The sequence below is a fragment of the Mercenaria mercenaria genome, chromosome 9, assembly GCF_021730395.1.
Source record: "Mercenaria mercenaria strain notata chromosome 9, MADL_Memer_1, whole genome shotgun sequence".
NCBI lineage: Eukaryota > Metazoa > Mollusca > Bivalvia > Venerida > Veneridae > Mercenaria > Mercenaria mercenaria.
The window spans coordinates 72355225-72416081 of record NC_069369.1 but is presented as its reverse complement, the minus strand read 5'-3'; the positions used below and the strand labels follow the sequence as shown (position 1 = coordinate 72416081).

Genomic DNA, 60857 nt, shown 5'->3' with positions numbered 1-60857 from the left:
GCGTATTACTTCCCGTGTTTTAACACTTTCCAAACACGGTTACGCGTTGACGTCACGTCAACCTACTATATTTGCAGTCATACATGCACCATGTAATAGTGCTTCCCTATTGCATCTGTATGTTTACATAAAAGACACATTTGATTAGAAATAATATATAGCAGAATCATGCTTTGATATATCTCAACAATACGAATCGGTTATACGCCGCGCGTAAAATTACTCCGCAAGCGTATATTAACTTCATTGTAAAACCTCGTTCTGCTATATATCTGCACAGTTCTGCTTCTTATGTATTTAAATGGCGAAATATGACTCCACAACTTCTAAAATAATACCAGTCATTTATAGAATTTTGCTATCTGTCCTTCAATCTGAAAAACTCAGCTCGAAACAATGACAAAAAAAATATAACTAGGCAAAAAAGTACACTTTGGGATATATATCAAATTTGACATTTGTGAACTTGATCATGTCCATTTAACTAGTACCGAATACTACAGAAAAGTGAAAATTACGTTTGTTAATTGGTACGTACAAATTAATTAATTCGTGTAAACAGTTGGCCAAGCACGATAAACAATTAATCAATGGGTGCGCCTGTCAGTGGGTCTTGTACCTACAACATATAAGCATTTGTAAACTCGGTTCAATTACATGTTAAACAATTAGCCAACCCCCGGACAGCATGAAAAATCAATCGAACTACAGTTTGACTCACTGATGTGAACATGTTCCCATAAACCTACTGACAACTATGAATGGGTCGGCTATCTGTATTCTTCTACATTTTGCTGATTCGCAGTATTTTCAAAATAATCCTATAGACTTTGTATGGAAGTGGTTTCTAGGTCAAATAGTACTAAATAGGTAATCAAGCAGCACTTCCTGGCTAGTCGGATAATGGCGGAAAGAAAAAAAATCCTCAACTTTATTCCAGTTAAAGTGGCATTTTCATGTTTTATGTAAGCCAGTGCCTGTTTTTATTTCATTGTGGACCTATACTTGACATTTTGGTATTTTCAAGGAGATTTTTTTTTTTGAATTTGTAAAAATGTTAACAAACCTTATTATAACTCATATAACATTGTATAACACACATTTTAACTGTCAGTTTGGAAGATACCGGTATTCCATAGTGTTAACCTGTCAGATAAAAATCTCTAGGAAGATACATGACCACTACTAGTAATTCTTCTTTTAAATGGACCTGGCTATGTGTAACAGCTCTCAGAAGATTGCTGATTTTATACAGAACATAAAGCAAATTTATTTGCTACTGTACACCCTTCTAAGTAAAGCAAAACTCTATGACATGGTGAATAAGGCAAAGGTGTCCCATGGGTCAGTGGATGGTCCTTTCAATAAAGAGTGACATTATAATAAACAAGCATTAAACTTTGTAAAAAATATCCTTTTGATTTTCAAACTGATGTCAAGCACTTGATTTGCCCAATAGAAGTGGTCAAATGTATAGGGGAATATTTCGTAACCCTGGGTTCATCAGAAAAAGCGAAAATGCTAACTCCACACGGACAGCCCGGCTATTACTTTAATAGCATGTAAATGGTATTTCCCGGTTTTCATTATAGCTGTTCTAGAGACGATCCAAATAAGCTGAATCTTTTCTTTGCAATGGAACTAACATAAATCAAAGCGTTTTCGCTTTTCACGAAAAAATAATGTATGGGCTGTCATAAAATCTACTTAATATGTTTTCTACATAAACATCAATACCTATTACCAAAAAACCGTCGTCGTGTTTTACAATTTTAAAAAGCGTTTTTTGTTAATCAAACAACTAATTAGTCATGTTGACCACAGACATGACTACATTTTCTATTGGTTGTTAAACTGCATTTTTGACGGTCGCAATGACAGGGTAAAAAATTCATCTGCCATATAAACCGACGCTCGCTTTATGGCGATCAGATCTCTCGAGACCTCGCCGGTGATAGAAAAGGTAAGGAATATTAACATGGGTTTATCTAATTTTGAAAGTAACAAAATGCGCAGAAATACTTTAATCAAGGGGACGGTGTGTGTGTTTTTTAAAGGATTTTTTTCTCTGTTTTTTTTTTCTTTGAAAATTTAACATATGCGTAATTCAAAAATCAGAATAAAAAATGCTACTTTCAAGAGAATAATTAAAGAAATCGATTATGGACTTATTACAACATTGGTCTGTAAGATTTGAAAAACTAGAAATAATTTTTGACAGTTTTGTCTGCATTTTCATACTTTTTTCTTTTCGTTTTGCTTTTTTTTTTTCGTGGGGAATTGCTTTTTTTTTTCGTGGGGAAGAGTGGGGGTGGAATGCGCACATTTCTTCTAATTGTTATCAAATTTTCTTCCAATATATTATAATCGATTGTCTTTTGTTTTTTTTTACAGATGAAGGGTGTTATAGCATACTTGTTGTCTGTTTTGCTTGCCGCTGTTACGGCGTTTAATTGGAAGGGAGGCTATGGCGGCGGCGGTGGCGGCTACGGAGGTGGAGGTTATGGTGGTGGAGGTTATGGTGGTGGCGGGTACAACGGAGGTGGAGGCTATGGTGGTGGCGGGTACAACGGCGGCGGAGGATACAACGGCGGCTATGGTGGTGTCGGAGGATTCGGAGGTATGTATTACATTTGTATATGCTGATCAAAACAGCTGATCCGATATTATTTGACCGATTGTGTGTTCTCATTGTCACAGTGGACTGAAATAACACACATTAATTGTATGACTTTGTCAAGAATATTATTACGTGATTTTTGGCGAAAGAATGTAAACATTTGAACGATAGAACGATGTGCAACCTGTTTTGGCAAGTAGAATAATGAAATTAAAAGGATACGTCCTCGGATGTAATTTAATACCAAACACAGCATCGCGTATAAAAATGTAATATTACCTCACAATATGCTATATTAAGTTGACATTATCAAAATCCTAGCAGGTCCCTACATTAATCACTGCGTCACAAATACAAAAATAGCTATAAAATGACAGGACAGTTGGATTTTTGAGTCGGCTAAAGGCTGAAAGCCTTTTGACGAGTCCTTGCTATCCAACGAGTCTCTAAATGGACCAAATAACACAGTGAAGGGATGCAGTTCCATTAGATTTCTCAAACTTCAAACAGTTCACTGCATGAATGAAGTTAAGTTGTGTCAATTCCCTTTGCTATGACCAATATACGATGTAATCTGTCATATTTATGACTTGTAATTGTGCAATTCTCGAATGTAATTCATTAAGCATAAATGTGCATTTTAAGAATTGCGCAGGCTTACAAAGCTTGGGTAACATCCAGCGAAGGACAAAAAATAGTTCAGCAGGGCTCCAGATAAGATGCGTATTAGCGTAAATTACGTATAGAAATAATGCAAATACGCATGTCTAATAATTTCTAAGCGTATAAAAACGTATATAAAATTACAGAAACGCACACAATGCTTTTTTAAAAACAAAATCTGAATCGTCTGGATGCGTTAGGTAACATAGCCGATCAGCCTTAATTCTCCCACATTGAACGTAAACACGCATCGTATGATTTCTATAAACTTTGCGTGGGTTGAATTTTGCAGTCAGTAAACGGATAAATTATCGGAAGAAGAAGCTCTTACTGGTTTGTTTAGTTACTATTGATATTAAAAATGATTTTAATTCTTATTTTTCGAGAAATAAACAAATCGGCGAAACATTAAATTGTATTTTCTTGTAGTTTTTGAAATCGAAAGTAGATCGTCTATGTTTGGCGAAACGAAACAACTTTTTTATGAAAAGATTTAAATAAGAGGTAATTTAACCGTAAACTTCAATGTCAGATACTGCCAATTGCTGCTAAATGTCTTCGTATCATCACAATTTGTAAAATATATTGTTCAAACTGGAGAAAAGTGTAATCGTATCCGGATATAATATTTTGGGTAAATATCGAGCTGTGTTATGAAATTTTAAGAAAAAAACTAAAAACAAACTGAAACTGGCAGACTATACTGTCAGTACATCAATCATTAGCCGACTCAGGCCATTCAGGCCTTTGATTTTTTCGATTCTATTTTACCATGTACGTCATTGTGCGTATTTTATTTATTTATTTATTTATTTTTTGTTTTACAAAAACAAAATACCTCATAGATTTACTGCTAACAAATTATTTAAAGTATCGAAATAGTTTGCAATAATACGTACAGACTGCAACATTTTCTTACTAGCTGATAATTATATTGCATTCATTTTTCCTAGGAAACAACGGTGGGTTTGGCGGCGGAGGATTCAACGGTGGATTCAATGGCGGTTATGGAGGTAAGTTGTACTATTTCTGTATCATTTATCAAAGATTTGTCCGATTTTTTTTGGCTCTATAGTGTGAACAAAGTTTTTTTTATATCACTCTTCGTTCTCGTTTGGAAATATGACCAATGGCACGGCTGGACTCTGAGACTGGAATACAAGCTCAGTTTTAAAACCTCAGAGCCAGGAGTTGCATGACAAAATTACTTCCTTACTTATTGTCCTTGCTTTAGTACAAAGTTGCTTAACACTTTATCAATAGATTGAGCTGTCTGGATTTGATTTTTTTCTACGTCATACACATTACGTGTATCAAGGCACTCAGTTGCCTCTGAACACACACTTATTTAGTGTTGAAGTAAATTATTTTTTGCAATGAGGCATCGTGTCCACTGGATTGTATAGAGCATTTCGCTCCTGCAGAAAACTTCTTGAAAGGACCCCTGATAGCTTTTAGTACAAAATAGCCCAAGATTCTACCTAAAAAATAAAGTGTCAGACTATTCTGTAAATTTTATAATATAAAATGCAATACAAGGTTCAACATTCCGATTTTTATTGGTACAGTGTTATTGACGAGTATAAAGTAGCACCATCTTTTTACACGAATATTTGAATACATACTCTACACAATATGTGTTGGAGTGAAGTGTGGGCAAGGAGGGTATATTGATTCAGAACACTATAAAAGTGGATTAGGTCAAGTTTCATGACGCATTTGAACATACTTGGCTCTCAATCTACTCGTGGTGCGTTTTAACTCATTTTCCGTTAACATGAAATGGATTAAGGCCAAGCTGGCGAGAAAGAAAAACATTTTAGGTTTTATAAATTTTGATCAATTTTGAAAAAATATCTCATTTCAATTACCAAGTATCTGAAAATGTAAAAAAAAGAAACTTTATTTTCCCCTAAATTTTATTTTCTATTATTATTTTTTTTTGTTGGATTTAACGTCGCACCAACACATGATAGGTCATATGGCGACTTTCCAGCTTTAATGGTGGAGGAAGACCCCAGGTGCCCCTCCGTGCATTATTTCATCACGAGCGGGCACCTGGGTAGAACCACCGACCTTCCGTAAGCCAGCTGGATGGCTTCCTCACATGAAGAATTCAACGCCCCGAGTGAGGCTCGAACCCACATCGGTGAGGGGCAAGTGATTTGAAGTCAGCGACCTTAACCACTCGGCTACGGAGGCCCCTTTCTATTATTTCAATGCGTGTTTAACCCTTAGCCTGCTAAATTTCTATAATGAATTTGTCCATCTTTCAATTTGGACAGTAGCATTAACTGTTTAAAGGGGTGCTTATCAAAAAGATACTGAATGAATGGCGAACAGTGCAGACCATACGTGCCTGCTGATCTTGGTCTGCACTGGTCGCAAATGCAGAATCACTTGCCGCCAGCAGGCTAAGGATTAAAAACACACATCAAAAGACAACCTAAAACTGAAAATATCTTGCATATGTACAACTTTCATGAATCAATGTAAAGTAGATCTACAGTTTTGCCTGTTTTCCTGGTGATTTACCTTGTTAAAGCAAAAATCATGAAAACCATACCAAATAAATGTATTTTGGATGACTGTCAGTGTTTTCGCATACGACCACTGTCCGAGTTCCTTTCGATAAAGTGTCTCTTTTTCTATCGACATTCCTATGATCCATCTCATGAATTTACACACAAAAATAATGTTTATGCACGATACACTTACTGTATACAGTTTTGTCAACTTATCGCAATTTATCCATCAATAAGCAGAGGTCCACATTACATTTCAGGCAATAATTACAACAATGGGCGTGGTGGATTTGGCGGAATGGGTGGATATGGTGGCAGAGGTGGATACGGCGGCATTATTGGCGGCGGAATCGGTGGATGCGGACGTTATGGCTGTGGTGGTATAGGCGGTATCCGAGGTGGATTCTACAGGCCCAGATACCGTAAACACAGACACGGCAAGGTAGGTTGAAACTTTTACCCCAACAAATGTAGGTTTCTGATATTGTATATCCCCCGAAGGTGGGTATTTTAAAATCGCACTGTCCGTCCGTGCGTCTGTACGTGTGTGCGTCCGAACAAATTATTGTCCGGACTGTAACTGTGCCATCCATAAAGGGATTTTGAAATAACTTGGCATAAATATTTATAATAATGAGACAACATGTCATACACAGGACAATCGTGTCCGGTTCATAACTCTGTCATTCATCATGGCCAAGGGATTTTGAAATTACTTGGCATAAATGTTCCCCATTACGAGACGACGTGTCATGCGCAAGATCCAGACCCTTAGCCCTAAGGTCTAGGTCACACTTATAGGTTAACATAGTCTGTTTCTTGTCCGGTCCATAACTCTGCCATCGATGAAGGGATTTTAGAATTACTTGGCATAAATGTTCCCTATATTAAGACGACGTGTCATGCGCAAAACCCAGACCCTTAGCTCCAAGGTCAAGGTCACACTTAGAAGTCAAAGGTGTTTCTTGTCTGGTCCATAACTCTACCATGTATTAAGGGATTTGAATTTTTTTTGACACAGATGTTAACCATATTGAGAAGATGTGTCGCGCTTATGACCCGGGTCTGTCAGGTCAAGGTCACAAAATGATGTGTGATTTTTTGCGCAGACAACTGTTGCATTCTTGGGCACGCTTTGGGGGCATTTGTCACTAATAGTGACAGCTCTTGTTGCTTATATTTAACGTCATTTTTTCATAAATCTGTCATCAAATGCAACGGTCAGTAATTCTTAAAACTGTTCCTGCATGCATTTCGAGGTTTCTCCACAAGTAATTGGTAACTGGCACAAGCACATAAAACGGGAACGGTGAATCGTTTATTTCATTACGTACTGTTACAGCCTTCCAGGGAACATTTGCTTTTTTCACGGATACCAAACTTGCGGTTCGGTAGTCTTGTGTTCACCCTTTAAAACAGTATATCAGTTTTTGACTCTTGGTGAACCGTTGTACCTCTATTTTTCATCCAGTATCTACTAAGGTAGTGGATCCGCGCAGTCTGGTCAGGATCCATGCTGTTCGCAAATGCACTATGTTGGTTTTCTCATGGTGCGGCTCAAATTGCTAATCCATTGTATAAATTATGGCAAGAACGCTTACCAACTGTGCTTCCCGGACCTGTCATTAGTGTCCGTTTTAGGAAAGAACTAAGACATGACGTTCTACTTCCACTCGATTTATTTAGAATGAGCGGAATATCAATACATTTTGTTACATAGCGGCCTACTCGGCGCATGGACTTGAATCTCATTTAGGTTTAGTAGAAATTACTTTAAACAAAGGCAATTAATTAGTAAATGTAAACTCATTTGAACACTCACATGACACAGCCATGTTTTGAGTGAATAAAACTTAACTTAATTTTAAAAAGAAAAGCGTATGAATTCAACTGAATGCTTCTTTTTTATATTTTCAGAAATTCGGTTAAATACAGTTGCACGTGAAGTACAAACACTACAGCTGACATGTCGGAACTAGACTCTGGACTACCTCATCATCATTACGCTCAACCCATCTGTACATACGTGTATTGTTGTCCTTGAATTTGTTTTTGGCCAAAAATAAAATTTGTCGCAAGCTCAAATAGATTTGTTTTTTTTACCAGATCAGTGTTAAGAGAGTAGGTCTTTCCATAATTACTTGCCATCGGTTGAAATTCAAGACTCTTGTGTGGAACACACCTTAGCATAGAAGAGCGTGTACTGAGAATTGTTCGAAACATGCAAATGTACGGAAGCTACACGTAATGTACATGTTTAAAACTTTAGATTTCTGTTTTACAAGTACAATCTGAATGTGCAAGGCAAATGTGAAAATTGCGTTTTGACTGGATTATAATTTTTAAATTATAACTACTCCGACGCCCATTGAAATATACATACGTGCCCGAGATCTGAACTAGTTAAATTAAAGCCTCTAATAATGTTCCATGGTCAGAAATTTTGTACTTAAAATAAATATTTGTCTGCAAGAAAAACACTCTTGGTTTAGAATGGTAGTGTTAGAGAAATCTGGCGGACTGGCTCTTGAATAACATTGTCATTTAGATGCATATCATTGTATCACTCGGGCTGCGCCCTCAGGGTTTAATTCCTTGTGTATGAACTCCAAACAATGAATTTAGTCAATGACAAATCGCTGTTTGGAAAATATTACTTCTTAAAGAAAAGGTGAAAATGGGCAGTTATCCGACTAGTTGCTTTAAGCAAGTGGCTGCTTAATAAAGATGTCAGCTAACACAGGTTCAGCTCTATAGACTGAATTTGTTTACAAGGTTGCCATACTTGAACATTTAATTCCGGTGAAAGCAGAAAAAAACCACTATTCTACTTTTAAGTTTATTTAGGTTTTAAATCACAGAAGCTCAAAAATAAAAATAGCTCAATATGTATACAAAATTATACAATATAAAGTAATGATAATTCATGAAGATTTAATGACCACATTTATATCTAAGGATTATTATTCAGAAAAACAACAGATGTTGTTTCTATTAGGTCACAAAAATGGGCTAAGTAAAGATATTGCAAAATTTAAGGTTGCAATACAAATGTAGTTTTCAAAACTTGGAAAAAAAATTGTAAAGGGCAGCTTAATATAGCTTTAATGTTGAGGATAAAATGCTAATTCATTTTTTATTTTACTTTTTATTTCATCAGTTAACAGTGCAGTTGACTGCCATTTAATTTGATCTAAAAATACAAGAATTTACACAAAATTAATTGAAGGCTAGACTGGTTTTTTATACGTCTTACTTTCTTTTAGAAAAAAAATATAGAGAGAAGATATTTGTTTGTTCCAGTTTAAGATTGAAATATCTTTCATGCCTTAACACTAGATGCAATATTTTCACAAGTGGCATTGCTACAAGTGAAAATGTAAAATATGGTGTTCATGAATTATTTTGATCTTATATGTAAAACAAACAAATTTTCTTTTTATTTCATGTTTTGACTACATTTTCCTATTCTGTAGTTTCTTATCATAAAATATATTTGATTATTTTTCACTGTGAAAATACCAGATATATTTCGCTCTAATATTCACTGAAGAATATTTTTTTTTCCATTGAATTTTTTTTAATAGCATTTACTGAATAAAAACTCAATATTTCTGAAACTTCTGTCTCATTTTGAAGAGAAACAATTTCTAGTTTAGTTTGAACATTACTCATAACTTCTAAACTTGCAAATGAATGATGATAAAGAAAATACACCAATGTCAGTGAAGAGTAACTTTCAAACTGAAGTTGCAACAGGACAAGATTTACATCAAAAAAGTAATTAATCCTGTCTTACATGTAACATGTCATGTATGGAACAATTTGATATGATTTCAAATTACATGATTAATGAAATGCAATGAAAAAGCCATGATATTACGTAAGACAACACAACTACAAAATTATTCGAAAAAGATTTCAAGAACAATAAATTCTATGTGTAATTCCATTCACATATCAAACTATAATTTCAAAACTTTGAGTAACTCTTAATCATATTTCATATTGAACGATAGGCAAAATGTAGGAAGAAAATGTTACACAGTTAAACCTTTACCCTGCTATATTTCTAAAATGGAATAGTCTATCATTCAGTTTGGGCAGAACCATTTATTATTCGAAGGTGTGTTCACTGAGAATTTACTGACTGAATAGCGAACAATGCAGACCAAGATCAGCCTGCACAAATGTTGGCTGATCTTGGGCTGCACTGGTCGCAAAGGCAAAAACACTTGCCGCCAGCAATCACAAATTCCATAACATGGATTTTAATTAATCTAGGACATGTTAAAGTATAAATACAAGTATACTGAATTTGCCATTATGTCTGAAATAATTACCTTAGAAAAACTCAGTTCATTTAATTGTAATAATTCAGACATATCACAAGGTCAAAATTACAATTTTGTCTACATTTGTTATTGGATTTTTCATATACTTTCAGGATATCTTATTTATAACAAAAATAACATATTCATAAAAGAAATAATGATGTTTAACCAAAGACGAAAAACAATTTCACAGTGGTGAATCAAAAGTTTATGAACATTTGCATGACAAATTGTGTTCACTTTTTTTTACATGATATATCATTTATTCAATGAAAGACAACTTCATGTATTTCTTTATAATGATAACATATATCATGATAACATATATCAACATATGAGAAGTAAAGTTACAATGTTGACCAAGCTAGTACTACAATAAATAATACATGTACATCAACTTCTGAGAAAACAATTTACAAACATTCAATAAAATTTGAAAACTTCACACAGCAGCCCTTTCCAGCAATAAAACCTTATTTTCCTCTTTAATTTGAGGAGAATTTTTTAAACTTTGCTAAGTGTAGGAAACTGCATGTTCTGAGGTAAACACAGATAAGTTTTAGACCAGTCTCAGAATGCAATGCTACCATTGGTTAATCTTAATATTAGGCTCAGAGCCAGCCAATCAGATGCTAGAGTTTTGAGACTGGTGTCCATAGATTCAGTTTTATGAATGTAAGCTTTCGACACACTGCCCTTGTTAAAGAACCACCAAATGTATGTAACAAGAGTAATATACAATTTTGACAAACAATAATGAAAGTATTAAAAGATGTATTCAACTACAGATAATGAACTAATCAGAAAGTGTGATAAATGAAATCTACATTTACATAAAAACACAGAAATGCCTTGTAGAAAACTATATCCATGAAAAATCTTAACAATCTATGTGAACAGAGAATAAAGCACCCCCACCCACCCTAATTTCTTTATATCTTGCACATTCATTTCTCCGAGTTCTTTTTCGCTATCCCTTCTTCAGTGAAGCCTACCAGTTATCATTCTCACCCATCAGAGATTTGCTACAGCCCCGTGATGAACCAACTTTTTTTTTTATTTGGTGACCCTGGGTTTTTGGTAATAATGCCTAGCAATGATTTCAGCCAGTTAGCATTTTATCATGATTTGCCTCTTCCTATTGAAAATTTCACTAATTTCCAATAACATATGAGGAAAGTCTTGTAAACAGTGAATTATGATGTCGTGAAAATGTTACAAATTGTTGGATGCACAGACAGAGGTAAACCTGCTATCAGTACCTTTAGAAAATTTCGTAAAGAAATTAACATGTTTTCATAACTTGCATAAATTTTGAATTCCAGAAATCGATACAGACCATTTTTCACAGGTGATTTTGACTGGCTAAGGCATTATATGAAAAATATGTCATGAAACAGTGTTTACTGGCTTCAATCTTCTCTGTATATACATAAAAACCTACAAATATCAATGAAATGTGCAACTGGTTCAACCACTAACCACAGTAAACCTCTGATATGTGAGAATAACTGGATATGGGCAAAGTTCTCTTAAATACGCATAAAACACTGAAAATGTTCAAGTCACTTTCCTCCTCTGTATATTTGACACTTCACTGCAACTTAAATGTGAAGTATGCAACTACATGTAAAAGTATACGCTTGAATGTGTCTTGCAGATATCTAAAAGGGTAAAATACAGAATAGTTGAACAAGAATATGATGGATGATAAACTGACAGAATTGGGTGTGTTGATTCCCTAACTTTATAGTGTCTTCATCTTCCGCCACTTGATTCACTCAGCACACAGATTTCAAGCTGATAAAACAGTTAAGGACATAATAAATTTTCCAACCAAAAACAATATTAGCCAAAGATTTACACTGCCCTGACCTTAAGCTCAACTCTTTTCAAGCCAGAATAAAATTGGAAAGGTAATGGTGCCTATAACAGGTGATATATAGAGATATATGATATGTGCACTGCATGTCAGACCGCAACAAAAAGGTGTGTGATGTTTCGACAATATCAATCTATTTCAGCTAGACTAAGTGGTAACAGAGACATCAGCTAAACAAATTGGTATGCAGCTCTAAATCTATATCTATTTTTCATTTATTCAAGGTAATTAAATAAGATTCAAATTAAAATTCTTCCGGGACCTGATCTGTCATGGAATAACAGCTTATTTATAGTACTACACCTAATGCTTAGACCTCCAAGCAGCACATATAAGTTTTTGCTTTGTGTTTTTACAGATTTTTTCTTTCTGGAACCTTCTTTAAACAAAAAAAAAAGTTCAAAGGATTATAGGCCAAATTGAGGTGTATGTATTTTTGGTATTTCAATTGCAGATGTGAGCCAACCTAGTGCTGTCCTTTAAATATTTATAATAGTATCAAAGATATGACAAAGTTATACGACATAACTGATTTTTTACTCAAAATATGTGGTAGTTTAATACTAAGGATACAACTCGAAGTCCCCGTTCTACTGGATCTATCAGCATCAAACCCCTTGGTACATAAACATTCTGATTCTGTTCATCAATGTAATGGCGGATTTTCTTCAACATCTGTAAAAAATATATATAAATTCTTAGACTTGTTTTTTTCATATTCATAATTACATGTAACACCACAAGTTCACAGTTACTCACCTAATAAGAGATGCAACAACACAAATGATCTTTTGTTGGGTTTAATGTTGCACCGACACAATTATAGCTCATATGGCGGCTTTCCAGTTTTGATGGTGGAGGAAGACCCCAGAATTTCCTTAATCCAGCTGGATGGCTTCCTCACATGAAGAGGTCAATGCTCCCTGGCCCCAGTAAGGGACAAGAGATTCATAGTCAGCCACTTTAACCACTTGGCTATAAAGGCCCCCACAAATCATTACCATTGTTTGTTTGTAAGCTTACTAGCAGTAGCCACCAGAAACTCGTCCAGAAGACTGTTAAGTACTCTAATTGAAGGATACAGCAAGAAACAGAAAGCTCCAATTCAAGAAGTTTCCCTGCTTCTCAGCATTCCAGGTGTAAAGCATCTCTACATTTCGGAAACAAGTTAGAACTGGTATAGAATCCAGGAATATTGGTTCAATTAAGTACTGCTGAAAAGTGGTGTTATACCTAAAAAGACAACTACTACTAGAAATACTTATTTACTACTGTAATCCAGTAAATCCTTTATACAAATGTAATATTATACAGTCGAACTTTGTTCTCTCAAACTTGAATAACTTGAGCACCACCTTTCCCTCGAACTCATCATTAAGTCCTAGTAAAATCCCTACGTAATGCATATTGTTTGATAGCTAGAAATGCCGATGATTCGAACAAATTTTGAAGGTCCCATCGAGTTCGAGTGGAACAAAGTTCAACTATTCATCAACAAACCTTCTCGTAGTGTGTATCAAAACAGATGTAAGAGAGGTAAGCTGTGAGACAGGCGAGACAGCTTTCACAGTACGTCTTGCCGCTGAGAGTCTCTGCCTCAAGGTACATACTGTTCAACTTGGTCACTGTCTCCTGGAATGTTGCTGCATCAACCTGAAACAATTTAGTTTAAAGTTTTACCATGCTAAATTTTTAAAATGCACTGGTCCATCAATCAACTTGAGCAGTACACTTATTATTCAAAGGGGTGCTCACTCAAAATTTGCTGACTGAAAAGCGAACAGTGCAGAGTGGCTCTCCATATACACTTAGTATAGTCTAGTTCAAACACATTTTTCAGCCAAAACACCAAAGATAAATAACAAGAGGACCATGATGATCCTGAATCGCTCACCTCTTCCCACTTGACCCAGTTTTGAGTATGACGTCATTATTTGACATAGTGACCTAGTTTTTAAGCTCATGTGACCCAGTTTTGAACTTGACCTAGATATTATCAAGATAAAAATTCTGACCAATTTTCATGAAGATCCATTGAAAAATATGGTCTCTACAGAGGTCACAAGGTTTTTCTATTATTTGACCTATTGACCTAGTTTTCGAAGGTACGTGACCCTGTTTTGAACTTTACCTAGATATCATCAAGATGAACATTCTCACTAATTTTCATGAAGATCTCATGAAAAATATGGCCTCTAGAGAGGTCACAAGGTTTTTCTATTTTTATACCTACTGGCCTAGTTTTTGACCGCATGTGACCCAGTTTCGAAACTGACCTAGATATCATCAAGGTGAACATTCAGATCAATTTTCATGAAGATCCATTGAAAAATATGGCCTCTAGAGAGGTCAAACGATTTTGATAATTTTAGACCTACTGACCTAGTTTTTGACCGCAGTTGACCCAGTTTCAAACTTGACCTAGATATCATCAAGATGAACATCAGACCAACTTTCATACAGATCCCATGAAAAGTATGGCCTCAGAGAGGTCACAAGGTTTTCTTATTATTTGACCTACTGACCTAGTTTTTTAAGGCACGTGACCCAGTTTCAAACTTGACCTAGATATCATCAAGGTGAACATTCTGACCAATTTTAATGGAGATCCATTCTCAAGTATGGCCTCTAGAGAGGTCACAAGGTTTTTCTATTTTTAGACCTGCTGACCTAGTTTTTGTCCGCACATGACCCTGTTTCGAACTTGACCTAGATATCATCAAGATGAACATTCAGACCAATTTTCATACAGATCCCATGAAAAATATAGCCTTTAGAGAGGTCACAAGGTTTTTCTATTATTTGACCTACTGACCTAGTTTTTGATGGCACATGATCCACTTTCGAACTTGACCTAGATATCATCAAGATAAACATTCAGACCAACTTTCATACAGATCCCATGAAAAATATGGCCTCTAGAGAGGTCACAAGGTTTTTCGATTATTTGACCTACTGACCTAGTTTTTGAAGGCACGTGACCCTTTTTCAAACATGACCTAGATATCATCAAGGCGAACATTCTGACCAATTTTTATGAAGATCTCATGAAATATATGGCCTCTAGAGAGGTCACAAGGTTTTTTCTATTTTTAGACCTACTGACCTAGTTTTTCACCGCACGTGACTCAGTTTCCAACTTCACCTAGATATCATCAAGATGAACATTCAGACCAACTTTCATACAGATCCCATGAAAAATATGGCCTTTCGAGAGGTAACAAGGTTTTTCTATTATTTGACGTACTGACCTAGTTTTTGATGGCACGTGACCCAGTTTCGAACTTGACCTAGCTATCATCAAGGTGAACATTCTGACCAATTTTCATGAAGATCTTGTGAAATATATGGCCTCTAGAGAGGTCACAAGGTTTTTCTATTTTTAGACCTACTGACCTAGTTTTTGAAGGCACGTGACCCAGTTTCGAACTTGATCTAGATATCATCAAGGTGAACACTCTGACCAATTTTCATGAAGATCTTGTGAAATATATGGCCTCTAGAGAGGTCACAAGGTTTTTCTATTTTTAGACCTACTGACCTAGTTTTTGATGGCACGTGACCCAGTTTCGAACTTGACCTAGATATCATCAAGATCTACATTCTGACCAACTTTCATAAAGATCCAATGAAAAATGTGACCTCTAGAGTGGTCACAAGCAAAAGTTTACGGACGGACGCACGCACGGACGACGGACACCGCGCGATCACAAAAGCTCACCTTGTCACAGGTGAGCTAAAAAAGATTTCCTTCAGAAAATAAATTCATAACTTGACTTCAGTATTACTTTGCTAGCCCTTAAGTTTAACTGAGATTACTATATTATAAGGGCAAATGTGTTAATTTAGATTTCTACCTGTCATATTTTCTTCTTTAAGGGTCATTTTGATGTACCGATATATTTGTCAGCTGATGTATCAATACAGACTTTTTACTCAATGACAGCCCTAATGCTAGGCTTATATGGCCAGTTCTATTTCTCGCTTTGAAAAGGAATAGAGACCGCAGTCAAATTCTGTCTTCACTGGAATTTAAACATGCTATCTCCAGATCTGGAGTCCAAACATTAAATTTTAGTTTTCAAGATATATGCTTCCAGAAAAGAATGATGGCAGGGTTGACCCAAAAATGTATGGCACTCTAACTTAGCTCCAATATACATGTACTTTGCAACATGGGCTGTAATAAGAACTTTAATCATCAAACTGTTATAATGCTAAAAGATCATTATTCGTTTGTTTGTTTTGGGTTTGACCCCGTTTTTCAACATACCTTTCCTTCCAAGTCCTGTGGAAATTTGGTTTGGAAGCTTAGAGTTGTCCCATTTGAATAGTCCCGCTGAACAAATACCTTTGGACAATGACTCACGGGTATCCGTGACAAATCATCCATCTTTTGACCTGAAACAACACATCCATGTATATGTTTGCGTGTATTTCATGTTTAATCAAGTGTTTCAATATGGTGGCTGATTTAGAACACTATTTTTGGCATACTTTATATTGTAGTTAAAAGACCATATATATATATATAAGCATCATGTTCATTGTTTAAGATATTAAATAGGTATCAATTACTTATTAGATATTAAAACAACACTGCAATAAATGATAATATAAATATTACATATCATTTTTATTAGAGTTAAATTAATAAATTTATCAACTGCAGAACAAACTAGTTCTATAAATAAACGTCGGACTTCAATATTTTACGATTTTGACATTTCATATAGTCCGACGTTTTATCGAAAGTATGAATTTCCCGGTAGAGCTTTCCGCAAAAGTTCTTGCGGAAGGTTTTACAAGTTCACGGTAGAAGTGACTTGAAAGCGATAGCTAAATACCAACAACGGACAAAGAAACCTAATTTACACATCCATTGAACATACTGTCTTACTGAAGTTATTGAAGATCAGTACGCACTTTGAAAATGAAATTTACATCCATTCACTTCCACAACACAACACGAACTGTCAAATCTTCTTTATTATAAAGATTAATTTTAGACGAAAAAATATTCTCACGGTCGGATTTGAAAAAAAATGCGGCCCGTTACTAACGTATTGTCTATGTAGTATGCATATGTTTATAGTCGATGGGTGTAATCAGCATTTATTGGTTGTAATTTTATTAAAAGTTACTTAAATTAATTGTAAAGTCCTATCAAAACAGTTTAAAAGGCTAGTCCACATGCTTTCGGCGGTACCCATGCGTTAAATAATGGCCGCAGATTTTTACAAGTGTAGTAGGCTAAACGTATTTGTTTTCGTCTAAGCATGTATAATTGATTCTATATATTTATTCGGTGTTGTATTGTTCGTGAAACGGTGATATTTCAATAAATTACGCTAGAAGTTTCTGTGAAATGCGCCGGGGAAGTGATTGGTGGTGCAGTTTTAGTTACGGTAAACCAATGTTTCACGTGTTTGAGAGTTTTCCTACATTACACTTCAATAAAATAAAGTCGTAATCTGTGCTATGCAAATGGCTGACATTCGATTAAACTTGACACAGGGACATGTTGAACGTCCAAATATTAAAAGGCGCCCTGTGCAAGTTTAATGTTATTGAACTACAGAACAAAAAGCAAATTCGATGAATTGGTATCCCCCACCGAAAGGGTTTGTGGTGAGGAATGGCAAAAAAATATATCCGGCAAAAAGTTAAGGATGTTAATAAGAAGCAAATAATTTCATTAGTCAAAATCAATTTAACAGAAAACAAATGTTTAATTAAAGAGTACATAATAAATGTATGATACTTTGATCCTGACTAAAGAATTTATTTTGAATGGGATATGCTTACTGTAATAAGCTTAGCTTTTAAAATTAAATGCAGTTAATTGAAATGTGAGCTAGAAGTTTAACTGGAACAAAATATTGTCTTTGAGTGGTTTGGCACCAGGTGTTGCTGTTTAACATGTACATTTAAACTTAAAAGAACAGATGTCCTTAAGAGAACATAGGTAAGATATCTTGAACATGGCTGACAGCAAGGTTTGTGCAGTCACAACTTAACATGTTGAAGGTTTGAACATTTAAAAAAAAAAAAAAAGGAATGGAAATACATGTATACATATATTTTTTTAGGGGGTGGGGTGCGGGGGAACGGGAGAGGAAACAAACTTTCACATGCTGATTATAAATATTGATGGAAAATTAAAAATTAACGAAAAAAAAAAGAGGTGAAGTTGGGGAGGTGGGGGGCAGAGGATGCATGATCAGTGGTGGGCATGATTGGGTGGAGGAGTGAGGTGGGGGAATGGTACAACTTGCATGTTGATAAATGATCATGGAAGGTTTGAAAAAAATCTAAAATAAGAAATGAAAAAAAAAATTTTTTTTTTTTTTTTGGCGGGGCGGGGGGGGGGGGGGGGGGGGGGGGGGGGGGGGGGGGGGGGGGGATAGGGTGTGACCAAGGCAAGTGGGTGACCAGGTGTGGGTGCACAACTTCACATGTTTATAATAAATGTTCACAGAAAAAAAATGACAGAAATTTAATGAAATTCTGCCAAATGGTAAGTTTGTTATGTACAAATATGTGGATTTTTAGACAATTAAAGGGCAATAACTCTGAAGTTACAAAAGAAATCCGTACGAAATTGTGTGTGCACAACCACATTATAGTGCTCTAAATTCTGTTAAAATTTCATAGTTCAAGGTCAAATATATCAAAAGTTATGATGCAGAAATTGCCATATCTATAGATCTATAGCAACCTATATAGTTAACACTAGAAACTTCTAAGAGCCATAACTCTGGTGTTACTTGGGCAATCTGTCTGAAACTTGATGGGCCCTATAACCTCATAGTGGTGACCATGTATATGAAGTTTGTTTGAAAAAAATCTAAAATAAGAAATGAATTTTTTTTTCGGGGAGGGGGGGGGGGGGGGGGGTGATCAAGGTAAGGGGGTGACCAGGTGTGGGTACACAACTTCACATGTTTACAATAAATGTTCATGGAAAAGAATGAAAGAAATTCAATGAAATTCTACCAAATGGTAAGTTTGTTATGTACAAATATGTGGATTTTTATACAATTAAAGGGCAATAACTCTTAATTTACAAATAAATCCGAAAGAAATTGTGTGTACTCAACCACATTATGGTGATCTAAATTCTGTTTAAGTTTCATAGTTCTAGGTCAAATATATCAAAAGTTATGATGCAGAAATTGCCATATTTATAGTACCCTATATAGTTAACACTAGAAACTTCTAAGGGCCAAAACTCTGGTGTTACTTGGGCAATCTGACTGAAACTTGACGGGTCACAAGAACTCATAGTGGTGAACATGTACATGAAGTTTTAAATAAATATTCCCAACCATTTCCTAGATATGGCTCTGGACGGACAGACAGACGGAAGGACAAAACCAAAACTATATACATGTATATCCCTCCGACGAAAGTAGAGGGATAATAAATCAAAAGAATGTGCAGAAAACATATACCTGCATACCATTATTAGTTATTTATTATACCTTAAATGTTGTGTTTCTTACTTTTCAAATTATTTTGTAATTCAATAAATCCTACATAAAATAGAACAAGAGGGCCATGAAGGCCCTGTATCGCTCACCTGACCTATTGACCTAAAGATCATCAAGATCAACATTCTGACCAAGTTTCATTAAGATATGGTCATAAATGTAGCCTCTAAAGTGTTAACTAGCTTTTCCTTTGATTTGACCCGGTGACCTAGTTTTTGCCCCCACATGACCCAGATTCGAACTTGACCTAAAGATCATCAAGATTAACATTCTGATTAAGTTTCATGAAGATACAGTCATAAATCTGGCCTCTAGAGTCTTAACAAGCTTTTCCTTTGATTTGACCTAGTGACCTAGTTTTTTAACACACCTGACCCAGATTTAAACTTGACCTATAGATCATCAAGATTAACATTCTGACCAAGTTTCATTAAGATATGGTCATAAATGTGGCCTCTAAAGTGTTAACTAACTATTCCTTTTATTTGACCCCCGTGACCTAGTTTTTGACCCGACATGACCCAGATTCGAACTTGACCTAAAGACCATCAAGTTTAACATTCTGACTAAGTTTCATGAAGATATAGTCAAAAATGTGGCCTCTAGAGTGTTAACACGCTTTTCCTTTGATATGACCTAGTGACCTAGTTTTTGACTCCATCTGACCCAGATTTAAACTTGACCTAAAGATTATCAAGATTAACATTCTGACCAAGTTTCATTAAGATATGGTCATAAACGTGGCCTCTACAGTGTTAATTAGCTTTTCCTTTGATTTGACCCGGTGACCTAGTTTTTGACCCGACATGACCCAGATTCAAAATTGCCTAAAGATCATCAAGTTTAACATTCTGACTAAGTTTCATGAAGATATAGTCATAAATATGGCCTCTAGAGTGTTAACAAGCTTTTCCTTTGATATGACCTAGTGACCTAGTTTTTGCCCCCACCTAACCCAGATTTGAACTTGAGCTATAGATCATCAAGATTTGACCAAAGTTTCATTAAGGTATGGTCATAAATGTGGCCTCTAGTGTAAACTAGCTTTTCATTTGATTTGGCTTGGTGACCTAGTTTTTTTAGCCTACATGACCCAGATTCAAACTGGACCTTAAGATCATCAATATTAACAATCTGACCAAGTTTCATGAAGATACAGTCATAAATGCGGCTTCAACAGTGTTAACAAGCTTTTCCTTTGATTTGACCTGGTGACCTAGTTTATGATCCCAGATAACCAAATATCGAAATCGTCCAAGATTTTATTAAGGGTAACATTCTGACCAAGTTTCATTAAGATTGGGCCAAAAATGTGACCTCTAGAGTGTTAACAAGCTTTTTCTTTGATTTGACCTGGTGACCTAGTTTTTGACCCCAGATGACCCAATATCGAACTCGTCCAAGATTTTATTGAGGGTAACATCCTGACCAAGTTTCATTAAGATTGGGCCAAAATTGTGACCTCTAGAGTGTTAACAAGCTTTTCCTTTGATTTGACCTGATGACCTAGTTTTTGACCCCAGATGACTTAATATCGAACTCATCCAAGATTTTATTGAGGGTAACATTCTGACCAAGTTTCATTAAGATTGGGCCAAAAATGTGACCTCTAGAGTGTTAACAAGCTTTTGCTTTGATTTGGCCTGATGACCTAGTTTTTGATCCCAGATGACCCAATATCGAACTCGTCCAAGATTTTATTGAGGGTAACATTCTGACCAAGTTTCATTAAGATTGGGTCAAAAATGTGACCTCTAGAGTGTTAACAGTCAAATTGTTGACGACGGACGGACGGACGGACGACGACGGACGCCGGACACAGGGTGACCACTAAAGCTCACCTTTGAGCACTTCGTGCTCAGGTGAGCTAAAAATTTGTTTTTCTACATGATGAGTACATCTACATCGATACAACCAACAATCGATTTCCGATTATAACTGGTCGGCGCTGTCAGAGAAACAGTTGTTAAAGAAATTTAGTATGTTACAGTATTAAAAGTAAAAGATAAAAGGCCACTATGCTACAGTAAAAATAGGACAGAATGAAAGAATTACATAGTGACCACCGCCAGCCTCTCTGTAAAGATACTGAGGCTGGGGCTAGCTTTGACTGATGTGGGGAGGGAGTTCCAGAGAAAGATGGTTCTAGGGAAGTAAGAGTTAGCAAAGTATTGGGTGTTGGAATAAGGGATCAAGTAGTTCACATTTCTAATGGGGGTCAGGTAACCTTGGTCAATTGCAACAGTCTGGGTCCGTAATTTGTAAAACAAAAGTAATGAACAGTTTAACCTACGATACTGGAGAGTTTTCCATTCTAGGGATTTCAACATTTCAGTTACACTGCTTGTGTAGTTGTAGTCATTCATAACATACCTAGCTGCTGACCTTTGGACTCATTCAAGTTTATGGGTGAGAGATTTCTGCCAGGGATGCCACACACTTGAACAGTATTCTAGCTGGGGGCAGACGTAGGTGGTATATGTGGCTTGTTTAACCTTTATGTTACCTGTCTTGACATTTCTCTGGATAAATCGAAGGGAAGAGGTTGCCTTAGAAGTTATGTTCTCAATATGTTGTGACCAGTTTAAATCATTAGATAGTTATTCCTAGGTACTTAGCTGATGAGGTGGACTTTAACTCTGTGTTATGTAACCTGTAGGGATAAATAATGGGAAAAATTTCTCTTCCTGATTACTCTAAGGACTTCACATTTGTCAGGGTTAAATTCCATTTGCCAGACTCTTTCCCATGTTTCTAATTTATGGAGATCTTCTATATAGGCATTGTAATCGCATGCTGTCATAGGTTGTTAACTTACCAAAAGGTGCATGCTAAATCTGTCAAAAAATTGGTACTAAGGGGATTTTGGGGAACTGATAAGCTGGAAAACAACTTCAGAAAAGCCTAACTAAATTTTACATACCTTCATAATATATAAAGTATGTTTAATTGTATGGCCTATAGATAAGTAACAAAAATAATCAGCATGACTTCCAGGCATGATTGTCATGCGGATAATGAAATAACCGGCACAACCATCATGCGAGAAAATTATCATTTTTTGGGGAGATAATCAGTATTGAAGTTAACATTGATGCCAATGAGAAATATATAATTTCTTTGATTATGAGAATCTGAACTTGAGCTTCGAGAAAATTTTGTGGTAGAAAGCTGCATTATATGATTCTGATACAAATATCAAAAAGAAATCTAAAATTCCCTGTAGGGAAAAGGAGAAAATCATTTTTTTCTAGTTTTCAGGGCAGATAACTCATGAAAAGCCAAAATTATCAGAGGAGGTAATCTAAAGGAAATTTTTGAGAACTTCTGTCACTATGTAACTTGTCAATATGCACCTTATTTCTATTGTTTGACATTTTTAACGCTTAAATTATCAAGTTGTATGTACATTTTTGGTGAAATTGAGGCCTATTACACAATCTTATCCTTAAAACAAAACTAGAACTGTCACAGGAGTGACTCATACCCCCACCATACGTTCTTGTCACAGAAGAATGGCAACCATAAGAAATCTTAAAATACTTTGGAGTACTTCATCCTGGGCTTCCACATATAAGTAATACTAGTATAATACTAGTATAGTAATACTAGTAAATATATTAAATCTCTAATATTAGAGATACACTAAAAGTGAATACAAAAAAGTGTCTTACCGACCCATGTTACCACAGAAAAATGTTTTTACTTTTTACATAGGACTTATAATAAAAAAGTTAGAAAAATACCTAAAATATTGAAAATCTAAAAATAGGATTTCTAAAAACAGACTTATTCCTGGAATTTAAGGGGAAGAAACTCAGTACAAAAGTTAAAAAAAGGTTACTTCCCTTTGGCTCTAAGCCAATCAGAATGAGATATAGTGAAAATACATCAAAATTAACCTTAAATTCTAGGTAAAAGGGGACACAATTTAAGAAAAATTAGTGTCAGAGTTATGCACCTTGTGTCACATGATGTGGGTGATGAGGTTGAACATCTATTTTAAGTCTGAATCAAATCCATTCAGTAGTAACTGAGATACAGTGAAAATACATCAAAATTAACCTTAAATTCTAAGTAAAAAGGGGCATTATTCATCAAAAATTGGTGTCAGAGTTATGCACCTTGTGTCACATGATGTGGGTGATGAGGTGGAACATCTATTTTAAGTTTGAATCAAATCCATTTTGTAATAATTGAGATATAGTGAAAATACATCAAAATCAACCTTAAATTTAAAGTAAAAGGGGACATAATTCATAAAAAATTTATGTCAGAGTTAAGCACCTTATGTCACATCATCTGGGTGATGAGGTGGAACAACTATTTTAAGTTTTAATCAAATCCATTTAGTAATAACTGAGATACAGTGAAAATACAACAAAAGTAACCTTAAATTCTAAGTAAAAGGGGACATAATTCATTAAAAAAATGGTGTTAGAGTTATGCACCTTGTGTCACATGATGTGGGTGATGAGGTGGAACATCTATTTTAAGTTTGAATCAAATCTATTCAGTAGTAACTGAGATATAGTGAAAATACCTCAAAATCAACCTTAAATTCTAAGTAAAAAGGGGCATAATTCATTAAAAAAAATGGTGTCAGAGTTATGCACCTTGTGTCACATGATGTGGGTGATGAGGTGGAACATCTATTTTAAGTTTGAATCAAATCCATTTAGTAATAACTGAGATATAGTGAAAATACAACAAAATTAACCTTAAATTCTAAGTAAAAGGGGACATAATTCATGAAAATTTGGTGTCAAGACTTATGCACCTTGTGTCACATGATGTGGGTGATAAGGTGGAACATGTATTTTAAGTTTGAATCAAATCCATTTGGTAATAACTGAGATAATAGATTTCGGGACGGGACGGGACGCGACGCGACAAAACTGACTCCTATATACCCCCCTCAAACATGTTTGGTGGTGGTATAATAAAACAAACAGTTAAATAAAACAAAAGGACAAAACAAAGAGCATCAATGTACATTAAATGATGCGGCTCTACTGAACATATCGGCGTTTTATTTGTTTTGTTTTATTCATTTTTATGATCCTTTCGTGTGCCTTTTTAAAATGATAATTGTAACTGATCATCACTTTCGCACCACTATGTGCGTGTTTAATTAATTAATTACTAAATATTTTCTCCGCTAATTTGTTTATTAGTATATTGACTGGTTCTAATTGTTTGTTTGAACATATGACCTCTTTATTCTAAGGCAGCGTATACTAAATATGAAAGATAATTACATATCAAAAGACCTAATTCTAAAGGATCGCCGACAATTGACATTATCTATCAAAAATGATTTTCAATATGTAACAAACTACAAAAATTCATATAAAACTTTATTTAAAGAACTTATAAACACACTGATGATGATGACACTCTGATCACTAGTTGATAGCATAACAAAATATCGGCCGATATGATATGAGTGCGTAAACACGGCAAAATAAACAGGTAAATCACAAATAGTAAATAATAAATCACAAGAGCCGGCTACGTAGACCTTTAGGCTAGGTAGCCAGAACCGGCTAGGTAGACTAAACGTCTAGGTAGCCAGGACCGGCTACCTAGCCACTGCCTAATTTTATAGCTCTTTGCCTAACATGACCAAGTCTGTACCTTGACATTCACCCCAACAAATTGGAAATTCATTTTCGAAAGTACATAATATTGCAAGCTTAGTAAGACTGACCAGCAAGCATGTCAGGGTCCCCTGTTGGGCACCAAATGTCACAGCAAAGAGCTATAAAAATAAATAGATCGGCAACTTGAAAGGCATTTAGAGCAAATCTCGCCAACATCCCGTGATAACTGAATGAGATCTCGTTTACCGGAAGTGTCGCTTTCTCCATGCGCCATTTTGTATGAGAAAGTAATTATTCATCGGTAAATCAATTATCAACGTATGACCACGCTTCTTTTAATGGCATAGACTCTGGAGAAGTACCATCAGATTGGAAGGATGCGAACGTTGTTCCCATCTTTAAGAAGGGCGACCGCTCGAAACCAGAAAACTATCGCCCAGTTTCACTGACAGCTGTGGCTTCCAAGATGATGGAACACATTGTGGTTTCTCAGATTATGAGCCACCTTGATGACCAGAACATCCTCCATGAGAACCAGCATGGATTCAGAGCCAGGCGATCATGCGAGTCTCAACTGATTATGACAACCGACGATATAGTCAAACACCTCGACAATAAACATCAAGTCGACATGGCCATTCTAGATTTCTCAAAAGCGTTTGACAAGGTCACACACTCACACCTATCAGAGAAGCTTTGATACTATGGCATCCAGGGTAGCACATGGAGGTGGATAGACTCATTCCTAGCTGACCGCTTCCAGCAGGTTGTGGTGGACAATGCCTCATCAGACAGGACACGTGTAACATCTGGTGTTCCTCAAGGATCGGTACTCGGCCCAACTCTGTTTCTTCTTTATATTAATGACATCGCTAACAACATTTCATCAACTATTAGACTTTTTGCAGATGATTGCGTAATATATAGACCCATACGGAGTACCGAAGACAAACTTCTTCTACAAAAGGACCTCGATCGTCTTGTGCAGTGGGGAGATACATGGTGCATGGAGTTTAACAACAAGAAGTGTGCGATCATGCAATTCACTGCAACATACAGGAAGAGCCATTATAACTATCATATGAAGGTCAACAACTTGAATCAGTTCAACACCATCCGTATTTAGGCGTGGAGCTAAGCGACAACATGAAATTCAACTTACACATTAACAACATCTCCAAAAAGGCATCTAGCGTACTAGGATTTTTGAAACGTAACCTGAAACACTGTCCACAGAAGATAAAAGAACGAGCATATCTCAACCTAGTCCGCCCGAAACTTGAAAATGCATCATCAGTCTGGAATCCACAACAGAACACATAGATCAAACAACTAGAACAGGTCCAACGTAATGCTGCTCGCTTTGTATGTAACAAGCCGTATAACCCTAACAAACCAGACAGTGTCTCTGCTATGATCACCAACCTAAACTGGACTCCATTATACCAACGCAGAATTAACGCCGATCTCATCCTACTGTATAAGATGGTCAACGGCCTAGTAGCCATTCCAGTGATTTACCACCCAATGCTAGCACTGATGAGAAGTACACGACACAGCCATACAGTCAAGTTCATACCATTCCAGTGCCGCCTCAATATCTACCAGCATTCCTTCTTCCCCAGAACAGTTACTCATTGGAACAGACTACCAGAGTCAACCGCTACAGCTCCCAGCTTGGAGGCATTCAAATCAGCCATCCAGCAGGTGCCAGCAGCAACAGTATTCTGAGAAGTGAGGGATGTGTGTACAGTGTTTTATACATGTTTGACTTTTAAATATGGACATTTTTAAAGTTTTTACCGTGACAAATTCACACTACACGCATGTACAGTTTCACCCCTCGTTAGTAAATGTCTGCTTGCGGATTTTGACGAGTAACCATGTTGGTCAATGGAATTCAATCCAGACAAGTGTGAGGTGCTGAGAATTACTCGCAAACGAAACCCTGTCATGTTTCCTTACACCCTGCATGACAAGGAACTGAAATCTACCGATACCGCTAAATACTTAGGTGTTACACTAACTAAAGACTTAAACTGGTCTGAACATATTAATACTATTTCCTCTAAAGCAAACAACTCTCTCAAATTTATCAAAAGAAATGTTCAGACAACAAACAAAAAGGTCAAAGAGAAAGCCTATAACACCTATGTCCGTCCACAACTTGAGTATTGCTCATCCATCTGGCACCCCTGGCAAAAATCCCTCTCATACAAAGTCGAAAAAGTGCAAGATCAGCTGCACGGTTTTATCTTTAACGACTATAACTATACAAGCAGTGTAACCCAGATGAAATTTAACACCCTAAACTGGCAAACTTTAGAACAACGGCGCATACAATCTTCTCTCATCTATTTTTACAAAATCCGAACAAATCATGTATGCATCGACCATAACCATCTAACTCCGACCAGAAACCTGAACTACCTAATTCCACAGTCCCGTACTCAATACCACATGAATTCCTTCTTCCCCCGTACAATCAGACTATGGAATGGCCTTCCCCAATATGTACAGTCCAGCCCCAGCCTCAACATATTTGCTGAGCGGCTGGCCACTGTACATCTGCAGTAACTTCCTTCACTATGTTTTTTAACTTAGCACCTGTAGTAATTTTTATTCTTTGCACCTAATGAGTTTTCTCATTTTTAACACTGCCCAGACAAGCGCCTTCCAGTCATAATCGTTAATGATTGTTGGAAGTATCATGTAGATGTAGATGTAGATGAAGAAAAACGTGTACTTTGTGTCTTAAGACTATTTCACATTAAACTAATGTTGTTTTAGAAGCTTCTTCTTCTTCTTTTTGGTGTTCACCTAGTTTTAGAAGCTAACGTGTGTTTTAAATGTAGTTTTAAAGGTACAAATTGTAACTCCATGCTCGCCGATGTTTGTTTTTACTAAGATAACCCCGATTCACGCTCTGACATGAGATCACGCGAGATTACAGCCAGTTGCCATTCTGTGTATTTTATACTTCTTTGGTCACAGGTAAAAATGTGCAGTCAGTCTAGAGCTCAAGCCCGGGACCCCTCACTGAAGTCAGATTACAAATATCAATAATAATAACAGGTTCTGACATTTATTTCCCATTTCAGTCATATCATACACTCTCTTTCATTTGACTCTCGTTGTAGAACTCGATGTGGTAAATTTGGGTCAAAGGTGTGAGTCAAATAAATGAAAAATACGGTCAAATCGAAATAGCTATCAATGGATCTGTTGATAATTGATACAAAACCGTTGATATGTATTTATAAAACCGATGAGAATATTAGCAGCGATAAAATACTCAGTTTCTTACCCATTTGACAGTGTTTATCAATTGTTTTTATTCATTACAAAATTGCATTCACATCCGGGCTGTTGAAAATGTTAATTGGTTGTTAACTAAATTTTTATTGGCCAATTTCTACGACTCTTTATATTGCAGGCATTGATTGGATACTTTCCACAGGACTTACTTGATTGCAAGTTCGGTGTATTATTGACAGACAAATGTGCCGAACACACGTCCAGAGCCACTGAAAAGGTAAACATGTGCCGAACACACGCACAGAGTCACGTGACAGCTCGATTGGCTCAGCATTCAGAACTGAGAATCAAGTATACCAGTTTTGTTTACTATGTGACTTTTAATGATAAATGTGTTCTATCTTCGTTATCTTAAAATAAATGTTCTTCACTTCAAAGTGTGTTTAGTATGAACACGAAGACACGTAGATTACAGATTATTTTATCTTTACCCGTTCAGGTAACAAAATCATGGAAATGGATAACTTTTCAGACTTCGACAAGTGACTTCAGTCTTGTCAGTTCTAAACGATCGAATAATTTGGGTGGTTTGAAATAAGGGTTTCCCGAAAAGTCTGGAATTCATATTGACATATGGCACCACAACTTTACATCAGCCCAATCACAAGATGATACAGAGTATTTCGATCGGGAAACCCTTATTTCAAACCACTGCGAATCTAACTACAACAATACAGTGTTTTAGTTTAGGCTATAGCGGACTTTTCCTCCCAAGACTTTTCACCCCCAAGACTTTTCCTCCCAAGACTTTTCACCCCACCTAGTCTAGACTTTCAGGAAAAGTTTCACTGGTCACCAATTTTTACTATATTGAAGATAATGTGAAATATTTTTGATATATGAGATTTAATTTTTTGGTAGGTTGTTAGGGCATTTATGAAGATAGCTGTTACTTTACCTATCTGTTACTTTACTGGCCATAATTCTGTCAATTATATCATGTATATGGTACCCTTAATTTCAGGGTAATATATAGTGTCAGTTTAATCAATGGATCAACTGTGACTCCTTAATCAAGATTAAACTTTTTTCTATGTTAATGTTGTTTACTATTATATTTTGAGAGTAAGTCATTAGTTTCATTGTAAGACAATTTATAAATTATTTTAAACTCTCCACAGGTGTTGATTTAATCAACACCTTTTGATTTGTAACATAATTCAGGGAAAGAGCTGTGTAAATGGTAATTCAGGTTTGGTATATGTAGTCAAACAAATTAGAAGCAATACTAGGAAATACAGGAGAGTGTGCAGAGAAGGTGGTAATCCAGCACAATTTTGAGGAAGTCTAATTATTGAACCATGAGGCATGATATGTATAATATAGGCCTAATCCTCCGGTTTACACAATGATTATAAATGCAATAGATTGTTTTAGGTCTTTTAGATGGTAGAGTAACCATTGTACAAAACATAAAACAGTTTTACATGTCCAAAGTTGTAATCAGTTCAGAATGAGAGAACCGGTCAATTCATAATGATTCTGGAACAATGTATTAGCAGTTCTAAGTCATTTTGCAATGCCCCTGTTGCACCATCAGACGAGCATCAAAGTGCCTTAGAACCCATAATTTGTAAAATAAAAAGAGGGCAAAGAGGTTCAGATGTTTTTCAAAAACTTATTCAGTAACCTGTCAGACAGTAAGAGTATATTTTTTTATTTGAATTTTACTCTGTTTACAGGTGACACAAGAACAAAGATGAAAGTGATAAGGTTCAATATTCCGAGGGAGTATATAGAGTCAGCTGTTAGCATCATACTGAGGGTACCAGCACTGTTTATACTGGAAGCCTGGTACAAGTCGGACCCAGATGTCGCTCTCCAGAATACAACAGAAGATGTTGTAGCCATAGCTTACTGTGTCTACTACAGTAGTAAGTTTACTGTTAAGGTCACATAATCAACCCTAAAATTGAACCCTGATCCTATAATATTTTCTTTGGCCTGAAATTGATTTTTATGCCCCCGAAGGCTGCACTGTCAGTCCGCGTGTGTGCGTGCATCCTTGTAAATTCTTGTTTGGGCTGAAACTCTGCCATCTATAAAGGGATTTTGAAATAACTTGGCATTTATAAACGTTCACCATAATGAGGTGACGTGGCATGCTAAAGACCCAGACCCCTAGCTCCAAGGTCAAGGTCATAGACTCGTACTTAGATGTCAAAGGTTAACAGGGTCTGTTACGTGTCCGGCCATGGCTCTGCCATCCATGAAGGGATTTTGAAATAACTTGGCATTTATGTGTTTACCATAATGAGAAATGTGTCATGCGCAAGACTCAAACCCCTAGCTCCAAGGTCACTTAGAAGTCAAAGGTTAACAGGGTCTGTTTCATCTAGGGATTTTGAAATTACTTGGCATAAATGATGGGAACCCCATAATGAGACAACGTGTCATGTGCAAGATCAAGACCCCTAGGTCTAAGGTCAAGGTCACACTTAGAGGTTAAAGGCTAACATGGCCTGTTTCTTGTCCGGTCCATAACACTGCCATCGATGATTGGATTTTAAAATTACTTGGTATAAATGTTGCCTATAAGAAGACATGTCATGCACAAGACCCAGATCCTAAGCTCCAAGGTCAAGGTCACACTTAGAAGTCAAAGGTTAACATGGTCTGTTTCTTGTCTTGTCCATAACTCTGCCATTTATCGAGGGATTTGAAAAAAATTTGACACAAATGGTACCATATTGAGGTGTGTTGTGCTTATGACCCTGGTCTCTCAGGTGAAGGTCAAGATCACAAAATGATTCATACTTTAACTATTCTGGCATATTTTGCGCAGACAACTGCAGCATTCTTGGGCTAGCTTCGGGGGCATTTGTCACTAATGTAAGATAAAATATCCCAAATACTGGCATTCACTTCTGACCAAATAGAAAACAAGTTTTTTTAACTGAAAAAAAAAACAGATGTTCAAAGAAAAAACATTGGGGTCAGTCTTTAACCCCTTAGCACTTTTTCCGGCCTATTAATAACAGCTACAGTTCATGTCATCATAAAGGGTTATTTACATTAAGAGAATTTGTTGTACTTGTAGATATTTCGGAACTTAATTTATTATTCTGTTTTTAGCTCACCTGTCACATAGTGACAAGGTGAGCTTTTGTGATCACTCTTCGTCTGTCGTCTGTGCGTCCGTCCGTGCGTCCGTCAAAAATTTCTTGTCTGCACGATAGTGGTTTCATTTATGATTTTATTTTAACCAAACTTGCCCACAACTTGTATCACCATAAGATCTTGGTTCCTTTCTTGAACTGGCCAGATCCCAATATGGGTTCCAGAGTTATGGTCCCTGAAAGGGCCAAAATTAGCTATTTTGACATTGTCTGCACAATAGCAGCTTTATTTATGATTTGATTTTTACCAAACTTGCACAAAACTTGTATCACCATAAGATCTTGGTTCCTTTCTTGAACTGGCAAGATTCCTTTATGGGTTCAAGAGTTATGGTCCCTGGAAGGGTCAGAATTAGCTATTTTGACCTTGTCTACACAATAGCAGCTTCATTTATTATTTTATTTTAACCAAAGTTGCACACAACTTGTATCACCATAAGATCTTGGTTCCTATCTTGAACTGGCCAAATTTCATTATGGGTTCCAGAGTGATGGCCCCTGAAAGGGCCAGAATTAGCTATTTTGACCTTGTCAGCACAATAGCAGCTTCATTTATGATTTGAATTCAATCAAACTTGCACAAAACTTGTGTCACCATAAGATCTCGATTCCTTTCTTGAACCAACCAGATCCCTTAATGGGTTCCAGAGTTATGGCCCCTGAAAGGGCAAAATTAGCTATTTTGACCTTGTCTGCACAATAGCAGCTTCATTTATGATTTGATTTTAACCAAACTTGCACACACACAACTTATATCACCACAAGATCTTGGTTCCTTTCTTAAACTGGCCAGATTCCTTCATGGGTTCCAGAATTATGGCCCCTTAAAGGTCCAAAATTTGCTATTTTGGCTTTTGCAGCCATATAGAGACTTCATTTATGGTTTGATTTGATACAGACTTCCAAAATATCTTCAACAACAATAAATCTTGGATTCCGTGACGAATCTGTCAGATCCAATCGTAGGTTCTAGAGTTATTTTATATCTGATTACCTCCCCTGATTGTAATCAAAATGGATTTATATCAGTAAGTATAGGACTTATTTGAAATTTCATTATTGTCATTAGTTGGACAGAGACAATCAGGGTAGATAACTGTGGACTGATTTATGTCAAATTACCTCCCTTTATTTCAAATTAAAATGGGTATATCTCCGTAACTGATAAAGATACTGATCTGAAATTTCATTTATGTCAACAGATGGACTTGGACAATCAGTGAAGATACATATTGACTGAATTTATGACAAATTACCTCCCTTTATTTTTTATCTAAATGAATACACTTTAGCAGCTTCTAATGAGATTGGTTTGAAACGTTATTTATGTCTTCCATGGTAAGAAATAGTCATATTAGATAACTCTTGATTGAACATTTATAGATATGAATACTTTACTAATATATTGTTGTGTAGGCTTGTACTCTGTATCTTCTACATGCATATAGCAATGCATGATTACCTCCCCTGATTTTAATAAAAATGGATTTATCTCGGTAAATATTGATAGAGCTCATTTGAAATTTCATTATTGTCTTAAGTTGGACTGAGGCAATCAGGATAGGTAGCTATGGACTGATTTTATGTCAAAATACCTCCATTTGTTTCAAATTTAAATGGGTGTACATGTATCTCAGTAACCAATGAAGATACTGATTTGAAATATCATTTGTGCCGTCAGATGGACTTGGACAATCAGGGTAGATAACTTTTGACTGAATTTATGACAAATTACCTCCCTTTATTTTATGTAAACAAATATATCTCAGCAGTATCTAATGAGATTTGTTTTAAACGGTATTTAAGTCTTCCAGGGTAAGGAATAGTCATGTTAGTACAAAAATGCAGCATTTGAGCCTAGGACCCTCAAACTTGGTACGGAAATTGGCCCTGACTAGGTCAAAAGGAACTGTTACAAGAAAATGTTTATCCTGATGTATGCCAATGTGCTCTATGTCAAAAATTGATCATATCATTTTGAGCAATAGTACTCAGGTGAGCGATACAGGGCCATCATGGCCCACTTGTTTTAAATGTTAATCATTTTAGATAAAGCCCGCCTGCTTAGCTCAGTAGGTAGAGCGTCCCTTGGGCAGGGCGTATGTTCTCTGTGACTATTTGATAAACAACATTGTGTCTGAAATTATTAGTCCTCCACCCCTGATTCAAGTGGGGAAGTTGGCAGTTACTTGCAGAGAACAGGTTTGTAATGGTACAGAATCCAGGAACACTGGTTAGGTTAACTGCCCGCCGTTACATGACTGAAATACTGTTGAAAAACGGCGATAAACCCAAAACAAACAAACATTTAGATAATGGCAAACAAATTTCTATCATTAGTTTAGCCAGTTTAGTTTGCAGTCTTCCATGGACCATAACCGTCTGCTAATCTTAATAGCAAAAGATCAGATCTACATTATCATGGGGTTACAGGTGAATTCAGTCCCTGTGCAGCCAAGGTGTTTGTTCTCTATGACGATTGGATAAAAGACATTTTGTCTGAAATCATTTGTCCTCCTCCTCTGATTCAATTGCAGAAAAGTTTGCAGTCACTTGGGAGAGAGGTTAACCGGTTTGTACTGGTACAGAATCCAGGAACTCTAGTAAGATGAAATGCCCACTGTTACATAATGGAAATACTGTTGAAAAACAGCGCTACACACAAAACAAACAAACTTTCCTGGACCTGATAAAGGATGTGCCTGTAATCTTTTTCTTTTCTGTTTCAGTTGTATTGGTTGCTCTGGCGCTTGCTACAATTCCTCTTGAAAAGCTGGTCATGACATACATGTACATTATAAGCATTGGAATGATTTATGGAGCGTATTATCTGTCAGATGTATACATAAAAGTAGAGGAAAACAGTGGCGTGGAAGTTAAAAGCGGACTCTTTGCTGCGCTGCGGGACTACAATGTGGCACAGAGGATGGTATTACATCTATGTGCTCAATGTGCCATTGCTACGGTTACAGCTTATCTAATCGATATTAAAGATTGGACAAAATACACGCTACTTGTGTTTACCCTTCCGATCGTAGCCAGATTATCTGGGCTGCCTGTTAGGGATTTACATGCAGTGCATAATTTTAGTGTGATATTTACTGTAATAATGACATTGTTTTATACATTTAACACATTTGGTTCAGGGTTGCGAGTGCTAAGAGACGGTATAGAACAGGTGCGAGAAACTGTGTCGGCAGTTGGCTGGATTCCCGTGATAATAACCTACTGGCATGCTGTGATGTTGCCTATTCAGTTACTAATCTTTTGGATGTGTTTATTTTCTTCTCAGATATTCGTATTCTTCAAATCAAAAAATATATCCACAGATGGGCTTGTATTGTTCCTTTTGGCAGCAATGGGCGAGTGTTGTGCGACACCAGTCAGTCTGTTTGCACTGTGTATAGCAATATCCTACTTGTCATACTATGTACTGACACTGACCAAAGTATTCCTTCTAGGATGGGATGGCTTGGTACAAGACAATGATTTGTTACGAGGTTGGACGGAAGGCTTTACAATGATGCTGATCGCACTACAGACTGGGTTACTGGACCTGAAACCTCTGGAGCGCGCATTTCTGATGAGTGTATTGCTCTTCATTGTGGTGTCGTCGTTGGTGCAATCGATGTATGAAATAACTGACCCAATTTTACTCGTGTTGAGTGCTTCGCACAGTCGCAGTCTGAGTAAACATTTACGTGTGTTAGCTTTGTGTACGGTACTCTGGGTTGTACCATTGTACATGACTTACGCGATCTGTCAGTACTTTAGTCTTGACTTTTGGTTGATGATAATTATTTCAAGCTGCATATTGACATCCGTTCAAGTGATTGGGTCTTTGTTGATCTACTGGTTATTTCTGTATGATACGTTTAGAACAGAGACGTGGGAAAGACTGGACGATGTTGTTTACTACATAAGGTCGACAGTAAGGGTCTTGGAATTCGTAGTCGCAGTGTTTGTCGTCTGCTTCGGAATCAAAGAATCATTATATTCGGAATGGAGCTGGATAAATTCTGGCATATTAATCATTCATTGTTACTTTAACGTGTGGCAGAGGCTACAAAGTGGCTGGAAAACATTTCTCCTGCGCCGTGAAGCAGTTCACAAGATCGAATCACTACCCGAAGCAACTGCAGACCAACTTTCTCAGCATAATGACGTATGTGCCATATGTTTCCAGGCATTGAATTCTGCGCGAATTACAGAATGTGGACATTTCTTCCATGGTTGTTGTTTGAGAAAATGGCTGTATGTAAAAGACTCGTGCCCACTTTGCCACCAGTCAATTAGTGATCATAATTCAGAAGAGAAAAGAAAAACAGTTAATTTGGAAAATATAAATGATTTTGTTGACAATGAACTAACAGATACAGAAACGGAAACAGAAGATGATGATGATGATGATGATACTAGTTCCAGTTCGTGCAATGAAGAGGAGGAAATGGTTATGAATCATTTGAATTAAATTTGTATTACATGGAGATATGATACCTAACATTCACCTTGGATTTGGTGGTGATTTTTGCTTTTTTCATGTTAAAGACAAGTTAACATACTAGAATATGCAGCTGAATTTATTATATGGACTCCTATCTATTAATGAACAGAACAGAGCAGATCAGATGCTTTGTTAAGACTTGCACACTCTACACATTGTGTACAACACATTTTGTTTACAAATCAGATGTCAAAAAAATGGTAAATTTTTAAATATATAAGTTTATTTTTATTTGATTTTGGACAAAAACTGGTGATTGATTTTTGAGGGTTTTTAGCTCACCTGAGCACGAAGTGCTCAAGGTGAGCTTTTGTGATCGCCCTGTGTCCGTTGTCAGTCGTCCGTCCGTCCGTCATCCGTTGTCAACAATTTGACTGTTAACACTCTAGAGGTCACAATTTTGGCCTAATCTTAATGGAACTTGGTCAGAATGTTACCCTCATAAAAAATCTTGGACGAGTTTGATATTGGGTCATCTGGACATAGGTCACCAGGTCAAATCAAAGGAAAGCTTGTTAACACTCCAGAGGTCACAATTTTGGCCCAGTCATTATGAAACTTGGTCAGAATGTTACCCTTAATAAAATCTTGGATGAGTTCGATATTGGGTCATCTGGGGTCAAAAACTAGGTCACCGGGTCAAATGAAAGGAAAAGCTTGTTAACACTCTAGAGATCACAATTTTGACCCAATCTTAATGAAACTTGGTCAGAATGTTACCCTCAATAAAATCTTGGACGAGTTTGATATTGGGTCATCTGGGATTAAAAACTAGGTCACCAGGTCAAATCAAAAGAAAAGCTTGTTAACACTCTAGAGGTCACAATGTTGGCCCAATCTTAATGAAACTTGGTCAGAATGTTACCCTCAATAAAATCTTGGATAAATTTGATTTTGGGTCATCTGGGGTCAAAAACTAGGTCACCAGGTCAAATCAAAGGAAAACCTTGTTAACACTGTAGAGGCCACATTTATGACTGTATCTTCATGAATCTTGATCAGAATGTTAATCATGATGATCTTCAAGTCCAGTTTGAATCTGGGTCATGAAGGGTCAAAAACTTGGTCACCAGGTCAAATCAAAGGAAAAGCTAGTTAACACTGTAGAGGCCACATTTATGACCATGTCTTAACGAAACTGTGTCAGAAAGTTAATCTTGATGATCTATAGGTCATGTTCAAATATGGGTCATGTGGGGTCAAAAACTAGGTCACTGGGTCAAATCAAAGGAAAAGCTTGTTAACACTCTGGAGGCCACATTTATGACTGTATCTTCATGAAACTTAGTCAGAATGTTAATCTTGACGATCTTTGGGTCAAGTTCGAATCTGAGTCATATGGGGTCAAAAACTAGGTCACCAGGTCAAATCAAAGGAAAAGTTAGTTAACACTTTAGAGGCCACATTAATGACCATATCTTAATGAAACACTTACTATCTTGATGATCTTTAGGTCAATAGGTCAGGTGAGCGATACAGGGCCTTCATGGCCCTCTTGTTTTTACATTATTCTGATGCCTGTTAATACCTTAATTGTAATGAAAGATCTCACTTAACTTACATTTGAATGATTTGTTAGAGGTGTTATAAATCTGTTTATTTTTTGTTGATTATGGACCTTAAAGGGTTCTTCAACTTCTCTGGACCAGGTGTCAGACAATATTATGCTTGTGTAAATAAGTTATTTAACCTCTGCACATGTGAAAAGCATACACAAATGTACGACAGATTGATTTGAATAGAGCTAAAACTGACTTTGTTAGGACTGCATATTTTGGAAGAAGTGGCTTCACTCATAATAAGATTTTTATAAAATTCAGGTAGTTCATCTCCTAAATCAGGCAGCGAGCCCTTTTAATTTTGAATAAATACATTTTTTGGAATAAAATTATAAAAGTTTTGTGGTTTCATCCAAAAATGCAGTTTCTTGGGGACGTGATTTCGTAGTTTTAAATCAGATGTAAAGACAAAGTAAAAGAGAAGTTTATTTGTTCATTTGGATTTAATTTTATGGATTGCACAAACCATGAAATTCACGAATATTAATCCCCCCTTAATAATTGGCAAAATCACTTGCGGACTGCAGGCTTAAGGTTAACAAGCTGAAATCTTCTGAAAACGGTAAAACTTTGCACGTTGCTGTGAGTTACATTTCAAGCATATCAGAAGAATATTAATTACCAAAAAAAATTAATCTCTCATCTCTAGTCATTTATCTACATACTTTTTCACTTGTGCAAGTTGTTTCATAATTGAATGTAATGCATTTTGTAGATTGATATGCAGAATGTAAAAAAGTAGGTAAAGAAGGCTGACCATCACAATTTGAGCCCCCGCCATGCGTTTGCGACCAGCATGGATCCAGACCAGACTGCACTGGCTGTTAGCTTTCAAATCCTATGGCAGTTTGAAAAACCATTAGCGAACAGCATGGATCCTGACCAGACTGCGCGGATGCGCAGGTTGGTCTGTATCCATGCTGGTTGCAAATGCACTATGTTGGTTTTCACATGGCGCGGCGCATTTATTGTTTATTTGTGACAGCGATAATGAAGAAATGGTATTAAATTGAACACAAAAATACTGACATAATAATTTCTATGTTATTTGATACTGTAACCAGTTGTAGGCTATGAATATAGTATGTGTAAATACTACATTGTATTTATGATCAGTATTTCCATTGTAAGCATTGTGTAAGAATTTTCCCTGGTTCTCACTGTTTTTGTTGTTGTTTTTTTGTGGGTTTTTTTTTTTTTTTTTTTTTTTTTGGTAGGGAAGTTGTCTTTCTTTGGAGAACGCACGGTTTTAATTTGTTCTGGTAATATGGTTTTGAGCTTGACTATACGAAGTATATGGAGAGCTATCCTACTCACCCTGGCGTCGGCGTCTTTCCGCGTCCCCACTTTGATTAAAGTTTTTTTACACTTTCTCTTTTTTCTCCTTATCTCTGTAATTACTTGACAGATTTTAAATAGTTAATCCTCACATAAACCCACATCTTTCTGGCTTTAAGGGCCATAACCTCACACCAATATTTCATGAATTATCCCCCCTTTTTACATAGAATTTCAGGTTAAAGTTTTGGTGCACTTTCACAATATCTCAGTTATAACTAAATGGATTTGATTCAAACTTAAAATAATTGTTACATATCATCACCCACATCATATGACACAAGGTGCATAACTATGACACCAATTTTTCATGAATTATGCCCCCTTTTTAATTGAAATTTCAGGTTAAAGTTTTAGTGCACTTTCACTCTATCTCAGTTATATCTAAATGGATTTGATCCAAACTTAAAATAATTGTTCAACATCATCACTCACATCATATGGCACAAGGTGCATAACTCTTGCACCAATAATTCATGAATTATTTCCTCTTTCGATTTAAAATTTCAGGTTAAAAATTTGATGCACTTTCACTCTATCTCAGTTATAACTAAATGGATTTGATTCAAACTTGTTCCACCTTATCACCCACATCATATGACACAAGGTGCATAACTCTGACACCAATTTTTCATGAATTATGCCCCCTATTACTTAGAATTTAATGTTAATTTTGATGCATTTTCACTATATCTCAGTTATTACTAAATGGGTTTGATTCAGGCTTGAACTAGTTGTTCCACATCATATGACACAAGGTGCATAACTCTGGCACCAAAATTTTATGAACTATGCTCCTTTTTGCTTAGATTTATACTTATTTAGTGTTTTAATACACTTGATCTATCTCTCTTATTACTTAATATTTTTGACACAGACTCGAGCTATTGTGCAATATCTTCATCATTAAACACTTCAGTGACAGTGACAGTCCAGCTTCCTCAGATGTTTCACTATCCGGCATTGAAATAGTCGAGCGCGTGGTCTCCTGTGACAGCTCTTGTTTATTTTGTTCCGGTAATGGTTTATAAGAAATCCAATGTATACTTTACTTTTTAACCCAACTGTGCACTGATAAGAAAGCTTGAGGTGAGCTGTTGTGAACGTGTCCATATTCATTGTTTTGTTCTATCAACAATTTTATTGTTAACACCCTAGAGGTCATAGTTTTTTACCAATTTTACTGAAACATGTTCAGAACGTTTGCCTCAGTAAATCTTGAATGTAAGTCTTAATATTATCTAGGCCAGCTGTCTTATATTAACTGTGTTGTCTAGGTTCAATAAAACTAATCTTTGGAAACCTTGTTGACACTCAAGAGGTCACATGTTTTGTTGATCAACATGAAATCTGGTCAGAATGAATGTCTTTACATCATCTAGGTCACATTTAAAATTGGGTCATATGGGGTGAAAATCTGGGTCAATGTGAAATCATGGAAAATCCTATTTACACTCCAGAGTCCCATTTAAATGTGATAAAAAAGGTCTTTTGTTGAAAGTTTGTAAACTTGGTCACCTTTGTTTTTAAACAAGGTCGCAAGGTCAAATCATACTTAAAACGTGATTAGTATTCTTAAACTCAATGAAACCTCTTGTGTCCATCCAGAACATGTTTAAACATGGATTTATGTTCAAATAAATTGGAACACACATTCATCATAACAAGACCACATGTTTCATGCAAGACATAGAGTCCCTCGTCAAAGGCCAAGAATACTTGATATAAAAATTAAACTAAGGTACAACGGATGATTTTTTTTTATTAACATCAGCTTGAAGATATTTTTCAACTAAATCAGGTGTGAGAATGGTGTACATACATTATTATAATGTAAATTGTATTTTTGTGACATTCAGAATGAGAAATGGTACTCATTTCAGAGTGATACTCATTTGAGCGACTTAAGGTCATCATGGCTCTCTTATTTAATTTGATATTGTATGAGTATTATCATAATAATGGATGGTTAAACCTTTACTTCCCTGTAAACCAGGCTGTTAAATAAGCATGTATTTTTCTAGAAGCTTATAAAAGTTGCCAAATAGTGTCTGCAGTATTGTTATCTAATAGCAAACATTTTTTATATTTAGAAAAATCATTTTTATATGGAGTGTTTAGAAACGGTGTTCTAAATGTTATAAATATTAATTACCTATAAAAGGTTAAATTAGATGTAACATTAAGTCAGTGTTTAAAACGCTCAACAGTGAGTGTTACCTGTTTTGTAATTGCTGCTTAACAGTTTTATGAAGAAAAATAAATATGAGAAGTCATGCAACTGTGTGATTGCTTTATATATGAGCCGCGCCATGAGAAAACCAACATAGTGGCTTTGCGACCAGAAATGGATCCAGACCAGCCTGCCATTCGCGCAGTCGGGTCAGGACCCCATGCTATTCGCTAACAGTTTTTTAATTTGCTATATTCTTTGAAACCAAAAAAGATGGATCCGACCAAAAGCGTGGATGCGCAGGCTGGTCTGGAACCTGCTGGTCGCAAAGCCACTATGTTGGTTTTCTCATGGCACGGCTCAATATTATGTTTTTTTTGTAAAAGAGTAAACCACAGCATTTAAGATTACCATATTAAGTTAAAATGGGTCATCTACGTTCGATTCTAGGCACACCCGATTCTTATAATTTGTTGTGTAAAATTCTATATGTGTTCTTGTGCTGCCTTGCGGTAGAACTAGCTTTTATAGTAACACGGTAGAGTGTCTGCTTTTTAGAGGGTTGTAGGAATGGCATCCTATTTCCTGTCATGGTCAGTGCTGAAACATAGCCAGTCTGTTACATTGGCACCCAACGTAAACGGCTTACGTGTAGACTAGCTCCTAGACTATGATATATTTATATATATTTCATTTTTATTTTTAAAATTGTGAATGTAGCCAGTCTGTATCCTAATATTACAACCAGTTCTCTGCGAAAATCTTTAAAATAGACTTGCATTTTTCACGATCACATAGAATAAGAGAAAAAATACAAAAAAAGAAATTTTATGACAAATTCTTTATTATCAGTCTAGTGGCTAGTCTAGGGTGTATGTAATCAGATATAGAGTATAAGGGTGCACTTATACTGCTTTGCATTAAATCTCAGTAGCTTTTAATGCGGCTTGTCCACCTTAGGTGGGAGCTCCGGATTCGAATCCTAGTCCTGATTGATATACAAAATTACATATTTCCTGTGAAGTTGTCCAGTTGCCTGGCTGATTCCTTTATCAAGCTGATCACCCGTTCCTAAAGAATAGCTACAAGACGTTCTTTTCCATAGCAAAAATCCTTTAAACATTAACAATGTTTTTGTTGTAAATTTAGCAAGTCTTATTAAAAACTGATTTATTAATTGATTTCTTCTGATGAGAAACTTTGGCCTCTGATTTACTTGAGATGTCATTCACCATACCCTCATAAATTGCTTGGGACTGGGTGTGTATCATTTTGTATCATTTTATCAGGGTATGTTGTCATCATGTACCACCGTAAACATGTCTGGTTTGTTAGAGGTGGCTCCGTATTTGGGATGGTACCATCAGTCAAGGGTTTTATCCTCATAAATTTTAGGGGTAATCTTGTCTTTCATTACTATGATACTTTCCCTAATATGGGAGGGTACCTGCTTTTGTATATAAACCTAGGTCGGGAAAATAGGGAGGGAGATTCTTCACTTTTGCTCGGACTTTGAAAATGACAATCTGAAACAAGAAATGAAATATTTACAGTTATAATAATAAGTGACTTTAGACCAAAGGAATGAGAGAATTATAATTTGACGACTTTATTTCCATCTTAGAAAAAATTCTCATAATAAACTAACATTGAAAACTGGATTTGAAGTGTATTTTCAATGGAGTAAAAACCCGCACACCCGAACCTCGTTTTTCAACACTGGTTGGCAGCGACGGAAATGGACTTAAACAACGTGCTTATCAGAAATTTGGACATATATTTTTCTATTCAATAATTTTGGTGACAATTAAGTGACGATCAGGGACCTAAAAGCATCAAGAAAAAGATTCTGTCACAATTGAAGATGATGATAGTCATGAACAATTGTTAGTTAAAGTTGAACTTTTAAAGACAAAAAATTAAATCGGCAGAAGTTGATAACTGACCTTAAGGAGAGTATACGAAAGAATTAACAGGAAAGTACTTTACAAAGAGATGAATTAGTACGCAGTTACCAACAACGAATCAATGACATTTCTAGGAAAAAGACAATCAGATAAGAATTAGTCAATGAAAGTGACACCAGCTTTGAATGAAAACAGCAATACATCAAGGCAGCAAAATCAACAGAGAGGCCGTGATAATATTGAGGTTCCTCTACCAAGGCAAATTATCTTTGATGGCAAATCACCCTGGGAGAGTTTCATTTCACCCAATTGAAAGCTAGGGTTTCGATGCTTTGCAAGTGGGCCCAATAGTGAACGTTTGTTCCCCCTTAAGAACATTTTACGGGGGTGTTTGCTGGGGAAATACGCTTTCAAGCCAGCTGGGAGCTTGACGATTGTAAAAGTCATGCAAAGATAAAATCATCTTGGCGATTGCGTTTTCCCAGGAAAAGCGCCCCCACTTCCTCCTATCTGGCTGAGTTAGAAAACCGGAATACAATAGGGAAAAAGAATCATTGGCTGAATATGGGGCAGAGGTTAAGAGTGGTAAAAAAAGGTTACCCCCCCAGCAAACAAAACGAGGGAACGAAAAAACCTTCGGCACTTTCTTGAGGGACTTAAAGATTCTCAGGCAGCTTGTTCATTGGATGCAGGACCAAAAACCCTATCGATCAGGCAAGAGAAATTGCTCGACAACTATTCCAGCATCAGAGATGACGTGAGAGAGGCAAGAATTAGGAACATTGACACGTAACAGAAGCAAGACTGCAAGAATTTGGTAGAGATCTGAAATCCAACATAGGCAAAAAGATTGATCATCTCGTGAACCAATTGAATGTTAAAGTAGTAAATCACCCTCGGATCGTAAAGTCATTCAGCGCCCAAGAAAAATGTACAGTGTTTTAGATCCCAGCATTTTTGGTCACTATGCGGACGAGTGTATGGCAAACCTTCAGGAAGGTAAACAAGTCGGAAAACTAGCTTCGACCAAGCCTAACGGCCCAGACTTGGTCAAACAGTGAAGTTGAATTTAAGATATTAAGTGTGGGAAAGGCAAATGTGCAAAAAAGGGGATTAAAATTGATGGGAAAATGTGTAGAACTCTAGTTAAAAAGTTCCCTTGAGGGCAGTCAGAGTGACCAAAAGGTCAAGAGTAACAATTCCAGCAAATTCAGAAACAGTAATACCTGGGAGGCTATAAATTTTCGGTGCAATTAATTCATCATGGGAAATCATTTACCTTCAGAGAATAAACAACCGGCTAACAAATGTTTAAGATGGGAAGTGTGCTCATTTGCTTCCAAAGAGAATTCGGGTAAATTCAATTCCCATTAGACTAGTTAACACCTCTAACCGAAAAGTGAAATATCAAAGGGTTCATTATTGGGGATTTTTACATAAACTAAACAGGAGGATTTATTGAGAGAAAAATGTAGATTTAAATGACTGTGAAATATTGGACAAAAATATCAAAACAAGTGAAAATGACATTAAGATGACTGACTACATGAGTAAGTGGGTTAAAGGACCTGTACCATAGATCCCCCGAAAATCTCAGTGAGTCCACAAAGAAGCAATGAAGTGTCTATTGGAGAAACATAAAGATGCTTTTTCCAGTCCTCCACAGATTTAGGGCGTACTTCTTAGTGCGACATACTTGAAGTGCCAGAAAATGTTCGACCTGAAAAAAATACCACCTAGACGTGTCCCAAAAAGCGTTCGAAGGCCAAGAAAGAAAAAATTATTCAACAACAAAACTTAAAAGGGGGAATAATTGAAGAAAGTAAGAGTCCATGGTCGCACCTTTATGCTTCGTAAGGAAAAAGGACCCACAGGGAGAGTGCGCGTCGTTGTTGATTATAGGGGTTTTAAATGATTTAAGTAAAAAAAGTGCCTATCCTATTGCCAAGAATGACAGTTGTTTAGAAAATTTGGGAGGAAATAATTATTACAGGTCATTAGATCTTTTGTCAGGATTTACCAAATAGATTAGACGGAGAGATCGTGAAAAGACGCATTTGGCACCAGCAGGGGCGGTTTTGTATCAATATGTTACTATGCTGCAAGGCCTTACGGGGCTCCACATACATTTCCAGCGGTGTATGGAATTATGTTTTATAGAACTTACCCGTGGAGGACAATTTATTATTTACATGGATGATATTGTACTTTTGCTGAAACTTTTGATCAGGCATTGTTTAGGTTGGATGAAATTTTAAAACCCGATTGGAAAAAAATAACTGAAATTAAAACCGAACAAGTGCAATCTACTCCAAAGGCGCATGAATATATTGGGGGCACACAATTGACAGTTCTGGAATACGTCCTTCAGAAGAGAAAGTTAAAGCTGTGAGAGAGTTGCTGTGCCGCGGAATTTAACAGAACTCAGAAGTTTTTTAGGTTTTGTAGTTATTACAGACGTTTTTATCAAGGGATTTAGTGCTAGGGCGTCACCACTTAATCGCTTAACAGAGGTCGGTCGAGCTTTATCTGGGGACCAGAACAGGATAATGCTTTATGGACTTAAAAAAAATGCATTGACAGGCGGTAGAAGTGTTTTGCATATCCAAAAAGGAAGGCTTATTCATAGTGGATTTCTGATGTAGCAATTTCTGTGTGGGGTTGCTTGTCGCAAATGCAATGGTCAGAACAGTTCAGGATTATGTTGAAAAAACCAATTATGTTTGCGAGTAAATCATTTTTATAAAAAACCCAAAGACGTTATTTTGCCACAAGAAGAGAACTGTTGGGCGTAGTGACATTTATAACCCAGTTTAGACACTCTGTTAGGAAGAGAATGGCGCGTTGTCTAGAGGTTTTGTCACAGTATAGCTTAAAAAACGAACATCGAAGTGGGAAAAGCATATCAATGCTGATAGCCTGTCCAGATTCCATGTGAACCAGAGGAGTGTCAGTGCTATGATGGTAATACAAAACTTGAAAGTTTACCCTGTAAGGGGTGTCAGACTTGTTTGAAGAAACACGATTCCTGGTCAGATTTTTCAAAAATTCAATGACGTTGTTCCATTATTCGATAAAAACTTGAATTATTGGGGATTCAAGAATAGGCCAGTCATATTACGAGTGGAGGCTCAAATAGTGGGTTATGGAGCAGTATTTTTTGTGCTCATGCAGTTGCAATCATGAAGTTGATAGGTTGTTCAATACACTTTACCATGGATTAAAACAGACAGGGAAGTACTTCCGAAATCGCGTTCAACGACTTCGATTCCATAATAGTCTGGATTTAAATGGTGTACAAAGTGGTAAAAGCTTCAGCTTTGGTGACATAACGAAGAGGTGTTGAACAAGGACGTAAATTCTATACTCGATGAAAAATGTGCTTATCCGAGGATGCAGCGCAAACATCTAACTTAGGTTGTCTCAAAAAGTTTAACACAGTTAAATTTTTCACCGTCAAAAAGGCCAAATTACAGAGAGCTGACCCGATTTAGGAATGTGATACAGTGGCTTGAAGAAAACAGACGACCCCTGAGAGATAAGGTAGTTGGGAATTCACCAAGTGTGCGGAATTTCTGGCTAAATATGACCGTTAAAATCTGATTGATGAGGTGTTATTCAAAAAGTACATTGTCAGTGCAAACAACCATCGACTTTTGTTGATAGTGCCTAGAGTACTTTATAAGGAACTTTTTATTATCATGTCATGATTCAATTACTGGAAGCACATTTAGGAATTTCAAAGACATATTCAAATTACATCTCAAATATCAATGGTATAAAATGAGGAATACGTCCCGTTGCATATCAAAAGTTGTGGAAAATGTGCATTCCGAAAAAGGCCGGAAACATACCGAGGGCAACCATTAACAGAGTACACAGTTGGCCATCCTATGGATCGTATACCAAAAGGACATAATGGTACCACTTAATGGACAGAATCCGGAAATCGGTACATTATCGTGGGGCATTTATGGATTTAACCAAGTGGGCTGAGTGTTACGCAAACCAGAGATCAGCTAGCAAGTACCGTTGCTCATAAGATCGTATATTAATTTTTGTCCAGATATGGTAGTGTTTGGACATACATTCTGATCAAGGGAAAAAGTTTCCAATCCAAATTGTTCAGTGAAGTCTGTCGGATTTTGGAAAAATAAACAAACAGGACTAGTAGATATAGGCCAAAGGCAAATGGTGGACCAGAGAGATTCAATCAAGTTTTGCTAATATGATATTCCACTTATGTAACTCCAATCAAACAAACTGGGATGAAAATCTTAATTTAATCACCTCCGCATACAGAGGATTTTCACCAGGCGACCCGGGTTCACGCCAAATTATTTAATGATGGGACGTGAAGCTATTATCCCGGTTGACATTCACTTGGCTGCATTTAGAGAACAAGATAAGTTCAGTGGACTATGCCATTCAACTACAAGAGAAGTTGACAGAAACGCATCAGATAGCACGAAACTAATTTGCAAAAGAATGCTGTCAGACAGAAGCGTGATTGACACCCGGATTCAAAACACATTTCAGTAAGGACAGTTAGTTCTGTGCTTAGAGAAGTCAAGACATAAGGATCGGCAAGAAAATTGCCCTAATATTGGAAGGGGCCTTATGTTATTACAAGGAATATCACAGACCTTTTGTATGAAATAAGATTTCTTTCTAAACAGCAAATCAAGAAAAGTGCATCATGACAGATTGAAACCGTTTCATGGAAATAAAGTGACCCATTGGCAATCAACCCTGGTGAAATCCAAGGAAATAACCAAAAAAGAAAAGGTACCAGCCAAACTTCCAAATCCTGCCTGGACAGTACCAGTCAACAATGAGGAGAAGTTCAAAAAACAGGACCCCCAATACAGACCATACCAACATGGTTTCACAATAGTTTAAATGTAAAAAGTGTTAATTGTTTGGATTAAGTTCATATTCCTTTGGATTTAAAATGTTAACTAATATTCATCCTGGATTATAAGTGTTTTAATTATTCATTTCTTTATTCTTTGTATGGATTTAATTAGTGGGCTGCATTGGTAAAATAATCCCATTCAGCCTAGTGTATTCAAATGGATTTATTATTCTTTGTATGGATTTAATTGTGGCTGCATTGGTAATAATAATCCCATTCAGCCTTGGTGTAATTCAAATGGATTTATTTGTGGGTTTCAATTTTCGATTTGAAAATTTGTGCCATTTAATTAAAATCATTTGTTTTTAAAAATTAGATATTCTTGCACACGGACTTAAAATTAGGTTTGAGACGACTACCATACCATTAAATTTAGACATTGTGCTTATTCCTTTTTTCAAAATAATTTAAATAAATTAAAGGCACCAGGACTTACAATGGTAATGACGACTACCAATAAAATTGAAATTAATCATATTTGTGCCTATTTCTATCATCATACTGTGTTAATTTTAAAATAAATAAAGGCACCAGGACTTAGTGTGAGTGAAATAAACATTGTGTGAAAATGCTTTTCAAGAATATTCACCTTATAAGATGACTGAATTCAACACTGGATTTCATTTTACATGGTTTTACTAGGACAGTGGTGATTTTTTTTACACTTTTAAATGTTTCATAAATACATTAGTATAATAGTCATTTTACATGTTATACTTTGAGAAGTATTTAGTCACATATTTTTTCCGAACCTATATCATAGTTTTATAAAAAACATAGAGTATATAGCATGTTTGCTACTATTCATGACACTTAATCATTTTTATTGAGGAGCAATTTCAATGATATAATAGTTTAGGTACATATTTTATGGATCTTCACATAGTATTTGAGAGTAAGAGTCTGGTTCAGTAGTCACTTTTGTTTTTTAATGTTAAACTTAATTGGGGACAATTAAGAAGCTAAGGAGGGGGGGGGGGGGTGTTGTAAATTTAGCAGTCTTTTTAAAACTGATTATTTAAATTTATTCTAATGATGAGAAACTTGGCCTCTGCTACTTGAGGTGTCATTTACCTGTTACCCATTAAAATTGCTTGGGACTGGAGTGTGTATCATTTTGTATCAAATTTTATCAGGATTGTTTGTCATCATGTTTCCAATCGTAAACATGTCTGGTTTGTTAGAGTTAGAGGTGGCTCGATTTGGGATGGTACCACAGTCAACGGTTATCCTCATAAATTTTAGGGGTAATTTTGTCTTTCATTTACTATGATACATTCCAAATATGGGAGGGTAAACCCGCTTTTGTATATAAACCTAGGTCAGAACAGGGGGGGAGATTCTTCACTTATGGCTCGGACTTTTAAAATGACAGATCATAGAAACAAGAAATGAAATTTTTTTACAGTTATAATAATAAGTGATTTAGACCAGAGGAATGAGAGAATTATAAATTTTTTCACGACTTTTATTTCCATCTTAGACAAACATCTCATGATAAACTAACATTTAAACTGGATTTGAAGTGTTTTTTATCAATGGAGTATAACCCCCCACACCCGAACCTACGTTTTTCAACATTATTCAGAATTATCATCATTTTATTAAAGAGATCCAAGGGTGTACGAACTTCTTTAATTTTCAAAATATCTTGTTTATTATCGTCTTAAAACGATTTCAGTCGGGTATTTGGAATATTCCTATTACAGCAATTCCAGACGACCACCTCCCTCTACCCCCAACCCCATACCCTAAAAAAATGAAAATGAAAATGTTTTGGCTTTATCTCTTGATGATTGTTATAAAACTTTCATTCAGCATATAGATCTATAAAGTAGAGTAAAAGCAGACTTTTACAAAAGGGGGAATACTTTCAGCCATAAAACAGACATTATTATAGATACCCTTATAAATCAGTTGGATTCTGCTACTACCCTTGTATCTGTACATACCGTACAAAAAGAAGCCGAAATTCATGAAAAAAAAACAAACTTGTCACCGAATAAGTGGAGCAACCGGTAGGATTTTATTTTCGTGTTTGGTCTAAATCTAGTAAAACCCGTAAGATTCGAAACTTTTCAGAGAAAAATAAATAAAAACTTAAATCGCGGAAATTGAATATTTGATCCATTTTGTAATACGAAAGACCCCTGGTGACATTTCAAATTTATTATTTCACGATTTCTGCTCCTATTTCACGTTTTCCCCGATTCCACTTCATGATTCACGATTTCACGAAAAAACTTCACGATTTCTTGATTTCATGATTTCACGATATTTTGATTTCACGATTTCCACTTCATGAATTCATGATTTCACGATTTCTGCTTCCTGAATTCACGATTTCCACTTCTTAAATTCACGATTTCCACTTCATGAATTCACGATTTCCACTTCACGATTTCACCATTTCAACTTCACGAATTCACGATTTCCACTTCACGATTTCAAACTTCATGAATTCACGATTTCCACATCACGAATTCACGATTTCAACTTCACGAATTCACGATTTCCACTTCACGAATTCACGATTTCACGATTTCCACTTGATGAATTCATGATTAACGATTTCAACTTCAATGAATTCACGATTTCCACTTCACGATTTCACGGATATCACGATTTTCAACTTCATGATTTTCACGATTTCCACTTCACGAATTCTCGATTTCCACTTCACGAATTCCGATTTCACGATTTTCCCCTTCATGAATTCACGATTCACGATTTCAACTTCATGAATTCACGATTTCCACTTCACGATTCACGATTTCAACTTCATGATTTCACGATTTCAACTTCACGAATTCACGATTTTTCACTTCCGAAATTCACGAAATTTCAACTTCATGAATTCACGATTTCACCATCGTGAAATCGGTGAATTCGTGAGTGGAAATCGTGAATTCATGAAGTGGAAATCGTGAAATCATGAAGCAGAAATCGTTTAAATAAAGAAGTTGAAATGTCACCACGGGTCTTTCGTAATTTTGACGTAGACCTCGATATGTTACAGCGCATTACGTTTCGAATGAAGTGTTCCCTACTGGTATTTTGCAGACTCAATCGCCAGCATTTAGCCAGAAAATAAATTTAGATATCCTTTCATATACAATTTTGAATTACATTTTAATGGAGGATTTAGTCTGGAAATGTTTAATATAGGAGCCGCGCCATGAGAAAATCATCCGCGCAGTCTGGTCAGGATTCATGCTGTTCGCTTTCAAAGCCTATTGCAATTAGAGAAACAGTTAGCGAACAGCATGGATACTGACCAGACTGCGCGGATTCGCAGGCTGGTCTGGATCCATGCTGGTCGCAAAGCCACTATGTTGGTTTTCTCATGGTGCGTCTCATATTATATAAATTGCCAAAATCCTTTAGATCAAGTATTTAAATCACATGTTGCGTTGCGTTCCTTAAAGTTTACGATTGCCCCTGTGATTCTTAAACAAGAACGGATTAAATTATCGGACTCAGAAAATATAATATCCTAGAAAATTCAGAAATAACGTTATTAAAATAACTTCCACATCTGAAGGAATTTCTGTCCGTTATATACTGAATTTAATAAAAGCGACGGGAGCACTTAGAGTGCAAATGTATTTATAGGACAACTTCTTTAGACAACATGCGTTTGTAGCCAAAGGCTCATGGTGAGCTTTTGTGACCGCTCAATGTCCGTCGTGCGGTGTGCGTCGTCCGTCCGTCAACAATTTCTAAAAAAATCTTCTTCTTAAAAACCACTGGCCAGAATTACACCAAACTTCATAGGAATGATCCTTGGATGGTCCCTTTTCAAAATAGTTCAAAGAATTGAATTCCATACAGAACTCTGGTTGCCATGGCAACCGAAAGGAAAAACTTAAAAAATCTTCTTGTCCAAAACCGCAGGTCATAGGGCTTTGATATTTGGTATGTAGCATCATCTAGTGGTCCTCTACCAAGATTATTCAAATTATCCCTCTAGGGTCAAATATGACCCCGCCCTGGGGGTCACATGGTTTACATAGACTTGTATATAGAAAATTTTGAAAATCTTCTTGTCCAAAACCACAAGGTGTACGTTAGAGCCTTGATATTTAGCATGTGACATCATCTAATGGTCCTCTGTAAAGATTGTTCAAATTATGCCCTTAGGATGAAAAGAGGCCCCGCCCCGGGGGTCCCAAGTTTTACATAGACTTATATAGGAAAAAAACTTTTAAAATCTTATTGTCTGAAACCACAAGATCTAGGCCTTTGATATTTGGTTTGTAGCATTGCCTTGTGGTCCGCTACCAAAATTATTCAAATTATACCCCTTGAAAAGAGGCCCTGCCCCGGGGGTCACAAGTTTTACATAGACTTACATAGTAGAAAACTTTAAAAATCTTCTTGTCTAAAACCACATGACCTAGGCCTTTGATATTTTGTGTGTAGCATTGACTTGTGGTCCTCTACCAAAATTGTTCAAATTATGCCCCTGGGTTGAAAAGAGGCCCTGCCCCGGGGGGTCTCATGTTTTGCATAGACATATAGGAAAAAAAAACTTTAAAATCTTCTTGTATGAAACTGCAAGGCCTAGGCTTTTGATATTAAGGATGTTGCCTTTCCTAGAGTTTCTCTACCAAAATTGTTCAAATTATGTCCCTAGGGTGAAAAGAGGCCCTGCCCTGGGGGTACCAAGTTTAACATAGACTTATATAGGAAAAAAATTAAAGATCTTCTTGTCTGAAAGTTCAAGGCCTAGGCATTTGATATTTGGTGTGTAACATTGCCTGGTGGATCTCTAACAAGTTTGTTCAAATTATGCCCCTGGGGTGAAAAGAAGCCCCGCCCTGGGGGTCACTTCTTATAATTATGAGTTATGTAGGAAAAAATACTTCAAAAATTATCAGGTCATATTTCTTAGACTGTTTAGTTATAGTTACCTGATGACCCAAGTGATTAGGGATCACTTGACTGTGACCTTGACCTACTGACCTATTTTCTTGTTTTTTAAGATACAGCATTGAAATTTGGATGACATGTACAGTTTGAAACATCAGTCTTAAAACTGTCTTTCAGTGACCATGAATGTGACCTACTGATCTACTTTCTAATATTTTAGCATCAGTTTGCCATTTGAAACATGTGGCTCAAATTACTCAGGTGAGCGATTCAGGGTCATCATGACCCTCTTGTTTGTTATTGTTTCTGGAAAATTGGCAAAGGATCGAACGCAACGCCGTTAAGAAAAACCAGTCTTATAAATCAATGAACGGGTCGTGTCATTTATCATGGATGTTTCTTTTTTCTGATGCTAGATTATAAAGCTATTTCACCGATCATAGGTGCAGCTCGATGGTGACTGTTTAGATGGTAACGAAGCTCTGCAGAGTTAACGCAAAACAATTATCCGAGCACCCATTATTTCTATTCATCATTTTATTGCATGTCGTATTCTTCAAATAACCAAAAGTAAAAACTGAAGAAGTGAGAATATCAATTTCTAATGTTTAATGCTCTATGCCCGAGTTTTTTTCTCCATTTTCACGTTGAAAATAATTGTATTCACAATGCAATAGATAATGTCTCTCTGCATCTATTTTATCGCTACTACATAAAGTTCATTTTCTCTTATTAGGCCCTAATACAGTCAGAGGAATCTTGGTCAGAAACTGCTCAGAGCTGAGCAGTAACACCTTAGCAGGAATACAGTTATAATTACTCCACAGACCCTTTGATCTAATATCCCATGACCAGCTAGCTGGTGGTCAGCAATCCTAGTGATAGAGTGAGGCTGATAAGAATGACAGGCACACTGCAGAAACTAAACACGTTTTACCCGAAAGCAAAAATTTACAAAGTGTGACACTGATCTGGATTTTTATATATTAAATATGTCCACATTTAGCGAACATTAGACAAATAAATACATGAGATGCATAGACCATTATATTTTCTACATGTAAATATTTACCATATTCATTTAATGTGAGATTATTGTCCGTAAGTATTGACCTGGCACTCATTAGTCTGCGCCAATATTTTCGGGCGTTTCCGTTAATTTACGCAATATTAGTATCCTGAAAGTATCTACATTACTAAAGTAACATGTAAAGTTAAGGTTTCGATGGAGGCCTTGAGAAACAAAAATCAAACAACACCAAATCATAGAAAGAAAGAGTTGTTTGACGTGAAAATTGAACAGCATGTAAAACATGTATATTACTTTACGAAACAAGTGTCAGTATACTGATATAAACATTGAATTCCGGAAAAGGGCTGCCTAAAGGGGCTCCACTTCCGGACAGTTAAACGCCTTTAAAAACTCACCATTTTCAAAGAACTGTTACACATGTTTGTTTTGATGCATTTGCAATAGCGTGCGAGTGGTGAAATTTCGCATAACAAGGTGGAACATAGTTTTCAGCAATTGTTTATCTTTTTTTCTTTACAAATGGCATTCATTTTCAAAGGGAGACAACTTTTTCTCAAAGATTACTTAAAATAATCGGAAAAAGTTGTTTCCCTTTGAAAATGAATGGCATTTGTACTTAAAATAATCGGGAACAAAAATCAAACAACACCAAATCATAGAAAGAAAGAGTTGTTTGACATGAAAATTGAACTGTCCGGAAGTGGAGCCCCTTTAGGCAGCCCTTTTCCGGAATTCAATGTTTATATAAGTATACTGACACTTGTTTCGTAAAGTAATATACATGTTTTACATGCTGTTCAATTTTCATGTCAAACAACTCTTTCTTTCTATGATTTGGTGTTGTTTGATTTTTGTTTCTCAAGGCCTCCATCGAAACCTTAATCGATGACACGGTGGCGTAGAGGTAAGGTGACTGACTTCCACGCACGTTCACACGGGTTCGGAATCACTTAATAAATAAATCTTTTTTTTTCAATTTATTGTATTGTAATTTTATCGTTAACATTATTTTATGTGTCATATTTCATGCATTTTAATTGTTTTCTCTTGTAGTATTTATTTTCTGGAACGCTGGTGACAGATAATTTGTCTTTTTATCTAAGATACTTTTAAAACAATTTTATTCCACTTTTTTACAACGGGTAAATATCTTTATTTATATGATTACAGTTAATAAATGAACCATAAATATCACGATACCTTTGATCAAATGAGTGGTATGTCTGCATAAAAAAATTGGGGGTAAAAAGATATGGTCAGACGTAGGACTCGAACCTACAATCCTGATATTGGCAGGTAAACGCTTTGTCCGCACAGCTACCTGCACATGCGAAAGTATAACAATTAAGATCGATATATGTAATATTTAGTTATATCGCTATTAATGTTCGGACACCGAAAATTAGTTTACGGAAATATACCGTATACGGAATATTCATGAGTGCCAGGTCAATACTTACGGACAATACATAAAACTATGCATTACAGTTACTATTTTATAGATTGGTCCAAACATTGATCTGTTACTGGCCCGTTACTTAGAAATACATCTATAAAATTTTTGCCTTTAGAAGGTGCGCCTCTGAAAAAGAGTCACCTGTGCTGATAACAATAGTTTTACCAAGATAAGTAAATTTATTAACAATTTCGATGATATTACCATTATACAGAACAGAACAGAACATTTCTTTTATTCACCCAGGTACATGGTATTATAGTACAACATGGGGTTATTACAGAAAGGTAAACTAGCATGATTTAACAGTGTTCCGGTGCAAAATAGTCAATATAATACATGTTACAGTTTTAGAGAAAAGTTTAGACAACAGTAATAATAAGTAGATACTTAAAAGAAAGAAAAAAAAATAGACAAGAGATACGGGGGAAATGCTAGAATAATAAATAAAAAAGATAAAAAAAAACATCTAGGTATTTCTGAATATACATTTGCTATGTGTATACACTGAAAAACACCTCTTAGAAATTCAGTTTCCTCACAACTCAAAATAAAGATAAAAAGCACGATTTCCATGACAAAAGTGAGGAAAGTAGTCCGGTTTTGATGAATGAAATTCCATAATATCGTTAAATGAACTTACTACTTTTACCTGATTGGCTATTGTCAAATGTGTAGTAATCAATCATTGGCTAGATTACTGAAGCATAAAGATTAGCAAGTGCATTCTATTTATGTAGATATTAGGTTATATTTATAAACAGTATTATTTCGAGAATATTTTCTATTCGATTTAAATTCATTGGATTTAAAAAAAAAACACACACACAACAAAAAAACAACAAGTTGGTAAGTGTCTTAGAATTAGGTATTGCTTAGTATGAGATATTTAATTATACCAATGTGTTTTATCTATTTCATGTCTCTCAGTGAAATATCGAAATATTAGAGCGAAGTATATCTGGTAATTTCACTGTGTATAAGAATCTATAAATGGGTAAGATTTAGTAAAAAACAAAGTGACATGGTAATTAATTTATGCTTTTGTCAGCAAAAAGAAAAGCAATGTATGATATAAAAAAAAAGTGAAATAACATAATTATGTATCCAAAATGAGAAGAGAAAGACACAGCATTTAACATGATAATTTCTGGCAGACATTGTACATAACCATAGCAAGTACTCATTGTACATAACAGTAGCAAGTACTCATTGCACATAACAATAGCAAGTACTCATTGTACCTAGCAACAGCAAGTATTCATTGTACTTAACAACAGCAAATGCTATTAACAGCAATATGATTTCCACTATTAATGTTTGCAAAAAAAAAAAATAGATAAAAGAAATATGTTAAGGAAATAAAAGACTATAGGCATAGCTGGGAGACACTGGTATTTATCTATTGAAGGATTTAGTTATAACATTTATGAAACTGCACACTTTCTTCAGGATGCTTTCAGAAGTTGAGGTTAATAGGGTTTTGAAACCATAGTCGGTACTTTCGGGAATATTAATATTTCTTAAATAAGTATTTCTTTGATTTTGGAAAAAGTCGCATCTAAGCAAGTAATGCCGCTCCGAGCCTATCTCCTCCCTATCGCATAAATTACATTTCCTATCCTGAAAAGCAGTCCCATCCCATCTGCCTGTTTCTATAGGGAGCCTATGGTTTGCTGTGCGGAATTTAAACAGTGTAATACAATCTCTCATCGGTAACATTTTAAAATATTTTTCGATTTCCGGGCCTTCTTTAAAACTGCTATAAATTAAACCTTTATTTGATTGCTGTAGTTATGCGTGCCATAATTGTTTAAATTGGTCTACAAGTGTTTGTTTGACTGATCTGTACATATATCTGTCAGTAATATTATGTTGATTTTGCCAGAGGTCTGGTCTTCCCACAGAGTTTAAGATGCTTTTAATCTTCTTAATCCATTTAGATTCAAAATTTGTTTGATTTAAGATGTAATTATAAATTTGGTATGCCAGTTTATGTTCCTTTCCTAATAATAGACGGTTCCAATATGAAATCATGCGACCTTGTACAGTAATAGCAATAGGGTATCTCCCCAATTCACCGTAAATCATATACATTGGGGTACTTTTCCTTGCTTTTGTTATTTTTCTAAGAAAAACGGTTGTGAACTTTTTCGAGTAAGTCTAGATTTTCGAATCCAAAAATTTCTGAGCTATATGTTAGTATCGGCAGAACCGTATGATCAAAAAGTTTCAACATTAGGTCTATTGGTAAGTTAGTGTTATTTGATTTTGTTAATAGGAGATACTTGTTCAGCGACATGTTTTCTTGCGTTTAAGAAAGATCCATTATTTGTAAAGGTCAACCCAGATAGTGGTATTTATTTGTTATTTCAATATTCTTGAGTACCTAATTTGAAGTTATAATTATTTATGTTTCTAGCACCAAATATAATTATTTTTGTTTTATTAATGTTAATATTTAGTCGCCAGGTTTGACAATATTCCTTGAATGTATTTAATCAGTTTTGGAAATCCGCCGGAGAATCGGAAAGTATAATGGTATCGTCCGCATATAGCAAAATAAGGAGTTTAAGCCATAGGGTCGAGTCATGTAAATCTTTGAGCTCTATGCCAACGTTACCATTTTGTTGCATATACGACTGAAGATCATTAAGGAACAGTGAAAAAAGTGCCGGCGATAAATTCTCACCCTGTCTAACCCCGAGTTCAGATACGAATGAAGATGATGTTTCACCATTATGTAAAATGCAAGACTTAATATTTTTATACATATTGTGAATAACTTCAAAAAATTTCCCATTTATAAAATTTTGCAAAAGTTTATGCCAAAGACCTACTCTCCATATCTTGTCGAAGGCCTGAAAAAATCCACAAAGGCACAGTAAAGCTTCTGTTTCCTTTTTTTAAGAAGATCTGTTAAGAGTTGTAATGTAAAAACATGATCACTACACGAATAACCTTTTCGAAAACCTGCTTGGTTTTCAAGTAGTATTCCGCTATCTTCCAAAAACCGTGTCAATCTCGTATTCAGTACTGAGGTGAAAAGTTTACCTAGACAGCTTAAAATAGTGATAGGGCGGTAATTAACCGGGTCTTTTGGATCTCCTTTGTTCTTATTGATAGGGATAATAGTGCCTTCTAACCAGCTGTGTGGTAACATTCCTGTATCTAGAACACAGTTGAAGAGTTTAACATATATTGGCATTAAAATAACCTTTGTACTTTTTAGGTACTCGTTTATGATATTGTCAGATGGACTGGGAGTCTTACCATTATTTAGGCTACTTATGCATTTTATTATCTCAGTCTCTGTTATGGGCGAATTAAGAAATTCGTTCGATTCTTGAAGGAGAAGTATTTCATTTTCATTAGAGAGATCAGTTGGTTCTTGAGCTATATCAGTATTTATGTATTTGAAATGATTATACAAATCCTGCATTGAGGGCGATGGACTATTTTGCTGTTTAGGTTTTAGATTTTTTAGGAACTGCCAATATTTTTTGGGACTTTTCTCTTAGAGTGACCTTAATCTATTAGCATTTTTAAGTTTGTTTTTGTTTATAAAATAGTTCATTGTACGTTTGTACATTTTACTGGCATTCCGTAAATTTATCTTATTATCATTATTTGGTATCTGTCGGTATTTTTCTCTAGCATTATGGTAATGTTCCCTCGCTTTGTGACATTTAGGGCCGTACCACGGTTTGTTAGTTGTATTATTATAGGTTTTCTTATTATGGGATTTATTTTTAATTGATGACTTTTTAGGAAAGGTTTTGTCTGCAGAATTTGAGAAGAATAATTGTAATTCTTCAGATATGAATTCAATAGTGTTTTGTGACTGGGGATACGAATTCAGCTGTGTCTTTATATTTTCAAGTCGATTCAAATCGATATTGTTATTAAAAGCATTTGCCAATTCGTTATCCCAGAATGGTCGGAATACAATTTTATATTGTTCATTATCAATATTTATAGTTTTAGTTTTTAAACACCAGTGCAAGGCGTTATGCCCATCAGAGAAAAGAGAATCAGTTTCTATGACTTCGAATTCTGACACATTAATAAAGCATTCAGCTGTTGCTATAACATAATCGATGACGGACTTATTCCTTAAAGTATAATGGCCTATATTTCTATCCTTGTCCATTCGAGAATTTAGTATAAAGAGATTATTTCTGCATATATCTATCAATCTGAAGCCATGAGTGTTCGTTCTGTGATCGCTTGAAATACGACAAATTTGATGTTTTCGGTTAAATGCCCGTCTCTTAAGAATATCATAAGTTTAGTTCTGACATTATAAACTTGCATTTTGCACTTATTATAATAATCTAGTAACAAATTTAAATTGGATTATAATTTTTCGAAACTGTTACAATATCATACGCATATAATATCAAAAACATTTTGAATATATTACCATAAATACTATCAAAAACATTTACGTATACACTAGATATCATTAATAAATTTCGAAAAAAAGAGAAAGGGAACGCATTCCCTAGTGTCACCCCTAAATACATTCCAAACTCTTACTTTACTCGTTACAACTTGTAACCTTTACCCTGCTGAATTTCTAAAATGGACTGGTCACAGGGGGTGTTCGCTGAAAAAGCGAATAGTGCAGACCATGCTCTTGGTCTGCACTGGTCGCAAAAGCAGAATCACTTGCCGCCATCAGGCTAAAGATTAACTGTTGAGTGCACTGATCGAATAATTTTCAAAATATTTCCTCTTATACCAGGCAAGCTGAATTGATTTTAACCATAAAGTATCAGAGTTATGCACTCTTGAAATTGCAAAAATTGCCGAATTTAAGCTTTTTTTTTTTTTTGCATTCTGGCACATATATTCATTTCAGGATGTTCACCACATGGGGTCCAGTGTTATATGGGCAACAGATCTCGGGTCCATTCGAAAACTGACCGGATTAGATAATTGGGTCCAGTGCTATGCGCCTAAATAGTTGATATGAAGCGTGTACGCATCCTAGCGCCATTATTCATTTTTGGATGTTCGCCAAATTTGGTCAAATGTTAGGTAGACAAAAGATCTAAGTCAGTAGGATTGGATAATTGGCCCTTGAAATAAGAAAAAACAGCCTTAAGCTTAAGCTCTCGTTTTATTTTCATGAACCAGCTACAGCGTGTAATTCGTGACGGAGTTATGCACCGTTGTAACCAGGTGTTGTTGAGTTTGTGTTCATTTTGACGCCTTTATTCATTTTTGTATGTTCACGAAATTATGTAAGGCTTTAAATGGACAAAATATATCGATCGGTTTCTTGCTTAAACCGACTGTATTGGATAACTGGTGCGGTAGTTATGCGCCCTTGAAATAGCAATATATCCGTTTTTGTGGGCAGCGAAGCGTGACCACAGATTTACCATACCACAAATTTACGGACGAAATTTCTTGTCCGAAACCGAAGAACAAGTAGTTCCATGTCCTCCATAGATTTTACATAATTCAAGTCTGTTTAACTTTCAGAAAGCTTCTGAAATTTAACTTTATCAAAAAATACT

The 60857-nt window shown here is 35.9% G+C and overlaps 3 protein-coding genes across 3 annotated transcripts; 2 read left to right on the top strand and 1 right to left on the bottom strand.

The window, feature by feature from the left end:
- Positions 1 to 1310: 1310 nt before the first annotated feature.
- LOC123548121 (acanthoscurrin-2-like) lies at positions 1311 to 7893 on the top strand. Its single transcript, XM_053551687.1, has 4 exons — positions 1311 to 2620; positions 4237 to 4296; positions 6069 to 6250; positions 7726 to 7893. The coding sequence occupies exons 1-4, from the start codon at positions 2395 to 2397 to the stop codon at positions 7735 to 7737; spliced, it is 480 nt and encodes a 159-aa protein (XP_053407662.1). The 5' UTR covers positions 1311 to 2394; the 3' UTR covers positions 7738 to 7893.
- Positions 7894 to 8633: 740 nt separating this feature from the next.
- On the bottom strand, positions 8634 to 28556 carry LOC123547442 (golgin subfamily A member 7-like). The gene is made up of 5 exons (XM_045334559.2): positions 28434 to 28556; positions 16298 to 16425; positions 13525 to 13677; positions 12598 to 12699; positions 8634 to 11942 (listed from the first exon to the last, which is right to left on the bottom strand). The coding sequence occupies exons 1-5, from the start codon at positions 28435 to 28437 to the stop codon at positions 11901 to 11903; spliced, it is 429 nt and encodes a 142-aa protein (XP_045190494.1). The 5' UTR covers positions 28438 to 28556; the 3' UTR covers positions 8634 to 11900.
- A 168-nt stretch (positions 28557 to 28724) lies between these two features.
- LOC123547440 (RING finger protein 145-like) lies at positions 28725 to 38786 on the top strand. Its single transcript, XM_045334558.2, has 3 exons — positions 28725 to 28883; positions 30127 to 30318; positions 34293 to 38786. The coding sequence occupies exons 2-3, from the start codon at positions 30144 to 30146 to the stop codon at positions 36032 to 36034; spliced, it is 1917 nt and encodes a 638-aa protein (XP_045190493.2). The 5' UTR covers positions 28725 to 28883; positions 30127 to 30143; the 3' UTR covers positions 36035 to 38786.
- Positions 38787 to 60857: the final 22071 nt, after the last annotated feature.

What these genes read in the sequence shown, in the direction of transcription:
- LOC123548121 (XM_053551687.1), top strand. Translation starts at nt 2,395, where the DNA reads ATGAAGGGTGTTATAGCATACTTGTTGTCTGTTTTGCTTGCCGCTGTT. An exon ending in TGGTGTCGGAGGATTCGGAG is followed by an intron (nt 2,621 to 4,236) that starts GTATGTATTACA and finishes CATTTTTCCTAG; the next exon opens with GAAACAACGGTGGGTTTGGC. An exon ending in ATTCAATGGCGGTTATGGAG is followed by an intron (nt 4,297 to 6,068) that starts GTAAGTTGTACT and finishes ATTACATTTCAG; the next exon opens with GCAATAATTACAACAATGGG.
- LOC123547440 (XM_045334558.2), top strand. Translation starts at nt 30,144, where the DNA reads ATGAAAGTGATAAGGTTCAATATTCCGAGGGAGTATATAGAGTCAGCT. An exon ending in TTACTGTGTCTACTACAGTA is followed by an intron (nt 30,319 to 34,292) that starts GTAAGTTTACTG and finishes TTTCTGTTTCAG; the next exon opens with TTGTATTGGTTGCTCTGGCG.
- LOC123547442 (XM_045334559.2), bottom strand. An exon ending in CACAGGACTTGGAAGGAAAG is followed by an intron (nt 13,678 to 16,297) that starts GTATGTTGAAAA and finishes AAATTGTTTCAG; the next exon opens with GTTGATGCAGCAACATTCCA. An exon ending in TAGAACGGGGACTTCGAGTT is followed by an intron (nt 11,943 to 12,597) that starts GTATCCTTAGTA and finishes CTGTTTTATCAG; the next exon opens with CTTGAAATCTGTGTGCTGAG.